This window comes from Malaclemys terrapin, chromosome 11, assembly GCF_027887155.1.
Source record: "Malaclemys terrapin pileata isolate rMalTer1 chromosome 11, rMalTer1.hap1, whole genome shotgun sequence".
NCBI lineage: Eukaryota > Metazoa > Chordata > Testudines > Emydidae > Malaclemys > Malaclemys terrapin.
The window spans coordinates 12,172,401-12,244,079 of record NC_071515.1 but is presented as its reverse complement, the minus strand read 5'-3'; the positions used below and the strand labels follow the sequence as shown (position 1 = coordinate 12,244,079).

The 71,679-nt window shown below is 45.5% G+C and overlaps 2 protein-coding genes across 3 annotated transcripts; both read left to right on the top strand.

The window, feature by feature from the left end:
• The first annotated feature begins 23,346 nt into the window (after positions 1-23,346).
• On the top strand, positions 23,347-43,241 carry LOC128845777 (interferon lambda-3-like). 2 transcript variants are annotated; one of them, XM_054044786.1, is made up of 8 exons: positions 23,380-23,434; positions 25,033-25,125; positions 31,119-31,246; positions 32,266-32,432; positions 32,874-32,951; positions 40,712-40,855; positions 41,096-41,173; positions 41,549-43,241. In XM_054044786.1, the coding sequence occupies exons 4-8, from the start codon at positions 32,271-32,273 to the stop codon at positions 41,645-41,647; spliced, it is 561 nt and encodes a 186-aa protein (XP_053900761.1). In that variant the 5' UTR covers positions 23,380-23,434; positions 25,033-25,125; positions 31,119-31,246; positions 32,266-32,270; the 3' UTR covers positions 41,648-43,241. The 2 variants fall into 2 exon arrangements, with proteins under 2 accessions (XP_053900762.1, XP_053900761.1); XM_054044787.1 differs by lacking the exon at positions 25,033-25,125 and having other exon boundaries at positions 23,347-23,434.
• Positions 43,242-47,337: 4,096 nt separating this feature from the next.
• LOC128845061 (interferon lambda-3-like) lies at positions 47,338-50,190 on the top strand. The gene is made up of 3 exons (XM_054043271.1): positions 47,338-47,491; positions 48,297-48,377; positions 49,496-50,190. The coding sequence occupies exons 1-3, from the start codon at positions 47,360-47,362 to the stop codon at positions 49,592-49,594; spliced, it is 312 nt and encodes a 103-aa protein (XP_053899246.1). The 5' UTR covers positions 47,338-47,359; the 3' UTR covers positions 49,595-50,190.
• Positions 50,191-71,679: the final 21,489 nt, after the last annotated feature.

Here is a 71,679-nt window from a genome sequence, read left to right as displayed (position 1 = left end):
CATTACCTGGAGAGAGTCTTTAGAAGGACTCCTCCACCCCCCTGAATTTGACAGTCTTTTCACTAGTATTAAAGATGGGAACAACTGTCCAATTTGGGGGGGAAGAGAATTTAGTTTAAATGAGTTGGAGCCGTTGTTATAGCTACTAAGGTTGAGCTGGCCTTGAAGACAAAACAAAACAAACATACAAAAGGTGTCTGGTATTGACTCTCACTTGCAGGATCACTGCTGGGGAAACATCAGCACAGCCAATGATCTAATCAGCCACTTTGAGCGCTGTATCAGCATCAGGCTGTACGTATGTTGTAAAATATCCAGTCTTGGCTGGCTAAGCTGGGCTCTTATTAAACAGACGCCAAAAAGAGAGAAATGGGGAAGAAAAGGACACCCAACAGGGGGTGGGGATGACAAAGTCTCAGAGCCCAGATGGTTTGGGGGATTTAGGTGGGGCTGAGATTGGTGACAATGTCAGCTGGGTCCCTCTTTTGGTCTGGTCAGAACATCTCTCAGGATCAGGACAGTGAAGGACAATGGTGTCCCAGCGGATCCTGGAGTCCCAGGAGATGGTAGGGGTGGCATCCAGGATGGTGAAGCTTACCCCTTCCTTTCTCCCATATTTCACTCAGCCAGCATCTCCCCAAAGAATCCCAAAAGGGAGTGCTGGGTAGAATTGCCCGTATTCTCATTATTGTGTCCACCAATTAGGCCTAATTTCTGAGACACCAGTTTTGGTTCACTGATTCCCAGTCCTACACTTCTCTTGTTTCCCAGGCCTGATCTTAACACAGGCCTTGAGTCCTATCAGTCAGCCTTTTTGTTTGGATGAATGCAGCTTTTCTATCTCCGTTTCCAACCAATATTTATTGTTTCAGATTATTGTGACCTTTAAAACTTGTGTCTATTTCCCCATAGTTAGACTTACAACTGGGGTAGGATGCCAAAGCCCATTTACCATGACAGTCCCCTAGGGGGGAGAGTTCTGTTTTCAGGAGTGACCCTTTTAATTCTTCCATTTTCTCAGCCTCAGAGACTTTTCTCTCAATGGATCTGTTCAACTCATGTTCTATGATTTAGAGGCACTAATGCAGAGACTCATTTTTTTTCCAAGATGAAAAGCTGTATTCTTTTTGTTGGAGTCTAGAAAGCTTCACTTGACATGAAGGAAAAAGCAACAATTCTCTTTTTTTCCCCTGGTAAGTCTACTGTATAACAGACAAAGTAGCTTATGGATCACTCAGTTATATAGCGCTAAGATTAGTTTGTTTGTCCCTGAACTGTTTTCACATACACCTGAATATACTGATGCTTAAATACCTCTGAGGATCTGGTATATTCCACTATATTCTACTGCATTTATCTATTAACCTAGCCTCCCCATCAGATATCAAGAACATTGTATAATTACAGTGGAAGAGCTCCATTGGAATGGGAAGCAGAAGAGCCTAAACATCTGTAAAAGAAAATCACATTTGCAGCTTTGAATTTGAATTTCAGCTTTGAATTCTTTGGTGCCAAGGTCCCCGTGCTTGATTCTGAGCACATTGACACCGGTTTTAGACGAGTTACTCAGCTGCACAGTGGCAGCATGCGGAGAATCGGACTCTGTGAGGCTGCAGATCAAATTTTTTTTAAAAAGATGATCGAATCTAATGAAGTTTATGACTGAAAGTCACGGGCCAGGTGCTCAGCTGGAACAGGCTGGACTTGCTCCATTGACAGTTATAAATGTGTATTACAGAGCACCTATAAGCCTCATTCATGGACCAGGACCCCAACATGATATCTGCTATACAAACGCAGAACTAACATACGGTGCCTGCTCCAGAGAGCATATATAGCACATGGAATTACTGTTTGGCTAAAGGAGAAACATGGGGAGAATGCATATGCCCTGTTCCTACACCACTGAATGCTTGGGACCATCCCCGCTCCCTTGGGGAGGGAGGTAACTTTATTGGAATAGCTCTAGACTTCTGATTTTGCAACGCCTTCCCCACCCCCACTCACACGGTCTCCCATATTAGACGATATTTTTAAATCCTCCCACTCTTGCTCCCAAAGAAGAAACTGCTCTGCGCCTAAATCAAAATGTTTTTTGAACAGGTGGCTGGTTTCCTTTGAAAGAGTCTGCCGTTCTGAGGAAATTGCTCAATTATCCCTTTACTGATCTGACAAGGATAGATTGGATTACGCTATAATAAATTAGAACTGAATACACTAATTGGAAGTAAGTGTCAAACACGCCACGTTTATGTGCCATGCCCCAAATTTAAAAGTGCCAGCGTTGACCCTGGTCAGCATAATTGGGCCCGGAGCCATGCAGTACGCATCCCGTCTTGGAGGCGGGCTAATGGACAAAGGATATGTTTTCTTGACACTTAGTGAGCTTATGGAAGAGGATGTAATTAAAGAAAGTAGGGTCAGATCCTCAGCGAATGCAAGGCAGGCTCGCTCTGTTGACTTCAATGGCCCCTAATCTGGATGGTAAGCTTAGAAGGTAGAATCCATTAGAGAGAGGAGATGTGGCTGGCTGCAGCCCCAGGAACCAACTTCAACACAAAGCGTGTCACTGGAAATACTCGGTGATGTGCTGTCAGTCATACTCTTTCCTATTAATTTAAGTACCAGGCTTGGCTGCCATGTTCGTATTCAGACTGGAATGGCTCAGGACAGCTACACACACACAGGTGCACCTGAGAAGGAAAGAGCCTCATTGCAGGTTGCAGAAGCTCCTCTTCCTGTCCTCAGATGTCTGAGCCAGGCCTGGGTGACATCAGGGAAAGTTAGAGGTGGGGACCCAGGGGGAACTCTCCAGGTAAATATGAAGTGCTGAAAGGATCTTGGTTGCTATTTACTTCTTGGCTCCTCCAGTGCTACCCGAGCTCAGGTCAGCCCCCACCCCGGCTGTGTGAGCAATTTCTCACACACACCCTGCCAGCGTTAGCCAGGCTGGTTCAAAGCCCTCTCCATGCATGGCTTTGAGATGCCTCTTTAAGGTGGAACTGTGAGCTGGAACAGCCTGTGGACTTATCAGAACAAAAAGCACAGCTCTGACAGTGTCAGAATTGCTCCTGGGCTCAATAAACATGACTAGGAAACCGCTTCTCACTGATAATAAAGCACTGTCTGACATGTCTGCTTTTTCTGTTGCCTTTGTATAGTCACTGGCTAGATACATATGCATGTAAAACATCATAAACCAGCATTAGAAATGACCAATGGACTATCTCACGGCTTGATCTAATTCTGCTACTCCTGGAGACTTGCAGCTCCCCAGAGCTGGTGGACAGGATAGCATAGAGTGTATAAGCTGGAGTAGTGATGTGAGCAAAGTGTCTCTTCTGAACCCCTTGAGATGCAGTGCACCATTGCGTGGGAAGGCCAGGGCAATTCAGTTTGTTTGCCACCTGTCCTGTAAATTCATAGAATCATAGAATCATAGAATATCAGAGTTGGAAGGGACCTCAAGAGGTCATCTAGTCCAACCCCCTGCTCAAAGCAGGACCAATTCCCAGCTAAATCATCCCAGCCAGGGCTTTGTCAAGCCGGGCCTTAAAAACCTCCAAGGAAGGAGACTCCACCACCTCCCTAGGTAACGCATTCCAGTGTTTCACCACCCTCCTAGTGAAATAGTTTTTCCTGATATCCAACCTGGACCTCCCCCACTGCAACTTGAGACCATTGCTCCTTGTTCTGTCGTCTGCCACCACTGAGAACAGCCGAGCTCCATCCTCTTTGGAACCCCCCTTCAGGTAGTTGAAGGCTGCTATCAAATCCCCCCTCATTCTTCTCTTCTGGAGACTAAACAATCCCAGTTCCCTCAGCCTCTCCTCATAAGTCATGTGCTCCAGACCCCTAATCATTTTTGTTGCCCTCCGCTGGACTCTTTCCAATTTTTCCACATCCTTCTTGTAGTGTGGGGCCCAAAACTGGACACAGTATTCCAGATGAGGCCTCACCAATGTCGAATAAAGGGGAACGATCACGTCCCTCGATCTGCTGGCAATGCCCCTACTTATACAGCCCAAAATGCCGTTAGCCTTCTTGGCAACAAGAGCTCACTGTTGACTCATATCCAGCTTCTCGTCCACTGTGACCCCTAGGTCCTTTTCTGCAGAACTGCTACCTAGCCATTCGGTCCCTAGTCTGTAGCAGTGCATGGGATTCTTCCGTCCTAAGTGCAGGACTCTGCACTTGTCCTTGTTGAACCTCATCAGGTTTTTTTCGGCCCAATCTTCTAATTTGTCTAGGTCCCTCTGTATCCGATCCCTACCCTCTAGTGTATCTACCATGCCTCCTAGTTTAGTGTCATCTGCAAACTTGCTGAGAGTGCAGTCCACACCATCCTCCAGATCATTAATAAAGATATTAAACAAAACCGGCCCCAGGACCGACCCTTGGGGCACTCCGCTTGAAACCGGCTGCCAACTAGACATGGAGCCATTGATCACTACCCGTTGAGCCCGATGATCTAGCCAGCTTTCTATCCACCTTACAGTCCATTCATCCAGCCCATACTTCTTTAACTTGGCGGCAAGAATACTGTGGGAGACCGTATCAAAAGCTTTGCTAAAGTCAAGGAATAACACATCCACTGCTTTCCCCTCATCCACAGAGCCAGTTATCTCATCATAGAAGGCAATTAGGTTAGTCAGGCACGACTTCCCCTTCGTGAATCCATGCTGACTGTTCCTGATCACTTTCCTCTCCTCTAAATGTTTCATAATTGATTCCTTGAGGACCTGCTCCATGATTTTTCCAGGGACTGAGGTGAGGCTGACTGGCCTGTAGTTCCCCGGATCCTCCTTCTTCCCTTTTTTAAAGATGGGCACTACATTAGCCTTTTTCCAGTCATCCGGGACCTCCCCCGATCTCCATGAGTTTTCAAAAATAATGGCTAATGGCTCTGCAATCTCACCCACCAACTCCTTTAGCACCCTCGGATGCAGCGCATCCGGCCCCATGGACTTGTGCACGTCCAGTTTTTCTAAATAGTCCTGAACCACTTCTTTCTCCACAGAGGGTTGGTCACCTTCTCCCTATGCTGTACTGCCCAGTGCAGCAGTCTGGGAGCTGACCTTGTTCGTGAAGACAGAGGCAAAAAAATCATTGAGTACATTAGCTTTTTCCACATCCTCGGTCACTAGGTTGCCTCCCTCATTCAGTAAGGGGCCCACACTTTCCTTGATTTTCTTCTTGTTGCTAACATACCTGAAGAAACCCATGTCTTGCCACATGCCATCGATTTTTAGAATGTGTTTGAAAAGGACAGATTTATGCAATGTGATAAACTCTGTCAATCTATGTAGCTTTCCCATGCTTCTTTGGTACAGGCGCTGCTATGTGAATACTTTGACACCCGGCTACTCGTGAAAGATAAAACATGGCTCATTGGGCTTGTGTATTTCTTTACGGCTGGCAAAGAAATGATGTTGCAGCATTGTATTGGATGTATTACTAGGACTGTTCACTTCTAGATGCTTGGGCCTGGCTGAAGCAGCTGTATGTTGAAGCCAGGTGATAGTAAACAGATACAGACTCCAATTTACAACTTCATTGCCTGGTTTGGGGTATAACTTCACCCACCTCCGCAGATGCAGAGAATCCTCTTGGATCGGAATGGTGGTTGCTCAGCTGTGCCTGAGGGTCACGCGGAAAGGTTGGAGGCCGAGCAGAGCAGGGGAATGGCTGGGGGATCCACTAGTGCAGCTTTTCCCGACGTGGAGGGGCCTGGGAGGTATACACGTGAAGATGGCCCTTCAGTAACGTGTGACGGGGTTAAAAGGAGCATCAATAGGTTTAGTTTGTCTGAAGAGGGGCTCAGCTCTCAAGCGTTTGGAAGATGCTGGACTATGGGTGCTAGGGCCGGGGCACAGAGGCTCTGCTGACTGGGGGGATTGGCTGCAGTGGCAGTAGTCAGAGCAGCAATGATGCCATTCCACAGCTGTGGGTCCCCCCACCACTTTACCTTGCCGACTTCCCCAGAGCAAGCCTGATTACTCCAAGGCCTTGCCCATTGCCATAAACTAAACTGCACTAGGCCTGGTTTAAACAAACTACGTGTGTCTACACAGCCTTCTGCACTGACTGCACTACATGGGTTTAAAAATCACTGGCTAAATTAAGCCAGGGCAACTTTCTCGTGCAGACAAGGTGTAAGTCAATGCAACAGCTCCTCAGAGCCAAATTCTGCTTCATTGCACCCAGGCAGCCTTTCTGAAGTCAATGGAGTTGGATATCTATGACCAGGAGCAGAATTTGGACCCAGTCTAGATTTGATCCAGAGTCTTTAGAGAAGCCTGACAAACCTGCTGCTCTCTGAGTCCCAGGCTGCTCAGAGACTAAGCAAAGATTTTAACTGCACCAGAACCAGCCAAAGATGCTCTCCATTATTACAGCTCAGTGAACTCACCCTTACTCATTGGAAGCAGCAGTATCTGAGATTCCCACACTTCTTCCCTGCTCCTCATAGACTCGTAGACTTTAAGGTCAGAAGGGACCATTATGATTGTCTAGTCTAACCTGCACAATGCAGGCCACAGAATCTCACCTACCCACTCCTGTATCAAACCCCTAACCTATGTCTGCGCTATTAAAGTCCTCAAATTGTGGTTTAAAGAGTTCAAGGTGCAGAGAATCCTCCAGTAAGTGACCCGTGCCCCACGCTGCAGAGGAAGGCGAAAAAACCCAGGGCCTCTGCCAGTCTGCCCTAGAAGAAAATTCCTTCCCGACCCCGAATATGGCAATCAGCTAAACCCTGAGCATATGGGCAAGACTCACCAGCCAGACACCCTGGAAAGAATTCTCTGTAGTAACTCAGATCCCACCCCATCTAACCTCCCATCACAGGCCATTGGGCATATTTACTGCTAATAGTCAAAGATCAATTAATTGACAAAATTAGGCTATCCCATCATATCATCCCCTCCACAAACTTATCAAGCTTAGTCTTGAAGCCAGATATGTCTTTTGCCCCCACTGCTCCCCTTGGAAGGCTGTTCCAGAACTTCACTCCTCTGATGGTTAGAAACCTTCGTCTAATTTCAAGTCTAAGCTTCCTGATGGCCAGTTTATATCCATTTATTCTTGTGTCCACATTGGTACTGTGCTTAAATAATTCCTCTCCCTCCCTGGTATTTATCCCTCTGATATATTTATAGAGAGCAATCATATCCCCCCTCAGCCTTCTTTTGGTTAGGCTAAACAAGCCAAGCTCTTTGAGTCTCCTTTCATAAGACAGGTTTTCCATTCCTCGGATCATCCTAGTAGCCCTTCTCTGTACCTGTTCCAGTTTGAATTCATCCTTCTTAAACATGGGAGACCAGAACTGCACACAGTATTCCAGATGAAGTCTCACCAGTGCCTTGTATAATGGTACTAACACCTCCTTATCTCTACTGGAAATACCTCGCCTGATGCATCCCAAGACCGCATTAGCTTTTTTCACAGCCATATCACATTGGCAGCTCATAGTAATCCTGTGATCAACCAATACTTTGAGGTCCTTTTCCTCCTCTGTTACTTCCAACTGATGCATCCGCAGCTTATAACCAAAATTCTTGTTATTAATCCCTAAATGCATGACCTTGCACTTTTCACTTTTCACCTCGAGGAGGAGGAGGCATCTGTGATAACACAGTAACTGGGCTGGATCCTGATCTCATTTACATGGGCATAACCAAAATCAGGATCTGTCCCACCATGTGTTAGATCATTGCAAACAATTAAAGGCTTTTACTGTCTTACGCTGGAAGACATTTCTTCTAGTAATGACATCACTATGTAACCTCGTCAGTAGCTCCTTCCGCCCCCCCCCCAAAAAAAAAACCCCAAAGACCCATGAGTCCTGTTCCAAAGCCTCTTCTCTCTTGGCCATACCTCCTACACCAGGGGCCAAAATGGGTAGGAGGGAGGCACAGAGCCACTATCGCATCTGCGCCCCCTCCAAAGCTGCTAGGGAAATTCCAGGTTAGCAGTTTGGCAGCACAAAGCTTGCTGCAAAGCTGTCATAAGTAGGTAAAGCAGCTGGAATGGAACTGAGAATCAGCTCCCAGAGCAAAATGTCAGTGTTGGTTGGAACAGAGCTGATGTAAGCACGTGTTATTCCTTGACTTTAGCAAAGGTTTGATACGGTCTCCCACAGTATTCTTGCCAGCAAGTTAAAGAAATATGGGCTAGATGAATGGACTATAAAGTGGATAGAAAGCTGGCTATATCATCTGACTCAACAGGTAGTGATAAATGGCTCCATGTCTAGTTGTCAGCCGATATCAATTGGAGTGCCCCAAGGGTCGGTCCTGGGGCCAGTTTTGTTCAATATCGTCATTAATGATCTGGAGGATGGCGTGGATTGCACCCTCAACAAATTTGCAGATGACACTATATTGGTAGGAATGGTAGATACCCTGGAGGGTAGGGATAGGATACAGAGGGACCTAGATAAATTAAAGGATTCGGCAAAAATAAATCTGATGAGGTTCAAAAAGGACAAGTGCGGAGTCCTGCACTTAGGACGGAAGAATCCCATGCACTGCTACGGACTAGGGACCGAGTGGCTAGGCAGCAGTTCTGCAGAAAAGGACCTAGGGGTTATAGTGGACGAGAAGCTGGATATGAGTCGACACTGTGCCCTTGTTGCCAAGAAGGCTAACAGCATTTTGGGCTGTATAAGTAGGAATATTGCCAGCAAATCGAGGGACGTGATCATTCCCCTCTATTCGGCATTGGTGAGGCCTCATCTGGAATACTGTGTCCAGTTTTGGGCCCCACACTACAAGAAGGATGTGGAAAAATTGGAAAGAGTCCAGCAGAGGGCAACAAAAATTATTAGGGGGCTGGAGCACATGATTTATGAGGCAAGTCTGAGGGAACTGGAATTATTTAATCTGCAGAAGAGAAGAATGAGGGGCGATTTGATAGCTGCTTTCAAATACCTGAAGGGGTATTTGAAAGGGGTATTTTTTTATTTTTATTTTTTTTTATTTAGGGGGGTTCCAAAGAGGATGGATCTAGACTGTTCTCAGTGGTGGTAGACGACAGAACAAGGAGTAATGGTCTCAAGTTGCAGTGGGGGAGGTTTAGGTTGGATATTAGGAAAAACTTTTTCACTAGGAGAGTGGTGAAGCACTGGAATGGGTTACCTAGGGAGGTGGTGGAATCTCCTTCCTTAGAGGTTTTTATGGTCAGGCTTGACAAAGCCCTGGCTGGGATGATTTAGTTGGGGATTGGTCCTGCTTTGAGCAGGGGGTTGGACCAAATGACTGTTGCCTGATTTAGGGTGTTAATACTGTTAATTTGGATAGTATGGGTTTTAGGCTCGCCAATCTGTTTGATCAGAAGATAAAAGTTCTTGTCCGGGGGTATGACAGGAAGCTCACACTGAGACAGATTGTAGTCTTATTGGAAAGCCGGAAGGTGGGCGGGCGCAAGACCACCCACTTCTAAAGGCCCCTACCCCAGCCTAGCAGGAGGGACCACTGGACCCAGGGACCAAATGAATGCATGGGACAACAAATGAGAAAACCAGGGAGTGAGGTGAAGGTTTAAAACGAGAGTACCGGATGGGGACACTGAGCAGAGAACTCTGGACAGTGCCCACTGTTCCTCAAAGGTGTCCAGGGAGCCAGCGGACGCTGCCCAGTGAAACTTTGCCCGGATAAGTGAAACTAGGGAGGAACGGAAATAGGCCCCACAGTCGCAGAGCACCCCCTCATCCAGCATCCTCCTCCTGGTAGCGTAGATGGCGAGCTTAGCCAGGGCCAGGAGGAGGTTGACGAGGAGGTCTCGCGACTCCGTGGGGCCACGGATAGGGTGTGCGAAAAGGAACAGGTGCGGGGAAAAGTGCAGCCAGAACCTCAACAAGAGGTTCTGGAGGAGCTGGAATAGGGGCTGCAACCTGGCGCATTCAAGATAGGCATGCGCCAGGTTCTCCCTCATGCTGCAAAAGGGGCAGGCCTTGGGTATGGGTGTGAACCGCGCCAGGTACATGCCCATGCTCACGGCTACGTGAAGGAGCCGCCAACTGATGTACCCGGTGGGCTGTGGAACCAAGGTGGAATAGAAGCTGGCGCACCGGGGCTCCTCGCCCTCTTTATGTAGAAGATAGTCCCGCCATTTGGTGTCGGGGCAGGATGCGAGGGTGAGGAAATGCAGCATGTGGAGCACAAGCGTGTACAGTTGGTCTCTAGGCGCGGGTCGGAACCGGACCGGCTGCAGGGTAAGCAGCCGGCTCAGAGCGTGGGAACGGTGAGGCCAGGGGGCCTCACAGAACAGGGGCCGAATAACAATGTCCAGAGGGCCCGGGGTGAGCGGGAAGCACCGTCTCGCAGGGCCCGCTGCAGGAAGATGAGAGAAACGGGTGACAAGGCGGCCTCCACCTCCTGGAGAATTTAGGCTGAAGCAGGCCAGTGCACCTGCGTAGGCAGGCAGCCAATCAGAGAAGGACTTATTGGGAGGGAGCCAATCAGGGCCAGGCTCAGCCCTATAAAAAGGCTGCTCAGGGAGAGGCGAGTAAGTCTGTCCCAGGCCTTTGAGAAGGGAAGGTCTGTCTCCAGAGCGGAGAGACTAGCACCAGGGACAGTGCAGTGCGGGGCAGGCCCGGGGGAGCAGAAGGGCACTCCAGCCCGGTGTCTGCCAGGCTGCAGACCCTGAGGGGAAGGGCCTAGCCGGTGCGAGAGGCCGAAGGGGAAACGGCCCAGGGACGTGGACAGATGGGGGGAGAGAAGGAGGGCAGGACGGCTGCCACTAGAGGGTCCCTGGGTTGGGACCCAGAGTAGTGGGCGGGCCTGGGTCCCCCCCCCTTCCCCATTGCCATACACCCGGCCTTTGGGAGTGGCCGTCTTGGGCTGCACCAACCCCCTGCCAAGAGGGGTGTGACTTTAGGGGTGCAGTTGCCCACATTGGCCGGGTGCAAAGAGACAGCTGATTGACCCCTCCCCCGCGGAACGGGGCAAGGGTGGACTAAGGGACACTGCCGGAGAGCAGTGGCTCGAAGAGGACACTGCAAGTTGGAATCAATGCGGGTCCACACACCGACTGAGGGCGAGATGATGGACGGGACACCACCGGGAGAGGGCGCTCACTGGACAGAGCTAATTCCTGGAGTCACCAGCGGGAGGCGCTGTGGTGGTGAGTTGCAACACCGTTACACAGATATAGCCGTAAAGGCTTTTGATTAAAATCAATGAAATAGTAATTAAATGGTTAAAATAATCAGAGTTACAAAGTTACAATTGCATTACTGTTATTCAAAAGATACATATGGTATTATATGCTACAAAGCTTTGGTTAATATACTCACACCCTTCCTCGATAACCTGGTGGTAAGAGACACAGGACCAGCCTCGTGGTTCAGGTTTCTCAATTCTTGAGTAAGAGATGCAGTGCTTAGAAGAAGCTAATGCTAAGAGCTAGCAAAGCTAACTTGAGTAACTTAAAATCAAAACCTAATAAACAAGTATTTATGGGGGCAGTTTCAATGCCATTTTCATAAAGATGATAGGTTGGGTCGTACTGAATAACGGTAATGTTTCAAAAGTGGGAATAGGGGAAATAACTTAATTTCCTATCAAAGTAGGTTGCTCTGGAGTAAAACAAAAATTTGATTCTGTGACAGGACACTCCAAGGGACCATATTAGTACCTCTTTTGCTTGGTAACCACACAAAATTGGTTATTTCCAGCATAGGTCACCCTCTCCAGCGGAGTCTTCCACTTGGTCAGAATCACCAGGCATGACGATGATGAATTCCGTACTTTCTCTCTCTGCAGTCCACACAGAGCAGTGCCTGTTTCAAACACGTTACACCTACAGATGTACTGAGGCCCTTTTTCAGAGCAACAGGCCATCTGTGGCACTTTCCAAGTCTGAGTTGGAGCGTGACAGACCACCACGGGAGGTGCATTAATGCATTCCCTATAGATGTCGTCTTTGAGGTGACCTATAGAACGGACAGCAACCAATTGCCTGTACACATCCTTGTCTGGGTCAAACACTGGTAACGAGACTGTGAATGAGACATACAAGAATTGTGCCATCATACAATCTTTAGAAAGAAAACATCTGTCTTGGTTGGGGTGAGGTGTCACAGATCCCATTTCTCTCATAGCACCCATTGATAAATGCTGGCATTAATCTAAACATGTGGATCGTTCCTTTTCCAGCTTTTGAAAACACTTGGGACAGTACCAACTTAACAGTTGCTCATTTTTAATTAAGTTAGGAACCTTTCCCAATCTTAAGGATCGTAATGCATCAGTGCTTGCATTTACGACGTATTCCCCATATGCAGAGCATATAATCTCCTGTCCTAAATGTTGATCCCTGTGCTGATCATTGTTTAAAGTAATCAGCTGATTAATTTTATGTTGGGTCTCATTAAACAGTTGGGTTATGTCATGCATATTATGAACAGTAAATTGCTCTTCCTGTGGATAAGTCCTGGGTTGAGTATAATAGTCCGTTTCTTTTGTGTTGGTATGTCGTGTTTCATGTGCTCAGGCAATTGAGCATGACCGTGTCATCTGGTTTCATGGGGTTGTAATAGTTCAGTCCCAAATTTGTGATTTTTGGCTCAGTCTTACCCTTAGAGCAATGATAAGGGTGTAGTAAATCAGAAATATCAATGTCCATTTCATGGTTGCAATCTGCTGGACTCCAGTTGTCGCGATTCTGTCAGATGCTGTTCACTTAAGTCCTGAGGAGAAAAATGCTCCTGTGACCTGAATGATCGATACCGCTTTAATTGATTAGTATGATAGATTCTGTCTCTATTACACTTGCCTCCTGTTATCCTGATTTTATACACTGCTGAACTGAGTTTATCGATGATTCAGAAGGGTCCAATCCATCAGTTACACAGCCCATGTTCTGGTGTTTTATACAATAACAGCATTACTTGGTCTTTAACCTTCCAAGTATTCTCTCTCTGGATTTTGTCAAAGTAAGCTTTTGCCTTTCCTTTGGATTTTCCCAATTTGGCTGCTACCTGAAAATGGATTTGATTTAAATGTTTTTACAGATTCTGCAGGTAGGTATCCATTTTTATTCTCTCTAATTGAGTGCCACTGGTGTGCCAAATTAAATGGTTTGGTAATCACATCATTCGGCCTGTCATCATTTTAAAGGGTGTTTTATCAATAGATGCAGCTCTCAATGCCATTACAATTAGAGGCATGAGAGTGTCCCAGTTACGTCCATTGGCATCAACCAGTTTCCTCAACATCACTTTTTATAGTCCGATTGGTTCGTTCCACTATCCCAGATGACTGTGGCCTGTATGGGATGTGTAGTCTCTGTGGGACTCCCATTAATTTAAGACAGTCCCTAAACAACTGTCCAGTGAAATGTGATCCCTGGTTCGATTCTACCTTTGCAGGGATCCCCCATCGAGAGACGACTTGCTCTACTAGGACCTTGGCGGTGGCTTTTGCAGTATTGGCCTTAAGAGGAAATGCCTCTACCCACTTTGAAAAAGGATCGACCTCTAATAGGTATTGGTTACCTCTTTGAGTCCTTGGTAAAGGACCGACAAAGTCAATCTGCAAAGCCATCCAAGGACCTTCATACACCTGAGATTTTAATGGTGCATTTCTTTTGGATGGAGTTGGATTGGCTTGGGCACATGCCAGACAGTTATCACAATATTGTTGCACATCCATCCTAAGAAGTCGCCACCTTGGGATGGTGATTGTAACTGCTAACCAACAGATAGATTTTATCAGCGATGCATACCTAATAGGTGCGCCATTAGAAGATGTGAACCCCTTTGTCTCCCAACATGGTAGAAACTCTGTGAGAGAATTGCATACCCATGCGGACTCTGAAAACAGACAGATACTTTGGGATGTGGTGGTGATGGAGAACTGCACACAGTCCAATACACAAGCCACTGCTGCTAATTCAGCATATTGAGCTGAATGTGTAATGCATGAATATGCCTTCTCCCAAGGCTCTCTTTTCTCCTTGGGAGGAACTGCATAGATTTCAAACCCTGTATAAGATTTGCCTTGATGGTAATAACTAGAACCATTAACAAAGAAATGATACCTATTAACGGAATCTGTTTCCTGGATGAATGGTTGGAAAAGCTTTTGTTTTTCCTCCCCCCTTAGATCCAATTGATCAAGATTGGGACACACATATGGCTCTCCTTAATACAGTAGGACAGTTGGTAACAAAGATGGTGTTCTAATAGGTTTTACTGCAATATCTTTTCCTTGCAGCAGTAATGCCTAGTGGGCTAGGCAAGGTCCAGCATTTGAGACTTGCCCATCTTTTACCCTGTTGGACAGTAAGAACTGAAAGGGAGTGTGCGATGAGTGTAATATAATTGGGCTGAGGCCAGTTAGAAACTAAAACTGTTGTATGGCCCAACTGGTTGCCAATAGGTACTTTTCACAATTGTCATACTTATGTTTAATGTCACCAATTGAACTTGAGGCATAGGCCACAGGTCTGATTTTCCCATGCCTTTCTTGTGAAGCCACAACTGCTAACGCATTAACATTCACTGCTACCTCCAGATGATAGGGTATCCAAAAGCTGTTACTGATGTCAAGGACCGTAAACTACACAGCCTCTGGATCAAGGGACTTGATTAGATCTGGCATCTTGGCCACTGTAGGGGCATAAGTGGGTGTGACCTTATTCAGGTATCTGTAATCAACTGTGAGACGCCAAGAACCATCTGGTTTCTTTACGGGCCAAACAGGAGAATTGGCAGTGGAAGTATAGCTACGTAGTACTCCCTTTATCAGTAAAGACTTGATAGTCTTTTCTATGTGTGGGTTTGCCTGTTCTGGGTAAGGATATTGTCTTTGGGCTGATATATCTCCTCCTTCCACAACAATAGTGACTGCCATACATCCGCAATTATGTTTGTATTTAGCAAAGGCATCTGCATGTTTGCGAAGTAACACATGTAACTTAGGTTGGTCTGCATGATTAGCCACTATTTTGTTTAAATCATACCCCTCAGGTTCAGAGTCCATCATTGGAGACACAAAGGCCACACTCAGGCATGATCACTGTTGAGTTATCCTTTGCCTGCTCTGTGGTAAGACACAACAATTGGTTACCCAAATTAAGAACAAATCCCTGTTTGTATAGGAAATTAGTTCCCAATAGGCAATTCCTTGGGTCTGCTAATTTCATCAACGCAAAGGTACGAACCTTTCTTAGGTGACCGATTTGTACTTCAGTGGGTTTAGAAAGCGTGGTAACAACCTGATTACTTGCAAAAGCTACAAGTGTTTTTGTATGCCCTGATGACAGAGAAGAGGATCTAGGATCCTTGACATGGATAATGCTAATTGCTGCCCCAGTATCTGTAATAAAATTCCTGTGGCAGTATCCCAACCACTGCAGATACTGTGCGTCTCCTATTTGCATCCCTGCCTAAAGGGGCTATGACTACGATTGCCATCATGCCGAGTACTTTTTAGAGAATGCAGACAAATAATCTACGGGTTTTCCTTCTATCTCTCCAGAGGCTGTCCGCCGGAGAGAATGAAATGGGTCAACCGAGGCCACCGGACAGTTCGAGGGTGCTGGGTCTTGGCCTTCCATCATCAGCTCATTCACGTGGGCTCGGAGTTCCTGGATATCCTGTCATTGAGCCTCAAGCGTCTGCTGCACTGTTTTAAACATCATTACAACTGAGTCCTCATCTTTGTGAGGAGGCGGTGACTTGGGTCTCTGCAGGCATGAATTGTTCTATGCGGCATCTGAAAAGAAAGGAACATGGTCCCGGGCCCCTACATGGGATCCAAATGCATAACCCTGTCGAGGGGCATGCCCACTCGAAGGTCCAGGGTTACTACTTGGGTTAGGGTCATTTTGCCAACGCTGGTACCTAGGGAATTTAGGAACACCTCAGCCTAACCCTGGGAGTCCCTCAATCCTCACAGTGGGATTAGTTCGTGATTCCTGAAGTATTGCAACAGGGGCTCCACGCCGACCTATTTTAGGGCCTACCTGAGAATATACCTTGGCCAGTAAGGCTAATGCCTCCTTTAAAGAATTATCATCAGTTATATGCATGTTAACCATTTCCCATAAATGGGGAAGAGAGTTATTAACCAACAAACTAATGTATGGTGGCTCATCTGTTTCCTCTTTCATGTGACTGTGCCATGCTGAACTTAACTGCAGGTGAAATTGATGTGGGGACTGAAGAGCTGTACGAATTCTGAGTTATTGTGGCCTCTTGGCGGCAATTAATACATAGATTTATCAACTCCCCCACCACCACTAGTGTGGGTCATCGGGCCCGATGCTACTGCTAATATCTTATCGGTACCATTTGTTATAACTTCAACCTTTAACAAAACCCCTTAAATGCGTATATCACTTTAAATAATACCACTATTACTCTTTATCTTGCAAGATTAAATTTCAAAATCTCTAATCTAAAACTCTAAATTAAACCACACTACAGAACAGGAAATACTGGGATTGGTGCCAAGCTGCAGCCACAGGAAATCAGGTTCCTGTGTTCTTAAGAGTGAGTGGGTAAGACACACAATCTTGCTGTCTAACTCTCTGTAACTTTAACTCTTTACTTATGCCTCAGGTGAGATTCTCAGGGGTCTAAGGATGCCTGGAATCCTTGAAAATTCCTGTCATACACTCCTCGAGTCTCCTGGCTGACTCGCCAGTCTGTTACCTGATTTAGGATGTTAATAATATTAACTTGGATAGTATGGGTTTTAGGCTCGCCAATCTGTTCGATCAGAAGATAAAAGTTCTTGTCCCGAATCAGGCTCCACAGAAGTTACAAGGACCCTCGGGGGTATGACAGGAAGCTCACACTGAGACAGATATCTAAGAGCTATCAAAGCTAACTTAGAGTTTACTTGTGGCACCTTAGAGACTAACAAATTTATTAGAGCATAAGCTTTCGTGGACTACAGCCCACTTCTTCGGATGCATATAGAATGGAACATATATTGAGGAGATATATATACACACATACAGAGAGCATAAACAGGTGGGAGTTGTCTTACTAACTCTGAGAGGCCAATTAATTAAGAGAAAAAAAAAAAAAAAAACTTTTGAAGTGATAATCAAGCTAGCCGAGTACAGACAGTGTGATAAGAAGTGTGAGAATACTTACAAGGGGAGATAGTCAACGTTTGTAATGGCTCAGCCATTCCCAGTCCTTATTCAAACCGGAGTTAAATGTGTCTAGTTTGCATATCAATTCTAGCTCTGCAGTCTCTCTTTGGAGTCTGTTTTTGAAGTTTTTCTGTTGTAATATAGCCACCCGCAGGTCTGTCACTGAATGACCAGACAGGTTAAAGTGTTCTCCCACTGGTTTTTGAGTATTTTGATTCCTGATGTCAGATTTGTGTCCATTAAGTTTTTTTTTTTTTTCTCTTAATTAATTGGCCTCTCAGAGTTAGTAAGACAACTCCCACCTGTTTATGCTCTCTGTATGTGTGTATATATATCTCCTCAATATATGTTCCATTCTATATGCATCCGAAGAAGTGGGCTGTAGTCCACGAAAGCTTATGCTCTAATAAATTTGTTAGTCTCTAAGGTGCCACAAGTACTCCTGTTCTTCTTTTTGCGGATACAGACTAACACGGCTGTTACTCTGAAACTTAGAGTTTACTTGACTAACTTAAGGTTAAAATCAAAACCTAATAAACAAAACTAAGAACAAAAGCTTAGGGAAACCAAGCTTAGCCTACTCCCCTTGGTACTTAGAAAGTTAAGAAAAACAAATACAGTTTACTAATAGTAGTAGTCGTAGTATATAGAATAGAGAAAAAGAGAGAGGAATAGAATAGCATAGACATAGAGAGAGTGAGTACTCTAGCAAGGTGGCTCACGTCTTTTATAGGGCACAAGTGCCGGAAATCCTTCCTCCTATGCCCAAATTTCATTCCTCACACACAAAATGTTGGGGTACGCTTACTCCATAGGCTAGTCTGTTTGTGTGTATTGATGATATGTACATATGCACATGTGTTATTTTTGTTCTTTTTAGTCATGTCAATTCTTTCCTTGTGGTGTACCTGTTAAGTCTGTGGGTACAACTTGGAAAAGCCCTATACCATTTTTCCATTATCTATCTGTCCAGATAAAAGGTCTGAGACATATGCATGGGTATTTATCTAAATAAAAGGTCTTAATATAGATATGCTAACTTTGCCTTAGCTTAACATACAGCATATGGCCTGTAGGTCCCTTTGCATTACAGCCAAACTTACTTTAATATAAATTTATAAATCTATTACAATAAACCAAAATACTTTAAACTATAAGAAAAGATATATGCAAGCAAGCAGGTTAATCCTATAGGCTACAATGACCTCCTGAGGTCCCTTCCAAACCTGATATTCTATGATTCTAAGCCAATGGTGAGTGTGTGATACAGGTCCCCGATCCAGAAGACATGGGTCTGTTACAGCTGCAGCTAAGGATGCATGACTTTTTAGCTCAAACTGTAACAGCTCATACTTTTGTTTCTGGGGGACTTGGTTCAATCCAGGATGTGTTGAACAAGATGGCTGCTATCACATTAGCACAGCCTGTTTTTCTCCTCTCTTTGCAAAGCCAATGGGCAGTATTTTTTTTTGAGTGCTCCTTCCCTGAATACATATTCCAACAAGTTTGTTTTTTCAATTAAAGAAAAATTGATATTGATCAATCAGACAGCAGCAAAAGCTTGTGGATACACAGTGCAATGAAACGTTTGTCAGACAAAATGTTAAGAGTTTGCTTTCAAAAAGGTTATGATGAATAGAGAGGTTATTTTTAGAACCAAGAAAACAGTATTGGTAACACTCAGGACTTTATCGGGAGTCTTGCAGCAGACCATGTTTTTGTTAGAGGCCCAGCTCCTGGGATCAAGTTACTACCAGAGAATCTCAGCTTTGAATGATTTAAAGTAAGTTCCTAGCCCTCGTGGCTGCAGAGAAAAGCATGAAAATGTTCACCCAAAATACTCCAATTCTTAAAGGCAACTACAAAGAACACAACATTAATCTCATGATTTTTAAGCCAATCCCGTGATTTTCCAAGGTTTGACTCATAATTTTTAAACACCTGGGGTTGCAACACTGTGAAAAGTGCCTTAACGGTATACCTTTTTAAGGGAAAGTGGCAATGTGTTAAAAGCACCACTCCAGAATCAATTCCACTCATTGCATTGGCTAAGGCTGCATTACAGCTATCTTAAAGCCAAAAATACATTTGTGTCACATACTATTAATGTAGCCCTTCTAGTCAGCCACAGCAATTGTCCTAGATTTGTTTCTTGTAAGGTAAAATATATCTAGTGGGTGAAACAAAAGTATCCCTAGCCCAGCTCCTCAAAGATATTTGGGTGCTTAACTCCCAATGGCGTTCAGCGCCTGAATACCCAGTAGTGGATTTGCCATGGCGCCAACGGTGCCATGGTGCCGGGCCCATAGTCCGAAAGGGCCCAGGGAAGCCGCTCTTCCCTGCTCTTTAGTGCTGGGCTCCTGCTATGTAGCAAGGCAGGCTCTGCAGCAGCAGCGAAGCTCCTCCCCCAGTGCTGCGTGCTTGCCCCGCCCCTCCCTGTTGCCGATCAGCTGTAGCCTGTCTCCCAGCAGCAGGAGGGAGGGGAGGGGAGGGGGAAGGGCTGAGATCCGGCTAGCTAGCCGCTCCTGGGAGGAGGAGAGGCGGGGCTGGGCCTTGGGGAAGGGGGGGGAATGGGGCCCTGTGGGGCCCACGAGCCATCAGCTGTTTGGCGGGGGGCTGGAAGGAAAGAGGCGGGGGGGAAGACGGATATGGGGGTGCGTAGGAAAGGGAAACTGAGGCTATCAGGGGAAAGGGTCCTAGCAGTGCAATCTCTGCCTTGGGGTGTGGATGGAATTGTCTCTCAAGGGAAGGCTGGAACTATCTGCTGTTGTAGTATGTGTTTAGTCCATGTGCTCTGGGTGGGTCGCGTGCTGAAGATTACCGATCCCTGGGATCCCTGGGTGCAGCAGCTGGGGCTCCCCTGTTAAGCAGGCCCATCAAACCCTCACCCTGACAACCCCCACCTCCCTTGCATCTGTACCACCCCACTGAGTCCCCCCCCCCAGACACCCTCCCCACTGAGCCCCAACCACCTGCACCTGGACCTCCATCCAAATAAACCCTGTAGATAAATCTCTGAATTAAGCATCTTCACATAACTTTCATATGACTTTGTATTATGTCTCTTCATATAACCCTGTATTAAGCTATTTTCATACAACTTTGTATCAAGTCCTTTGATATAGGAATTTTGTATCAGATCCCTATGTAGAAAAACTTATAGAAAACTTTGTGTTAAGCCTTGGTATAATGTTATAGCCCCTAAGGATAGTTAAAGTAGAAGAAAAATGTCTTTTTGCTAGTAGAATAAGATTCCCCCCACACACACTCCCTTAATCAATTGCCGTGTTGAATGAATGAGGTGTGAATGAGCAAGGCATGGAAGGCAAGCACCTCCAGACAGCTAGTTGGAGGGGGATGGAAGCCAGACCCAAGGACAATCAAACTTGTCAAGTGGGTTCACTAAAGTACAGCAGACATATTGACTGCCTCGGGTGGGGGGGTGTTAGAATCAAGCACCTTCTTTTGGAAACAACCACTTTGAACAATATTGGGACAACATCCAGAAGGAAGCAGCACAAAGGACCAACGGACACAGATTTTGAATCTGGTATAGATTTGCATGAGAGGGAAGCTGTTATAAATGTGAGGTGTCTTGCAGAGGACCCTCGGTCTTGTCAACATTGGAGCATTGATCCAAATCTGCAGAAGCCCGGCTCTACCCCTCCCCTAACTCACTCACCTGGCCAGTGAAGTTAAGGGGAGCAACTAGTTGTTAACAACAACAAGACGGAGTGTGTTTGTGTGTGTGTATGTGACTGCATGAGTGTAACATAGATCATATGCATATGATACAGAGCTGATTGATGCATGTATTACCAATGAATGTGGCATTTGCCTTATTCCCCCTAAAAAGATCCTGTGCAGTACTTTAAGTACAACAACCCCACCTTGAGAGAAATGCCAGTAGAGTGGAGCGTGAAGTTGACTTTTATCTGAAAATATATGCACATGAGCGTTTCAATAGCAATTACATTGCAAAGGAAGTTTGCAGGTGTAGAAGAGGGGATTATGATGTAAATGATAGTCCAGTAAGAGTTTGACTGAGAGACTCAGATCCCCGAAGGCATCAATTGATTCCAATGGGAGTTAGGCACCAAAATACCTTTGAGGAGATCTGAGCTAAACTGACTAGGTCATTTAGCATCATTGTTGGAGAGTTGTAGCCAGAATATGCAAGAGACAGGGTAATTTGGTAATTTCTTTTATTGGACCAACTTCTGTTGGTGAAAGGCACAGGCCTTCAAGCTACATGGAAGACCAGAAGAAGAGCTCCGTATAGCTTGAAAGCTTATACTTTCCACCCACACGTATTGTTGCAATACAAGATATTGCCTCACCCACCTTTACTAGCTCATTTAAATCTACCACTGACCCAGGGCCAGCTCCAGGCACCAGCTAAAGAAGCAGGTGCTTGGGGCGGCCAATACAAAGGGGTGGCACTCCGGACACTATTGGGGCGGCACGTCCGGGTCTTCGGCGGCAATTTGGTGGCGGATCCCTCAGTCCCTCTCGGAGCAAAGGACCTGCCGCCGAATAGCCACTGAAGAGTGGAACGGCTTTTTTTTTATTTTTATTTTATTTTTATTTTTTGCTGCTTGGGGCAGCAGAAAACCTGCAGCCGGCCCTGCACTGACCAGCAATCAGATGGCATGAAGGTGTGGCTATCAATCCGGACTAGATTCAAACAAGTAACTGATGAAAAGCTAACTGTCCCATTTCCAGTCACAGGAGCCATCCCTTCCCCTTGTGTCTCCACAGCAGAACAGTGATTAGCTTTGTCAAACAAAGGTGAGTCTGAAAAATGACGTCCACAAAGAGAAGGCAGAGCAGGCTTCCCGTGGTCCTCCCAGAACGCGAAATTAACCCTGCGAACATCATCTCTGGACATCAAGGGGACGGGAGAAACTGACATGCCAGCTGGCCTTACCAATGCTATATTTGTCAAGAACAACAGGCTGACATTTACTTGATCCTACGTCAGCGTGGGGCGCTGGACTTGGTGATGTCTCGAGTTCCCTTCCAGCCCTACATTTCTGTGACTCTATGTTGACTGAGACAATATTACAGTAAAATGTCTCCTTTGGGTACCCAGATGGAGCTTCACAGTCTGCATTATCTTCCATTTTCTGATGTATAGAATACAAATTATTAGCAAATGCACATAGCCCCTTCCCCTGACCTAACTAGCCTCTGGGAGCGAGATCTCATCCCTATTCTCTAGTGCCCCATTTCAGTGCCAGCGATGCCTGGCTAATCTTTGAATGTGGCACAAACACCAGGGATAAAAGCACCTAATTGACTAAGGATCTAAGTCCGATTGACTTTCAGGGGCACGTAGACCCCGAAAGGCCCAGATCCTGAAAGGTATGTGGACTCCGAACCCCCATTGATTTCCATCTCAGCCTTAAGTCATTTTTGAAAACGGGGCATAGACTCCAAAATCACGTAGGCCGTTTTGAATGTTTTTTTCCAAAATCCCTCACTGAAAACAAACCCACAAACAAAATAGCCATCAAGTAAGAGTGACCTATTTATGTACAAAACACGTTAATGTGGGCCTGGAAAATCTGTTATTCAAATAATGAATTATATCTACAATATCTAACGTTCCTTGGAGTAAAATTTGTATAAGTAATAAGTCTCCCTGTTCTCTGGAGGTCTCTTTCATGAGCTGTATGTTCAGAGATACCACCTTCATTTCCAGAAATTAAGGTGAGGAAGTTTCTTGCAGTTGTTTTGAGAACAGTGAAAAGGGAGTGTATTGACTCCCAAAAAGATGCTTACAAACAGGGCTGACTCCAGGCACCAGACAAGAAAGCACGTGCCTGGGGCGGCACGTTGTAAGGGGTGGCATTCCGGCCGCTCACCATGATGCCGGGCTCCCCAGGACTCGCCACTCCCCGCCATCTGCACCAGCCTCCACCTCCCATGCCGCTCTGAGCCCAGCCCGGCCGAGCCGCCTTTAAAGGAGCGGCTGAGCCAGCACCTCCTGCAGCCCCCGGGGGCTCTGCCTGCCCGGCTGGGAGAGACACCCGAAGGCTGGATGGGGCAGCCCCTCTCGCCTGGCTGAGAGTGGGTTGCAGCGCCTGGCTGCCCACGGGAGGAGGGAGCGGGCGGGTGCCTTTCACCCCCCTGCAATCTGCCTTGAACATCCACCACGGCTGCCGTTTTTTAATTTTGCTTGGGGTGGCAAAAAAGCTAGGGCCGGCCCTGCTTACAAATGTACTCTGTTGTTTTGCAGATCATGTACCCTTTACCCTGGCATATTCCCTAAGTACCCAACGTTCTTCCAAAGACTTCACTACTGGACATGGTAAAGTGTTATTCCTTCAGTATGTTTGGGGCATTTCTGAATGCACTTTCATCAAAGAAAATACATGTGAGAATCACAGATCTGCATGGCAGGGGCCAGTAACTTTGTAGGAAGAGGTGCCTAAATACTTGTCTGTGAAACTTTCATTCCTTATTAACCTATCACATGGGGATTGGCCCCTCTAGGGGAGATGGTCCCCACCTGTGACTAATTAGCAGATTAGTTGACTGCAGGAGCAAGGGAAAGCAAGCCTGTCTGGCTCTTGTAGGAATCCAAGGCTCAGGACAAGGGGGTGGGGAGAACGAGGTGAGGGGACCGTCTCCGGAAACTGTAGCCCATGTTGGGCTGAGGATCTACTTTGTGATGACATTTTTGACAACACTTCTGGTTAGCCAATACATTATGCCCTGAGGAAAGAGCCTGAAACCGACCCTGGGATGATATTGATGCTTCCTTGGCTATTGGGAACCCAGCAGCTTCCATGCGGTGGAGAACGCGGGCCAAGGATTGGGCCTTGGGTGTCTGGTGGGGCCCCCACTCCTAGTAAATGGAAAGGATGGAAGGCATTCTCTGTCTGCTGATGTCTCAAAAGGAATAACAGCTCCCCTCCAGCACAGTCAACACAAGAAGCAGGAGGCTCAGACACCAGGAGCAGAAGTCGTTCCTGAGAGTAATTTTCACAACTGTATTTTGCCCCAAATTCTCCCAGCCAGGTGTGTACATTACATCATCCAGGAAGAAGCGTGATCCCCGGAGCAGGGGAGGTCTTGTAGCTGCTGGAAGATGGGCTTGATCTCAGTTGAGCAGGCCCCCATAGTGATTCTGTGTGAGATGGCCTCTCTCAGATCCAAATGGAGGCTTATGGAGCACTGACTGCTTTGCATTTTAGTGTGGTCAGCAAAGGGGCAGAGCTACGGTGGCCCAACTAAAATCCACACAATCAACACAGGCTAGGGTGACCAGACGTCCCAATTTTATCGGGACTGTCCCGATTTTTGCTTCTTTGTCCCGTGTCCCGTGTCCCGACCGATGTTTGGACTGCTGATCTGGTCACCCTAACACAGGCTCTCCATGGGCCTCTCTATGGATCTCAGAGGGGCTATTCTGGCTGCCCCTGCACCATGTGTAAAATAGCCAGCGTTTGACCCAAGATAAGGAAAATGTGTGACTTCAGGAGGTAACAGACATAATGGTGCTGTGAAAAGGACGTTGCTTTGAAACTCTGGTAACCGTGCTATATTTTGATCTCAATACAATGAATTAACTGCAGCTTCTAGTTAATGAGAAGATTAGATGAGAATTAGAACTCAAAACTGTCCTCAGAGTTATTACAGCCCAATCAACCATAATTCAATAGGGTCTGTGAATTCAGAGCCTCGCTGATGAGACGCTGAGTCGTAATAGTGGAAATCAGCTAGGAGATGAAAGTCAGCTCATTTCAGCTGTTTCTTAGCAACACAGCCAACTATTAAGAAATGCATACCCTAGAGGAGAAATTTGGACTTCTGCTATTACTTTGTCTCGGCTTTACTTCCAGGGTGTTTGTACTCAGAAATGAAAGATGACATTGATTGTTTCCATCTTATCTTTCTGACAAGGTGAACTCCAACTCACCGAATGTTCCCCAGCTAATCTTGGTTTTGCCAACACATGTGAGAAGATGCAGTACAATGCATGCAAATGAGATATAGGTCAGTGAAATGCACACCGAGAAATCTCATCCATTTACAATAACTCTGCCTAGCACCTTGCATAGCTAATTATTTATGCACTCTTCCTCCTGGTTATCTGCACAACACTTTGCTTATTACCCACCTGCCTATAATTTTCCGTCAACTTGCCCTTCTAGTTCTTGAGCAGACAGTCTCCTGGTTTAGGGGCTGATCCAGCTGCCACTGAAGTCAGAGGTACAATAATTACTGCTTGGCTCTGACCACTAGGTCTGGCTGCCCATGACCTGGCCCTGACAGTGGACCAGGACCCCTTTGCGCTAGAGCGGTACAGACACAGAACAATGCTCAGGTCATTTATTTCCCGTGTTAAGAACATAAGATCAGCCAGACTGGGTCAGACCAAAGGTCCATCTAGCCCAGTATCCCGTCTTCCGACTGTGGCCACTGCCGGTGCTTCAGAGGGAATTAACAGAACAGGTAATCATCAAGTGATTTGTCCCAGGTCACCCATTCCCAGCTTCTGGCAAACAGAGGCTAGGAACACCATGCCGGCCTATCCTGGCTAAACGCATTGCCGGATCTATCCTTTATGAACTTGTCTAGTTCTTTTTTTAAACTCTGTTATAGTCTTGGCCTTCACAACATCCTCTGGCAAAGAGTTCCACAGGTTGACTGTGCATTGTGTGAAAAAATACTTCCTTTTGATTGTTTTAAACCTGTTGCCTATTTATTTCATTTGGTGACCCCTAGTTCTTGTGTTATGAGAAGAAGTAAATAAAACTTTCTACTTTCTCCACACCAGTCATGATTTTATAGATTTCTATCATATCCCCCCCCAAGTCATCTCTTTTCCAAGCTGAAAGGTCCCAGTCTTTTTAATTTCTCCTCAGATGGAAATTGTTTCACACCCCTAATCATTTTTGTTGCCCTTTTCTGTACTTTTTCCAGTTCCAATATATGTTTTAGAGATGTGGTGACCAGATCTGCATGCAGTATTCAAGATGTGGGTGGACCATGGATTTATATAGAGGCATTATGATTGGAGGGTTAGGGGTGCTTGCATTATCCCTATCAGCTTTCTGTCTTTCTGCTGCAAAGCCCTTAAAGTCCCGTAACGGCTCTCTCCAAACATGCTTTCCAGACATAGGGTCAGATCCTGTTTGCCTGACACATACAACTAGACTTCAATGTGACTCGCATAAGATGAGCAGAATTTTTCCCTCAATGGAAAGTATTAGGGTTCTATAGTGATCTTAAAATGGAAGTATTCTTCTCTGCCCCCGCCCCGTTCCTACACAGCTGCATGCATCTACCATGTGTCACCTAGTGGCGAGGGAACTGACGTAGAACGCAGGAGGTGTGGGTTAATTCCCAGCTCTGCCAGTGAGTTGCTGGGCAACCCTGGCCACATCAATTCCTTCACTGAACCTCAGTTTCCCCATCGGTAACACGGTGATGATACTCGCCTCCTTCGTATAGCGCTTTGAGATCCAAAGATGAAACAGCTAGATCAGAGCTAGGTACTATTATTGCTAGTTACTTCTAACTCTATCATAGCCACAATAGGCAATTAACAATCCTGAATAATTAAACAACACACCTGAAAAGTTCTTTTAAAAACTCTTGTGAAATAATAGCTGCATCTAAATGGGTTAAAAATTTCTTTTGGACATTTCACCTCTTGAATCCCATTAATCCATTTCTCCTTCTTGAATAGGTCGCCTGCGTAGCTGGAGTTCGGAAGCAATATGTTGATGTAACTCAACCAGTTTCAGTTTTGTTTCATTAGCTCCTAACCTTATCTCAGCAAGGCACATGTCACAGAGTCCTGAGTTCATACATGCAGTAGAATTTGATTCAGTGTAGTGTATGGCCTGCTAATTGTGTCCCCTACAGTTTACTTTAGTGGTGTCAGAAAGCCGCTTTTCATACACCAGGAAACATCTCTCTTTTGTCAGCTACCTAAAAGGGTCCCACTGACTGAACCCAGTTATCTATCAATTATTTGGGCTAAGAATTGTTTCCATATAGTTGTGGATTTTCCTGTTACTCTGAATAAGAAGCCCTGATCTAATGCATGTTCTGGTTTGCTTTGCATGTGGCAAGCCGCACAAATACACACAGCTTTCCTTTTATTCATTAGAAATGTTGTGTGCAGATCATGCACATCCTTCAATGGCACAGGTAGCACCAGGAATTTAAACACCTGTGTCGACATAACTGATAACTATGCCTGCCAGTTACCTGCTTATGCTTAACAGAACCTGTCAGTAGAGAGATAGAATAATGCATAGAAGGTGAACAGGAATCAGGGCTAATAAAAGGAAGTTGCTGGAAAGGCAATGAAACGTACAGGCCAGCAAGAGGAAGGGAGTGAAATCTTCTTAACAAATTGTTAGTTTAAAAAATCATCAAATCCCACTATTGAAAGAGTTAGGCATGGGAAGCTGGTTAGCTTTGGGTCTGCAGTGCTTTCATAGGCTGAATACTACTGAAGTTAATGGGTGTTTTGTCTGAGTAAGTACTGGCAGACTTCAAAGGTGAATCAAAGGGTTTTTCTACCTTCCAAAACCTGAGTGTAGTCATTCAAGGGTCTGTTTCCTAGAAAGGAGTGAGCTGCCTTTTTCATGTGTTTCTAGAGCCCTTTGCTCTAGTGAAATGCAAGCCCCTGAAATCAAAGAAGTGGAAGATTGGACAAATGACCAGGGAGGAGTATAAAACTATTGCTCAGGCATGCAGGAGTGAAATCAGGAAGGCCAAATCACACTTGGAGTTGCAGCTAGCAAGAGATGTTAAGAGTAACAAGAAGGGTTTCTTCAGGTATGTTAGCAACAAGAAGAAAGTCAAGGAAAGTGTGGGCCCCTTACTGAATGAGGGAGGCAACCTAGTGACTGAGGATGTGGAAAAAGCTAATGTACTCAATGCTTTTTTTGCCTCTGTCTTCACGAACAAGGTCAGTTCCCAGACTGCTGCACTGGGCAGCACAATATGGGGAGAAGGTGACCAGCCCTCTGTGGAGAAAGAAGTGGTTCGGGACTATTTAGAAAAACTGGACATGCACAAGTCCATGGGGCCGGATACGCTGCATCCAACGGTGCTAAAGGAGTTGGCAGATGAGATTGCAGAGCCATTAGCCATTATTTTTGAAAACTCATGGCGATCGGGGGAGGTCCCAGATGACTGGAAAAAGGCTAATGTAGTGCCCATCTTTAAAAAAGGGAAGAAGGAGGATCCGGGGAACTACAGGCCAGCCAGCCTCACCTCAGTCCCTAGAAAAATGATGGAACAGGTCCTCAAGGAATCATTTATGAAACACTTAGAGGAGAGGAAAGTGATCAGGAACAGTCAGCATGGATTCACCAAGGGGAAGTCATGCCTGACTAACCTAATTGCCTTCTATGATGAGATAACTGGCTCTGTGGATGAGGGGAAAGCAGTGTATGTGTTATTCCTTGACTTTAGCAAAGCTTTTGATACAGTTTCCCACAGTATTCTTGTCACCAAGTTAAAGAAGTATGGGCTGGATGAATGGACTGTAAGGTGGATAGAAAGCTGGCTAGATCGTCGGGCTCAACGGGTAGTGATCAATGGCTCCATGTCCAGTTGGCAGCCGGTTTCAAGCGGAGTGCCCCAAGGGTCGGTCCTGGGGCCGGTTTTGTTTAATATCTTTATTAATGATCTGGACGATGGTGTGGACTGCACTCTCAGCAAGTTTGCAGATGATACTAAACTAGGAGGCATGGTAGATACACTAGAGGGTAGGGATCGGATACAGAGGGACCTAGACAAATTAGAGGATTGGGCCAAAAAAAACCTGATGAGGTTCAACAAGGATAAGTGCAGAGTCCTGCACTTAAGACGGAAGAATCCCTTGCACTGCTACAGACTAGGGACCGAATGGCTAGGTAGCAGTTCTGCAGAAAAGGACCTAGGGGTCACAGTGGACGAGAAGCTGGATATGAGTCAACAGTGTGCTCTTGTTGCCAAGAAGGCTAACGGCATTTTGGGCTATATAAGTAGAGGCATTGCCAGCAGATCGAGGAACGTGATCGTTCCCCTTTATTCGACATTGGTGAGGCCTCATCTGGAATACTGTGTCCAGTTTTGGGCCCCACACTTCAAGAAGGATGTGGAAAAATTGGAAAGAGTCTAGCGGAGGGCAACAAAAATGATTAGGGGTCTGGAGCACATGATTTATGAGGAGAGGCTGAGGGAACTGGGATTGTTTAGTCTCCAGAAGAGAAGAATGAGGGGGCATTTGATAGCAGCCTTCAACTACCTGAAGGGGGGTTCCAAAGAAGATGGAGCTCGGCTGTTCTCATTGGTGGCAGATGACAGAACAAGGCGCAATGGTCTCAAGTTGCAGTGGGGGAGGTCCAGGTTGGATATTAGGAAACACTATTTCACTAGGAGGGTGGTGAAGTACTGGAATGCGTTACCTAGGGAGGTGGTGGAGTCTCCTTCCTTGCAGGTTTTTAAGGCCCGGCTTGACAAAGCCCTGGCTGGGATGATTTAGTTGGGAATTGGTCCTGCTTTGAGCAGGGGGTTGGACTAGATGACCTCTTGAGGTCCCTTCCAACCCTGATATTCTGTGATTCTATGAAAGTTTTTCCACAACTAGTACATTGTACTTCTTTGACTCTAGCGGTATATTGGCATGGTTAAAGAGTACAACCTCCCTTACTGTTCCTCTCAGCCCCCCAAAAGGAATGCAGATGCTTTATACCGGCAATAGCTCTGCCTGTACAGAAAGAGACATAACGATACTGGTATCAGGCACCGTTATGCTGAGATAACTGCATCCACACTTTGTTGTATTGGTATAATTGTATCAATTAAGAAATCACAGTCAGGACTGGTTGACACTTGAAAGTTGTATCATTCTACGTACTGCCAGAAAAGCAAAGGTGAAACAACTTTTAAAAAATATTTATTTTATGTGGTGTAGCTTTGTTATTTCAGAGACCCGTTTGGATAGCGTTTAAATGAGGAAAGGGAGCACGAGATCTGTTACTTTAAAAGTTGTCTGGCTGTATTCCTCAGAGTCTGTCTGAATAATGGAGCTCAGCCTTGACCGAGGCAAGGAGACAACAGCCATTGAATACAGCAAAAAGATCAGAACAAAAGACAGGAAACAGATCATAACACGAGTACAGCGTGAGGCCTAGGGTGGCAGGTGGGGGGAGGGGAGGACTGCAAAGAGCTGTACCTAGGAAAGGAGACAATAGCACATGTACTCTTCATTAATCCGGGCAAAGCTTTGCTCCTATTACTGCCGTCCTTGTCTCTCCCCCTCGCTTGTGTTCTACAACCCCATTGTGACAAGGCTCCATTTAGACTGTAAACGTATCTAGGGGACTGCCTGTATTTTATGTGTACGATGCTTATCTAATGAGGCCCTGATCCTGACTGGGGCCTCGGTGAACGAGTGGAATAAATGCTACTGCAGCTAACTGGTAATGTAAGAGTACAGAAGTTCTCCAAAGGGACCATATGTCCTTGGCTTTTTGGTGAAAAGTAAAACAAATGGGATGGACAAACGAATATCCACCCAGCTCGAAATTCCTGCATGTCGGGCTTAACTGTAGTCCTCAGTGCACATCTATGGTGTATCTAGACATTAAAGGCAAGCCCTGGTTTGCTGTAAGTAACCTGAGATCTGCAGGAGATTGGTAAGAAAGTTCCTGATCGTTTTACATTTTTGAGGCTATATCTGCAAGGAAAAGGACTTTAAAAACAAAAGGGGCTGAGATTCTTCTGGCTTAGCAATTCAGCAAAGGCCAAGTCTACATACATACCTACTCTAGGCAGGGAACTCTTGCATAATTCACTTGTGACATCACAGTGTTTTCATCACCTGGAAATCCCTCAGAGCTCTGAGCTCAGGTGTGATACCTGCCTCGCTTTCCCTTTCCAAACACTTTGCTGCTCTTTGCTGGGTGACAGCAGAGCTGGGTTTTTCTGCCCTAGACTAAAGCAAAATGTGGTTTCATGTTATTTTTCTTAACCAGAAAGAGCCTTTTGGTATAAAAGCAAGAGCCATGGAGAAGAAAAACCACATCCAGAGCCAAGAGAGTGGCAAAGCAGCCCTGAGACACAAGAGGCAACTAAAGCAACATCCCAGCAAATACACGGCAAGGTAAGAGTGACTAGCCTGGAGCCTCTCCTTACCACACAATTGTTCTTTACCGAGTGATTATATTGTGCTCTATGGTAGACAGCAAGGAATATATGTTGTACAAGCAAAGTGCGTTACACCTGTAATGTATTATTAATGGCTGACTATTTAAACAAAAAAACCCTCTGATTCATGAATATTTTCCGGAGAAAATCAGAGTTCAAGTTGGTATGATTTGTAGGGTGTTTTAGTTTTGTATCTGGAGAATTGTTGGGTACTTGGAAAAAGGGTTTGCCTTCCCCAAAAGTTTCACAACTGATATTTCATACAAAAATGTGCATGGATTAAAAATAGTTCAGTCATCAAATTATGGAGAAGAAACAATGTCGTGACATAGGAGACCAGCAAGAAAATACGACTATCAAATTTCTATCAGACAAAAAGAGTCAGTAGCCTGAAAATTATTTATCAGAACTATTTTGCAAGTGGCAGGTATATATTTGCGTAAAATTAGGATTCGCTCGTACTTTGCTATACTAAAAGAAGCAGGATAAATTTGTAACAAATGCTGTAGGATGATGTACCCTGCTGCACCTACTAGATACTTTATTGTTTGACTACATAGTGAGCAAGTATTTATAACAGCTGAAGTCTGAAGGGTGGTTTGAAAAGAACAGATAATTCTGCTGAATGTCAATAAGTTAGTTTTAAGAAAAAGAAGAAAACATCACTTTCGCCAGCTGTTTCATTTCATTCATTTCACAGCTGATCAAATTAGCTGGTTGGCTTGAGGAAGGCTTGAGAAATGGTAACAATTGTTTTACTTCCCAGTCCCCTATAGGAAGCCACAGCTCAGAGCTGGGCATTTCACTGATTCTGTGTCACCAGCTGCCTCCTGCAGTAGATTTAACCATGTTTGAAGAAACAGTAAAAAAAAAAATTTAGAGCTAGGTTTGTCTCCAGTGCAGACCTAGCTTATGAGACGGCGTCCAACTCGCTGGCATGTCAGTGATGTATCTCTCCCGTTCTGTTTCCCTTAGGGAAAATGGTGAACGTAGGCGACAAAGTTCTCTTTGCTCTAGCCATCTGGACGATGACTACAGAGGCCTTTCCCAAAGGCACTGAGAGGACAAAATGCCACCTTGCAAAATACAAGTCCCTGCCACCTCGGGAACTGGAGGCCTTCAAGAAAGCCAAGGACAAATTTGTAAGTGTGAAGAACACACAGTGGGCAATAACAGCACTGTGAGCCCTAGGCTGTCATCGGAACAGGGGCCCGCTCTGCATGTCCCTTTGCACTCAGGGAAGAAGCTGAAAACCAACTACCAAGAAGGATTTCATTTTATTTTTCTGCCAGCTCGAGCACCCTGCTGGCCAGCACCAGGCTCTAGCACAGCGCCTGCTGAACCCAGGTCCTCTCCTCACTGGAGGAGAACGACAAAGCACAGTTTAAACTTGGTCATGCATATCACTGTCATATCCCTTGTGGATACCAGCCCTAGAGGTACAAGGGAGACATTTGATGTCAGCATCTCATCTCCCTGCATCACCACTGGGATTGTGTGGAGAGAACTGAGGGAAGAACTAGTACAGGTTTGTTCCTGCTCCTACATAAATATGGGTCTCTGTTCTTTCCTTCTGCCTCCAGGAGGACATGATGCTGTCGTCAGACCGAAAATGCAACACCAGGATTTTCCACCAGAACTGGGAAGTCAAAGAGCTGTCGGTACGAAAAATCTCAGCCAAGGGGCACAAGAAGTTCACATGCTAGCACAGGGGTTCTCAAACTGAGGTTTGGGACCCCTCAGGGGGTTGCAAGGTTATTACATGGGGGGGGGGGGGTCGCGAGCTGTCAGCCTCCATCCCAAATCCTGATTTGCCGCCAGCATTTATAATGGTGTTAAATATATTTTAAAGGGTTTTTAATTTATAAGGGGGGGTCGCACTCAGAGGCTTGCTGTGTGAAAGGGGTCACCAGTAGAAATGTTTGAGAACCACTATTCTAGCAGATGGTTCCTTCCTAACATGTGTCCCTTTCTCGCTGAATCTGATGTCACTTACCCTTGTGCTAATCTGACACAAGGCACTTTGACCATTGACCATGGAAAGATTAACAGAATTAAATCGGAGACTAAGGTTTATGATTTCAAAAGGGCTAACTTTAATAAATTAAGGGGACTAGTTAGGGAAGTGGATTGGACTAACATATTTAGGGATCTAAAGGCAGAAGGCACCTGGGATTATTTCAAGTTGAAGTTGCAGGAGCTGTCGGAGGCCTGTATCCCAAGAAAGGGAAAACGGTTCGCGAGCAGGAGATTTAGACCGAGATGGATGAGCAAGCGTCTCAGAGGGGTCATTAAGAAAAAACAGAAAGCGTACAGGGAGTGGAAGATGGGAGGGATCAGCAAAGAAACCTACCTTATTGAGGTCAGAGCATGTAGAGATGGAGTGAGAAAAGCCAAAAGCTGTGTAGAGTTGGATCTTGCGAGGGGAATTAAAACCAATAGTAAGAGTTTTTATAGCCATATAAATAGGAAGAAAACAAAGAAAGAAGAAGTGGGACCGCTTAAGACTGTAGATGGAGTGGAGATTACGGATAATCTAGGCATGGCACAATATCTAAACGAATATTTTGCATCAGTATTTAATGAGGCTAATGAAAGGCTGAGGAATAGTAGAAGCGAGACGGATGGGAATAAAGGAGTGGGGGTTGACATTACCGTATCCGAGGTAGAAGCCAAACTCAAACAGCTTAACGGGACTAAATCGGGCGGACCGGAAGATCTTCATCCAAGAATATTAAAGGAACTGGCGCGAGAAATTGCAAGCCCGTTAGCGATCATTTTTAATGAATCTGTAAACTTTTGACTGGAGAATAGCTAATGTGGTTCCTATTTTCAAGAAAGGGAAAAAAAGTGACCCGGGTAACTACAGGCCTGTTAGTTTAACATCTCTAATATGCAAAGTCTTGGAAAAAATTTTGAAGGAGAAAGTAGTTAAAGACCTTGAGGACAATGCCAATTGGGACAAATTACAACACGGTTTTATGAAAGGTAGATCGTGCCAAACCAACCTGATCTCCTTCTTTGAGAAAGTAACAGACTTTTTAGACAAGGGAAATGCGGTGGATCTAATATACCTCGATTTCAGTAAAGCGTCTGATACGGTACCACATGAGGAATTATTGGTTAAATTGGAAAAGATGGGGATCGATATGAAAGTCCAGAGGTGGATAAGGAACTGGTTAAAGGGGAGACTGCAGTGGGTCGTACTAAAAGGTGAACTGTCAGGTTGGAGGGAGGTTACCAGTGGAGTTCCTCAAGGTTCAGTTTTGGGTCCAATTTTATTTAATCTATTCATTACTGACCTCGGAACCAAATGTAGGAGTGGGCTGATAAAGTTTGCAGATGACACAAAGTTGGGAGGTATTGCCAATTCGGAGAAGGATCGGGATATCCTGCAGGGAGATTTGGATGACCTTGTAAACTGGAGTAATAGTAATAGGATGAAATTTAATAGTGAGAAGTGTAAGGTTATGCATTTAGGGATTAATAACAAGAATTTTAGTTATAAGCTAGGGATGCATCAGTTGGAAGTAACGGAAGAGGAGAAGGACCTCGGAGTCCTGGTTGATCGCAAGATGACCATGAGTCGGCAATGTGATGTGGCCGTGAAAAAAGCTAATGCAGTCTTGGGATGCATTAGGCGAGGTATTTCTAGTAGGGATAAGGAGGTGCTGGTTCCGTTATACAAGGCATTGGTGAGACCTCATTTGGAGTACTGTGTGCAGTTCTGGTTTTCCATGTTTAAAAAGGATGAAATCAAACTGGAACGGGTACAGAGAAGGGCCACTAGGATGATCCGAGAAATGGAAAATCTGTTGTATAAAAGGAGACTCGAGGAGCTCGGTTTGTTTAGCTTAACCAAAAGAAGGCTGAGGGGGGATATGATTGCTCTCTTTAAATATATCAGAGGGATAAATACCAGGGAAGGAGAGGAATTATTTCAGCTCAGTACTAATGTGGACACGAGAACGAATGGATATAAACTGGCCGTCGGGAAGTTTAGGCTTGAAATTAGACGAAGGTTTCTAACCATCAGAGGGGTGAAGTTTTGGAACAGCCTTCCAAGGGAAACAGTGGGGGCGAAAGATCTCTCTGGCTTTAAGATGAAGCTTGATAAGTTTATGGAGGGGATGGTTTGATGGGATAATGTGATTTTAGTCAATAGGTCAATAACGTGCCATAACGTGCTGGTAATTAGCAACAATGGTCAATGATGGGATATTAAAAGTTACTACAGAGAACTTTTTCCGGAGGGTCTGGCTGGAGAATCTTGCCCACATGCTCGGGGTTCAGCTGATCGCCATATTTGGGGTCAGGAAGGAATTTTCCTCCAGGGTAGATTGGCAGAGGCCCTGGAGGTTTTTCGCCTTCCTGCGCAGCATGGGGCAGAGGTCACTTGCTGGAGGATTCTCAGTGATTTGAAGTCTTTAAATCTTGATTTGGGGACTTCAATAGCTGAGTCAAGTGTGGTGACGACGCAGGAAACAGAACGCCAGGTTTGTTGGTAGCCAGAGAGCTTTACAAGCCTCTTGCAAAAAGCCTCCCAGGAAAACTTTTCCTGGGGTTTTTATTTCTCTCCTTGCTTTGTTTACAACTCTTCTTAGTGGTTACATTCCTGCGCATAGAAAAGCCAGGCAGTATACATGCACATAAGATAACGAACCCATCTCTTGAGCGCGTGAACACCAGCTGCGAGGGTACAATCAAATCAGCCAAATAAGTTTCCCAAACACAAACGCTGGATTGAAGGTCACTCCTGCCTCGTAGCCATGGGAGCAGTTTGCCGCGCCCATGGGCTGGCGATTCGGGAGCTATGCGTCCCTACATCCCCCCCTGTTTTATTTTATAAATGCGGTGTTTAAACAAAACACTCTCGCAGGGTAGCATACACAATGCCACTAGATTGGGTATACATAAACAAAGCAGCAAAGTAAAACATCAAACATCAAAACTAAGACCCCATACTATAAAAGGGTCTTTATCCACTCTAAGAGTAGCTATGACTAGATATAATCCCACCAAGGAGGAAAAACGTCCTGGCGGATGGCTTAAGCATAATATTTCAGCATATCAATTTGCTATTGCATGCAAAACTATTATCAGTAAGCTTAAAACAACACATTTCTTCTACTGTCTCACACCCCAGATGTTGCTGGGTGGTTTACAGACAGGAACAAGGCAAGTACTTAACAGACCTTGCATGTCCAGGGCAACGGCCAGGCAGAAATCAGATTGATTTAATACTTGTGCCAGGTGGACCCAAATGTCTTGTAATGTGGTGTCATTAACATACACACAGCTGTCATTAACTTGAAAAAGTAAGTGTCCTGTCAGGTGTAATCCCAGGAGCACTGACTAAAATTAACTGGGCATACCAGGTAGTCTAATTTCCCAGATGTCTTGGTGAATTACTCAATCCCACATGCATCCTCCCCATGGACCCGGCAGGATTCGGTATGTGGAAGGCCACACCCCCTCAACCGGTCCATATGCTTGGAAGGAGCATTGAGAACGTTTGCACTTTTACCCAGAAAGTCTCTAAGTATGTCTCCATGGCCACAGATCAGATGGTACTCCTGATGTGTCTGTAAGGGCAGTGGGCCAAGCCTGAACATGCTAGATCCCACTGCAATGCCTTCCCAGCCTTAGTGATATTCAATACCATCTCTGTTAGCAACTTCTGGGTCATTGTCTGTATTTGGATATGTTACAGGGGTAATAGTGTAATAAAGGAGATGGCAGGGGCAATGGCAACAAGGTGCTTTTGGTACTTATCATTTAAAATCCAATTAGGGAAGGCAATACATACTGAAGGACTTATCCAAAACACAGGGCGCAGCCTGTAGAATAAAACCCAAAATCCAATCAATACCATGTTCCCAAACATGGGTCCCACAAGTTTCTTCCTGCTAGTGTATAATTCTTTGTTTCTTCACCAGGGTCAGTTCTTAATGTCTCTTGTAGTCAGGAATTCCTGAAGCAAGTGTTCCTTCTTCTCTTTTCCTGAAACAGTGTGGTTTAGCATCATACAGGGGAGAGGTTACTAGCACATCACTCTGTAATGGTTTTGCTTTTTCTGGAAAAATTCAGAGCAACAGTAGGTCTGTCAGTGGACAAGGGAGAGGTTACTAGCACTTCACCTTGTCTTTTTTTCCTTTTTCCTGCTGTCCAGAAGGCACAGCAGGGCTAGAAGGAGAAATAGGCTTATCATTAGTCAAAAGGTCCTCCCGAGGTGGAGGGGTCTTTTTGCAGTGAAAAGCATGGGTCCAGGCAGTCAGTCCTTGGCACTTCACAGCGGTGTTGGTGGTTAACAGGACTTGGAAAGAGCCTTTCCAGCATGGAGCCAAAGCAGTCTTTCGTTGATGGACTTTACATAGACTCAGTCTCCTGGTTTTAATAAATGGCAGGGGTGCTAGGATCTTTGGGTAGCACTTCTCTTATCTGTGAGAAAAGAAACCTAACACATTTCATTAATGCCTGGCAGTGTTTTGCAGATCTCATAGTTGCTCGGGCACATTTAAGCCCCCCCGCCCCCCGTCTTGGGGGTCAGCCAACTTTTGGCTGTGGCCTTGGATGAGCCTGCAAGCTGTATTTTCCTCTCAGTTAACTCATTCTGTGCTTTTTCCTCTTCTCCCTTTCTCGGCTTCTTTTAACCTACAAAGGAAACTTCCATTCTTCACTCATACACCTTTTTCCAACAATGAACACATACACATTGTCTTTATACAGTACATTAGTCTCATTATTCAATGTATGCCATGTACACCCTTCCAGTAAAATAACTTTATTACAGAGCTTTGGAGCAACAAACCAGGACAAGCACACCCACTTTTGAGGAGTTCACTCGGTACAACCTCAGGTGTCTAATTGCTTTCCTCCCTCCCCAGCCCTCTGGCTAGAAATCTGAGGTAGCCAGAAGGATCCCATGGGCAATATGGGGAGTGGGTTAACCTTCCATGTCTTTGCTTCCAAAGACTGTTGGTATGCAAATTTTAACAACAATTTTTGCCATAAAACACAAAAATAATCCCTATTGTGCCAGTAAATGCATGGTACATTGAATGCTGTTCAGCTGGCATCCGTTTTCTCTGATGATCTGAAAAACAAAAGAACAGAGGTCTACCCCTTTTGGGCAGTCAGTCATTGCTTAAAATGTTTCCTTGTATTTGTTCATAGGCAGCCCAGATTTCAGTGGCTTCTACCTTATTAGTTAGAAACTTGCATTAATACAAATGCTTTCTGGCTTGCTTCCAAATCCAAAGCTATCCACAGCTTAAAGATTTTTACTTAAAAGGGACACAATTAACTTTCCCAGTCTTTTGATTGCCTTTTACTTCTAACTCCTGCTTTCAAACACACAGTGATCTGAACAAGACAACACAACCTATATTGGTAGGTTTGCATTTCCTTTACCTCTGCTACAATATACACTGCACATATTCTGGGGAAAAGCGGCCACTGCGCAACCCATACGGGCTCATCAGTGAGCCAACGGAGGGGGGAGGGCCGTACGCCTAATCATCAATATGGATGGTGGCAGTTAAAGCAGTTCCCCTGAGGCTTCTGCCCCTTGTGCAGGGCAGCTGTCAGCAGGGCCATCTGATGGGTTTGAGTGCCTACATCAGTACACGCCTGCAGCAACTCCGCCAAGGTCGAAGGACTTAGAGGACTCACTCGCAGCGGGGACCCTGCGAAACGCGCGACGGGCACACTGGCCAATGATGGGAAAAGCTACCTGGGGCGTGCCCACCGCCTGCTCGGGGATGCCCGAAAACTGCCCTGTGCCATATAACTGCTCAGCAAGATAAGCCCCCCCACCTTGTGCTGCTGCCGCAAGCGCCTCTTGCTGGTACCCGCTGTCCCACACAACGTATTGCGCGGGAGACAGCACCATGCGACACATGTCTTTCCAATCTTGGGGGAGCAAGTGATAACTGTTTGACACACCTTTCAAGATCCCCCAGAGCTCGTGCAGAACCGAGTAGGGGAGAGCCACTACTCGGCCCCCGTTTCCATTATCCCGCCTAGAGACCGGGAACGCCTCGAACCCACACTTGGATTCCTTGTCGGTCAAGAGACCGGCCTCATGCACTCGCCGCACCGCTGCGGCGACAGCGCCCCCCTGCCCGACTGGTAGGCAGGGGGGCGCCGCCACGGGCGGCGGCGCAGGGAGGGTCAGCTGCGGGCAGGAGGGGGGTGGCCCATCACCTGGGGGCAAAAGGGGGACCGGCTTGAGGCCGTCGGGGCCGAACCCCTCCAGCGCCTCCTTACAACGCTGCCAGAGCAGCAGGTGCTGAACTGGGGCACGGGGTTCACTATACAAGGTGATCCCAATCCGTATCCAATCAAAAAGCTGTAATGACCCGCAGTCCGGATACCAGGGGCACTGGCGATCTATTTCCCTTAGAAGGTCCTCAATATGAGCGACCGAGACAACGACACATGATCGCTGCCTTATAATCTTTTGTAACTCTCTTGCGTGCTCCTTCTGGGCACTGGAAAGTTTCCCCCCCATACTCACGAATAAGGGGCGGCAAACAGCCGCGGGCGCGCTCGGCGTATCCAGCCGGTGAGTAGAGGGGCATCACGTCGGGGTCACCAGCTGTGGTGACGACGCAGGAAACAGAACGCCAGGTTTGCTGGTAGCCAGAGAGCTTTACAAGCCTCTTGCAAAAAGCCTCCCAGGAAAACTTTTCCTGGGGTTTTTATTTCTCTCCTTACTTTGTTTACAACTCTTCTTAGTGGTTACATTCTTGCGCACAGAAAAGCCAGGCAGTATACATGCACATAAGATAACGAACCCATCTCTTGAGCGCGTGAACACCAGCTGCGAGGGTACAATCAAATCAGCCAAATAAGTTTCCCAAACACAAACGCTGGATTGAAGGTCACTCCTGCCTCGTAGCCATGGGAGCAGTTTGCCGCGCCCATGGGCTGGCGATTCGGGAGCTATGCGTCCCTACAGTCAAGGGAGACAATTCTTCTGGGAGTGTATGGGTCAGCTTTTGTGGCCCGCATCATGCGGGAGGCCAGACTAGATGATCATAATGGTCCCTTCTGACCTTAGAGTCTATGAGTTTATGACTTTGTAGTCACTGATTTAGTCAGGAGCATGTCAGATCTGACAGTGGCTCTTTCTCGGTGTAAATAAGGGTCACCCCTCACCTTCAGTTCAGGTGCCCTCTCACTGGCTATAAACTGGTGTCAAGAAAGACATGTGCAGATGAAGCTGTTTCCAGTCAGGAGTGATTTTAATATTTCATTTATTGACAAATCAAGAAAGCCCTGAGTGGTTTTGGAAAATCTCCTGTTTCAACCTAGTCTGCCTGCCCGTACGCATGGGAACTTCTAGTCCTGTATCTGCACAGCTGTGCCTCTTTCTCCCACAGAAACTCTCTTACCTACAAGTTTCTCTCCCCAGGTGCACGATAGAGTCATCCTGGTAGAGAACGAGCTGGACTTTACCATTAATGTGCTGGAGAATGTTGAGGACCCCAGTATGTCCAAACTGCTCTCAAGGCCGCTAGAAATCCTGACACAGATCAGAGGGGACCTGAGGGACTGTGTGAGTATTCAGTGCCAGATTTCTCTTTCAGTGCCAGCAAATACTTGCATGTGGCTCTTGCTTTGGGCCCATCCGTATATGGGACATTGAAAGCAGGGGTAGTTGATATTACATGCACAAGGGTAGCCGCCTAGACTATGTCCGGGCAAGAACTGCTCTGCGCCTGTAGAGAAAGGGCTTTGGTCCACTGTCGGCTGAAATCTCTGGGCACCAACCAGTCTGTATCAACTTTGTTTTCAGACCAGACAAACTCATTCTCATCGACACTCCAGGAGGTTGAACAATTGGCTCCAAAATTTCCATAAGAGCAAGGAGACGGTGAGTAGTCATTGGAGACAATGAGGAAAGTGAACTTCCATACAAATTAGAGAAGGAACACGCCTACTAGGTTTCCATCCCAGAGGCCAGGGCAGGATCCATTGTGCAATGATGTCACAGACTACAGCAACAGCTAATGTATGGTTTGAATTATGCGGCATTTAATGATAGTAGTTAAACTGCAGTTTGCATGTGCATCTGCTTGGGTTCCAGAAATCCGCATTCACATTGCTCTGTTTCCAGCACTCACCCTCTTTCCACATCTTCTGTGCTTCTTATAGATATGCACTTGCCTCCTAATTATGCAGCATACTGTGGTGGCTTTAATTTAGCCCCATTCACACTTCCTGTTGTAAATATTCTCTCATTTCCCAGGAAACAACTGGCTGCCTGGAAGCATCTGTGATCCTCAATCTCTTCCGACTGCTGAACGAAGACTTGAGATGCGCTGCCTACATGGAGCTGTGTCTGTAGCCATCTGGTCTCTGCAGTGCCCGTGTCCACATCTACTTAGAGACTGGAGAGTCCCTAGCCTGAGAGCACCGCATACATATTGGGAGAAGTCGTGTGTGAACCAGGAACATTCATCTTCTCCCTCTGGCTGCTGATCATAGATCCCCGAGCAAACGGATTCCATCCTTTTATACCAAAGAATTACACAACAGTTGGCCTCCAGGTTGCTCCAATTTCCAGCTGGTGCAGCACTCTAGACTCCTTAGACTTCACAGGGATTTGGTCCTCTGGGGATATTATTTATTGGATGTAATTGTATTGGCCCTATATGAAAGCATTTTCAAAGTCAAGGTAACATAACCAAAAATATTGGAAACATTTAATAAGCTTTAATTTTAATAAAAAACACACTCCGTTCTAGGATTTACACACTAGTCATGGCTTCGGATCTCTTAGAAACAACCTCAGGAAATGCATTAATATTGAACTTTGGAAGTTCTTACTGTACAGATCCTCGACAGATGTATTTATACAGAGTGTATTTTTATCTTCCTGCTGCTTTACGTATTATTACAAAACTGAGAAGAGTAATTGATCTCTATGGCTTCCCGACTGGAACCAAAGCGTTATTTATTATGGATCAGCTATTTATTTTTATGTATTTATCTATTACTAAGATGGTGCCTTTTTATCTATAATTGTGAACAAATACAATTGTTTTCCCAGGCCTTGGCATTCCTGTCTTTTAATTTGTAAACAAGAATATTGGGTGCACTGGAGTAATAAAACCCAGCTCCTATATAGTGCTGTGCAGTAGTAGATCCCAAAGTGCTTTACAAAGGAAGTCATTCTCATTATTCCTGATTTCACAGATGGGGAACTAAGGCACAGAGAGGCAAAGTGACTTGTCCAAGATCACTCAGCAGGCCAGTGGCAGAGCCAAGAATCCTGAGAGCTGATCTTACACTGTAGCCACTAGGCCACACTGCCTCTCTTTTGCATTGCGAAGCTGCTTGCTTTTGGCTCACCCTCACTGCATTTCCAAACACGCAACTAAAAGGCCAAAGAGAGATGTGACTCTTGTCTTTCTCCTTCCTTTTGGCATTACCATTAGAGCCAAACAAATGTTCCCTGGGGAGCCCAGACTAAATTCCTGTGACTGTCAATTCCGTAAGAAGCAGCCTGGCCCAGGTCTCAGGCTTCTGGTTCTCAGTCTCCCTGGCCCAGATCTCAGACAGGCCCTGATCTCAGACTACCGCTTGGACTAGTGCCAAAAGTGCTTCCCAGGTTCTCCTTCCCCCAGGCCGTTGCTTCCCAGGTAAATCACAAACATGGATAGTTAACCTGGATGTTATTGAGACTGCAAGGGAAGGCTCACTTCTGGGAACAGTCCCTTTCTGCCCAGTTGTGAGACCGCTGAAACCACTCTCCTCCTACCCTTCGCTGATCAGTGATGACTCGCAGAGTCACTCCTGAGGACGGGGGAAAAAATGAATGAAAAGGCTGCTCAGTGGATCGTTACAATAACACAGCAAACCCGGAAGCTGGGCAATGCTAAGATTAGAAACAGAACTCGCCTACTCTAGGCAGGGAAACCTTGCATCATTTGGTCATGATGTCATGCAGAGGTTCCCTCACCTGGAAATCCCTGGTGAGGGCAGAGGGTTAGGAGCTAGATGCACCTGCCGTACTTTCATTTTCCATATCATCATAGGACCTAATCACATCAGCCATACCATCAGGGGCTCGTTCACCTGCACATCTACCAATGTGATATATGCCATCATGTGCCAGCAATGCCCCTCTGCCATGTACATTGGCCAAACCGGACAGTCTCTACGCAAAAGAATTAATGGACACAAATCTGACATCAGGAATCAAAATACTCAAAAACCAGTGGGAGAACACTTTAACCTGTCTGGTCATTCAGTGACAGACCTGCGGGTGGCTATATTACAACAGAAAAACTTCAAAAACAGACTCCAAAGAGAGACTGCAGAGCTAGAATTGATATGCAAACTAGACACAATCAACTCCGGTTTGAATAAGGACTGGGAATGGCTGAGCCATTACAAACGTTGACTCTATCTCCCCTTGTAAGTACTCTCACACTTCTTATCACACTGTCTGTACTCGGCTAGCTTGATTATCACTTCAAAAGTTTTTTTTCTCTTAATTAATTGGCCTCTCAGAGTTGGTAAGACAACTCCCACCTGTTTATGCTCTCTGTATGTGTGTATATATATCTCCTCATTATATGTTCCATTCTATATGCATCCGAAGAAGTGGGCTGTAGTCCACGAAAGCTTATGCTCTAATAAATTTGTTAGTCTCTAAGGTGCCACAAGTACTCCTGTTCTTCTTTCATTTTCCAGTTTCCATTGATCAAGCAGCAGCATTAACGTGTGGGGTTTTCTCTTTTGACTAAAGGAAAACAAGATTCCATTTTATTTTTTCCTAAAGAGTATAAAAGCAAGAGCAATGGCAAAGCGAAGCTACATTCACAGACCAGAGGGAGGCCAAGCAACCCTGAGGAAGAAGAAGAGACTAAAGCGATTTCCCAGCAAACATGCTCCAAAGTACGTGCCTCTAAGTCTGGGGCTTCTGTCTAGCACATGGGCTTACTAGACTGATCTGCTGTGATCTACTGTAAAGAGTAAGGATCAAACATTATCCATTCCTCTAAGTATTTTACCAGTTTATTTTTTATTATTAGTGCTGGGGCTGTAAATTAAGAGGCCTGATCTGAAAACATTTGTGAATAGAAGAGTTGAGTTTGCTCAGCTGTGATCTTTGGGGTCAACCCACCAATGTATATATTTGATTGTAGTCCTCTTCTTCCTGCACCCCTTCTTTCCCCACTTTGTCAGACTGTCAAAAATACTGTTTATAATCCTTGTAACCTGGAAATGGAGTGATGCGTGGAATTCCCCTTTCTGATTCAGTAGGAAAAATGATGAGTTGCAAACTGCTCCTGGTCCTGACCCTATGGGCAGTGTCTACAGAGGCCTTTCCCAAAGGTGCTCAGATGAACAAGTGCCACCTCTCAAAATACAAGTCCCTTCCACCCCAGGAACTGGAGACCTTCAAGAATGTCACGGACAGATTTGTAACTGCAAAGAAGACACATAAGTGGGGCAATAATGGCAATGTGAGTGCTAGACTGTAGTTTCAACAGCAGCCTTCTCGGCATATTACTATGGGCAGATGAAATTAGATGGGAGGCATATGTTTAGGTAAGGTTGAGCAGGGCCTCCCAGAGGATTCAGGGGGCCTGGGGTCTTCAGCGGCCGGGACCCCCGGCCGCCAAATTGCCACCAAAGACCTGGCACCACCCGCTGCGGGTCTTCAGAGCACTTTGGTGGTGGGTCCCGGGGCGGAAGGACCCCCGCCGCGCGTCTTCAGGGTACTTCGGTGGTGGGTCACGGGGCGGAAGGACCCCTGCCGCGGATCTTCAGGGCACTTCAGTGGCGGGTTCCAGGGCGGAAGGATCCCCCATCACCGAACTGCCGACGACGACCCAGAGCGGAAGAAGCTCTGGGGGTCCGGGCCCCGCGAGAGTTTTCCGGGGCCCCGGAGCGAGTGAAGGACCCCGCTCCAGAGGCCCCAAAAAACTCTTGTGGGGGCCCATGCAGTGCCCGGGGTCTGGGGCAAATTGCCCCACTTGCCCCCCCATTTGGGCGGCCCTGAGATTGGGGTGTAGGGTTGCAGATACAATAGAGAGAAGTCTCTCTGTCTGGATCTTCTTTGTTGGTGATCCCTCACTCAGTCGTAGTTAAAAAAGGGCAAAGCTCAGATATGTGGGGAATGGGGAATAGGGATCATAGATGTGGAGAGAGGCAGAGTCATGGACAGGGCAGGAAGGTGGGAACTGATCTAAGGCAGAATCACAGATTAGACAATAGCAGGGAAAGAATAGGATTCTTACTATTAGAAAAGAGCGAGGAGAGAAAGAAGGGACAATCTGGCTAAGTGGGTGTTCCTAATCCGAGTCAGTCTAAGGACGTTAGGACCTGGCCAGCTCGGATTTCTTACAGAGTCAACTGTCCTTAATCTTAAATCTCAAAAATTTCTGAAGGGGGTTCAAACTCTGTCCTGAGTTATCATCAAACCTAGAGAATGAGACCCAGTTTTTAACTATCTGCGGTCTTTCCCTTCCAAAGAAAACTGGGTCTAGTCCTTTAAACAGACAATCTGAGGACCCCAAATTCATGTCATGCCATCAAGCAGCATTAGAGAGCTCCAATCACTCAGATTAGTGGTCAAATTATCCTCCGTGTCAAGAGTTAAAGGATGCCGGTTCTCAGTTAAACTCCTGCACAAATGCAGTTCATAACCTGAAACCAGCCAAGCAATATGACAAGAGCGTGTTATTGACGTCTGTCCCGTCTTTGGCACCTTCTTGGAAAGAGCCAGGACTCTAGGAGAGCAGCATTGTTAGGGGATCAAAGTGTTGAGTCACATTCTGCCAGGATTTGGCACCTTTGCATGGCTGAATGGGGTTATATGATGTAACTGAGGGCAGAATTTGGCACTTCCTCCCCTGATTTCCCTCCACTTACACATTTCCCCGTGTTCTCATTTTGTGCCTCCAGGAGGACATCGTGCTGTTGTCAGACCGAAAATGCAACACCAAGATTTTCCACCGGAACTGGGAAGTCAAAGAGCTGTCGGTAAGCAAGACCTCTGCCAAGAGAGATGCAGTTACAAAATAACACTTGCTTCTTTCCAAAGTTGCAGTACTGTCTCTTTCCAAGGTGGATGCTGATTTCAGGTGATCCTTTTGTAGATTCAGCGTAACATGGACAGGGAATTTATTCCCAAATAACACAGGAGTCATCTGAGGTTGGAATCTGGCCCTTTTTCTATTTCTATATTTTGTATATCCTTAGGGCTGGGAAACCAGACAAATGTTGAGACTGTGAATCAGTTTAAATATTGCAGCACAATATTTAGCATATTATAAAGCAAGCCACTGAAAAACAGGGGCAGGAGACAGAACAATATATTGTCTGGCTTCAGATGGTATCAAATAATTGAGCCAGGAAACAATTTACATCTCAACATCTCTAGCTTGGCCCTGAGAAATTGAAATCACTGTTCCCTGTTAATACAAGGCATGATACTAACTTTATCCTCAGTTCTCAACAAACCAAAGGCTTTTTCACCAGCAACTCATCCACACCTGTCCTTATCATCTATTTCGAGACTGAACTTAGTTAACCTCCTTCACATAAGTAGCTCCAGGTCGTGTGGCAGGAAATCCTCAGTTTCTATATTTTGGTTTCCCACCAGAGAATGTTTTAGTTCTCTAAAACCATATCCACATCTATGTACAGCCACTTGGAAGATCCAGAAACCGTTCCCCAGAAACCGTTCTCCAAATCACCAGCAAAAAAAAATAAAAAATACTTGCCCTGCCCAAATATGTCTTCAGATTGTTGTAACATATAAAAAAGGTTTGAGATTGATCTGAAGCACAACATGTTGTTGGATTCCAAGGAAGGAAGGTGTAAGTAACAGAGTCCAAAGGTTCAAGCAGGCTCTGTGTACAGAGTGGATTCACACCTCTCCTGCGTCTTAGGTGTCTTTCCATTGGCCAGGGCTTTGGAAAGTCTCCCTAAGCAGGCCACGCCTAACTGCTGCTAACGCAGACATTCCTTATCTCCGTGTCTGCGACTCCCCTGGACACACTGTTTTACCTGCACATTCTCTCCCTAGGTGCACGACAGAATGATCCTGGTGAAGGAGGAGCTGCACCTCGTTATTGACGTGCTGGAGAACTTTGAGGATCCCAGACTGTCCGAGCTGCTTGTGAGGCCATTATTAATCCTGAGGCACATCAGAGAGGACTTGAAGATCTGCGTGAGTATTGGATTGCAAATGTCTCTCGCCACAGTGGGACTGGGAGTTGTCTATTGAACTCCCAACAGCACTAATTTCTTAAGTGAATCCAGGATCTAGTCATCCTTGTGCCAGTAATTGTGGACTTTACTTTGCACCCCCCTTTATAACAATGAAAGAGTCCGGATTAGGTAGTTGCTGTATGCCTTGCTCATATACATAATCTAATTAGCTAATTAACTTGATTGACTAGTTAGGGACAGATGATGCCTGGCTGCTGTGCTACTGTGCAAGCAGGTACGTCCCCTCCTTCAGCACCTGGGCTGTAGTTTGGTATCACTGCAGATACTGTGCTCTCTGTAGCACAGCTACTGTTGTTTCCATGTGCCCCCCAGAACATCGCAGTGGAGGTGGGGAGGAGCCGGGAGGAGACAGACCCATGGGTGGCTGCATACACTGGGGGAGTATGCTGCACTCCTGCTCAGCTCCAGGGCATGTTCGGTTTCTATTCAGTGGAGTTCCTCCCAGAGCTCTTCTGGGCAGCACAAGGCATACCTCCCCCTACACAGGGCCATTCCCACAGGGCTCAGTAAAGCCCTTAGTTAACGCTTCAAACACTTCTGAAGTTGAACAATACCATACAAATGCTTGGTATTATTAATAGAACACGCAGGTTAACATGGAATCCACACGTCTAAAGAACGAGATAAACTCAATCAAACCAATTTGTGCCTTGGGCTTGTACCGAGAGGTAGAAGGCTCAGCCATTGTTCCTGAAATCTCTACTCATGTGCCAGTCTGCTTCATGTATTGATTTTCTTTTCAGACCAGCCATCAGCCTGACGCCCATCAACGCTCCGGGAGGCTGACTAGCTGGCTCCACAAATTCCACGCAGCCAAGAAGATGGTGAGTACATTTGGCAAACACACAAGACAAACTTTCATCACATGTTAGTGGGAACAAATCTGTACAGGTTCATCAGCTCCATTCCCTTCCCATGGAGCCAGTGCAGGATGGGTGCCCTGTATATTGTCCTGAGACTGAATTAGTTCAGAAAGCTGGTAAATCTCCCACATCAGGAAGGGTCATTACATCTGCTGCAGACTATAACAGACCAGGCATCCAGAAAACAGCCTTTACCTTGTGGCCTTGTTTGGGTCCTTCCATAGGATGCAAATAGCAGAATTTCACGTAGCATCTGATCCTCCATTGCTTTGCACTTTATACCTGGTGTAGTCATTTATATTTGTGCAAAATGCTGCTGAATCTGAAATCCCCCCTTCCTCACACTGTTGGCAGAGCTTTACACCAACTTGCTATTTGCTTTGAAGAGGTGTAGATGCTGGGCTGGGCAATGGGAAAACAGGCCCAGAGATAATTCATTCGGACAGATCTGCCAATGCCCAGGCCTTCTTAAGACTCAGATATAGCCAAAGATAATACCCTTCAAATTTACTATTACCCCAGATCATTGTGCCCTTTGCTTCATTCAAACTCACTGGTTCATGTAACAGACTACAGCACACGTTGTTATATACTTAGAAGTACAGCATGTTAGAGCACGGTGTACCTGAGTATTTCCTTAGGTTAGAGTGTTTGTAAGGTCTTGTCTACACGGAGACATCCAGGAAGATGAATCTGAATTAATTAGAGGTGTGAGTTTGAAGTAGATTAGTTAAACTGCATTAAATCCCTGTATGGATGCTGTTATTCAGAGTTAAAGTGAATTCTGGAAGTGAAGTAAAGTAACCAAATTAAGACCACTTAAATTTTGAATAAGGGTGTTTACACAAGAATTTAATGCCATTTAACTAACTCACTTCAAATTCACACAGTTAATTCAGAATATCTTTCCTGGATGTCCCTGTGTAGACACTGCTCTGTTCACCCTTTTTTTGCATGCACTGTTCTCCCTATTTATTTGCACCTCCCGCCTCCATCAGGCCCACGGTAGCTTTAGCTGGCCCATTGCTAGCCAGCCATTCTCTGTTACAAATGTGTTCACTCCCTCTCTCCTGTCCCAGGAAACTCCGGGGTGCCTGGAAGCATCTGTGGTCTTCAATCTCTTCCGACTGCTGAACCAAGACTTGAAGTGTGCAGCCTACATGGAGTCCTGCACCTAAACGCCAGATCTTTACACTGTCTCACCTCATGCATCTAATCAGACACTGGAGAGCCCAGCGAATGGGAACCCTGAATCCTTCCTACAGGACACTGTATTTTAACCAGGCGTGATGCTCTTTCCTCCTTGGCATTTTACCATGGATACCCATCACCCATGATCTCTGAACAAAAGATTCACATACAACTGATCTTCAGGAACAGACCTCTCCAACTCCAGTTGCCAGTAGCTGATTGGTTGTAGGCCAATTCCTTAACTGCAGCTAAAGTGTAGGGCCTGTTCCTCCTGAAATCAATGGGAGATTGGCCACTGATTGCAGCGGGATTAAAATTTAGCCCTAGAGGATATTATTATTTATTGTATTGGTTTATTGCTACACACAAATATTTACCGATGGTATGTTAAGTGTAGCCGTTACTTATTTTAATTTAAAGAACTAGTTTTTTCACAGTATTTCATTAGTGTCTTAGAAAGATGCTGGAAAATGCAATAATTTTGATGCATGGAAGGTGTTGCGGTATTAGACAGATTCCGAGAATCTATTTTTGTTTCACTGGCTGACATAATGTTAAGGCAACTGATTCGATCCTTATTTAAGCAAATCTGATTTTTATTTAAGTTATTTATTGTATCTATCATTTATTTATGTGCATATTTATCAAATGGACTGTTTTTATAATATTTAATTTTTTAAATATTTAATAAAACTGGAAGATGTAAAATAAAACTGAAATGATATACATTGATAGTTGACCCTCCGCTTCCTAACTGCATTATGTTCTGATCTCATCACCTCCAAAAATAGAAAACAGCAAAAATAATTAGAGGCAGAGAAGTACTTCCAGATGAGGAGAAATTGAAGACATTAATATTGCTTAGATTAGCTGGATGGTGAGAGGGGACATAACAGAGATACTTAAAATAATGAAAAGTGTAAAGTTATAGGTATGTTCCCACTATAGCAAATCCTAGGAAATTGCTGGTGTCAGGACCGAATATTATGGGGCCTTTAAATTGGCCAAAAAGCACCTACTATAATTAGTATCCTATATTTACCACAGTATATGTGACACACTCCTCTAGAGTAAAATGCTGCTGTTTTAACTGGAGCTTGAATGTATCATGTATTCTTGTTTACTTCCTTTTTATTTGTATGCATTGAAATCAGTGTGAAGACACAGCTCTGGAAAAAGTATTCACCTGCTGTTGCACAGTACATAGTGGCTGCAATTTGCCCTGTTTTTGTCTTAGGGGGATAGATACTGGGGACTGGCACTCAGGAAACCTTAATTCTCTTCCCAGCTCTGCCACTGACCTGCTGGGAGTGGTGGATGATGCTGGGTAAGTCACTTCACTGCTCTGTACCTCAGTTTCTCCATCTGTAAAATGGGAATAATGATACTGAATTCCTTTGTAAAGTGCTTTGAGAGCTACCAGTAAAAAACATTCAATAAGAGCTGTCTATTATTAATATAATTATATGCACTATATAAAAAGCCTGATTCTCTTCTGCCCCGGTATTGTCAACGCTCATGACTTCTTCACACGTTGCAGGATTTTAGCCGGGGCTGGAACCTTTCTGGTGATGATGTGAGAATCTCCAGCGCTCTTGGGACTTTCAGCCTGGCTTCTGATTGGCTGTCTTTCCCACTATCTCTGGTCTTGGGGAAGAATGGCCTATCAAGGCTGCTGCAGGAAGCAGTCAGAGATCTCTGCCCCTTAGTTGCCAACACCACTGTCCCAGGAGTGGAGGAGAGAGGAGCTCAGAGAGGCTCCATTACCTCCTCCACTCCATGCAACACCAGTCCCTGGGAGACGGGAGGGGAAGAGTCACAGCAGCTTCAGGAGCAGCTGCAGTGAAGGAATGAGGGGCAGAAATGATGGGGACACAGGGGGAAGAGAAGAGTTGATCTGGAGAGCGGATTGATTTGGGGACAGGGTGCAGAATTATTTTCAGAGTATGGGATGGGCTGTGGAGAGGCACAATCACCTTACACAATAAAAAATTAATGGAGATATCCCATCTCCTAGAACTGGAAGGGACCTTGAAAGGTCATTGAGTCCAGCCCCCTACCTTCACTAGCAGGACCAAGTACTGATTTTGCCCCAGATCCCCAAGTGGCCCCCTCAAGGATTGAACTCACAACCCTGGGTTTAGCAGGCCAATGCTCAAACCACTGAGCTATCCCTCCCCCCCATGGAAGTGTTGGCAACACTATCTCACAAACACACTGGGTGGACAGGGGAGTTCAAAAAAACTACAGTAGAATCTTCTAAAAAAAATCTCATGATGTTTTGGGATCCACATGATTTGTGCATCTTTGGGGGTGGGCAATATTGCAACCTCGCACTTGGATTTGTCATTTACACTATTGCAAAATGCTACCAAATCAACAGTGATCATTTTTTCTACTCATTTTGCATCACTTTGCAAGTGTGTAAATGACTCTGATTTAGGAAAGCAGAGGTTTAAGCCTGGACTCTCTAAAGTATCATCGTCTTCCCCATGAGGATGAAATTCTGGAATTAAAAGCAAAAAATATTTCGGCTCTGAAGGACTTGATTTAAAGTGACAATATTGCCAACCCCAAGAATTCAAAAATCATTAGTCAGGTCCCCCCAATCACAAGATTGCCTTTAAAACCATGAGATTTTTTTTTAAAATAATACATGATGGGTTCTTTTGTAATTACCTGCTGTTTACTAAGACTTTTGGGAGTCACGTTTATAAGCCTTTTTCCTCAATCATGAGGCCTAGAAATATACTTTCTTATTTTAAATCAAAGCTGAGAGTCACACATAATCACTTGACTCCAGGAGCTGGGGCTTTAAGAATAACACCAAATATCACAAGATTCAGAAAAACTCACAAGGGCTGGCAGCACTGCAAGACAAACTGCCTTTTACCAGGATAGTCCCATGTCTCAAGGGGTTCTCCAGCAAATTTGGAATCTTAGAACAAGACACCTAAGGGTCCTATTTTATGCTCAGTACCGCCCCTCATTCTACCACCTCTGGAGGGAGCCAAGCTGTGGGAGGTCAAGTGCAGGAGCTCCAGGCTTGGTAACACATCAGCAGAGGCAGGTGGTGGTGGTATTGCCCGGTGATTGGTACCGGCATCCCCCAGGCCAGGAGGAATAAAACCCAGTTGGCAACAGCAGCCCAGGAGACAAGGGAGGTAGGTGCAGAGAATGGCCTTCCCATGGGGGTGGATGAGGAGGGAAGGGAGAGGCCCTGGTCCCCTGACTGGGGTGAGCTATTCGCTGAACATTAACAGGCCAGCAGGGAACAGAAGGGGAGATGTCAAATAAGGGATTGGTTGATGCAGGTTTCCTCAGGAGTGATAAGTGGCAACCAGGTGAATGATCTGTGAGAGTTGAGGGAGGGGGTAATCACAGGGGCAGGGTGTGTGAGGCCCTGGGGGGCAGGGTGGGGATTGAAGGAAGGAAGGGGAGTCACAGAGACAGGATGTGTGGAGCCCTGGGTGTGCGGGTTGGAGGGGAGAGTCTAACAGTGGCAGAGGGTGTGGGGCAATGTGAGGGTTGGAGGTGAGGGTATTACAAAGATAAAGGGCCCTGGGGGGTGGGAGATGAGGGTGTCACAGAGGCAGCGGGTGTGATCCCTGAGGGGAGTGTGCAGGTTGAAGGCGGGGGTTCACAGAAGCAAAGTGTGTGTGGGGCCCTGGGGGTGTTGGAGGCGGGGGGGGGGGGTGTCACAGAGGCTGGGGGAGTGTGGACCTGGAGGCAGTGTGAGGGGGGTAGAGCCGTGGGGGTCACAGTGGCAGGTTCTGGAGCCTGGTGGGGACTGTGTGGGGGTTGAAAATGGCGGCCATCTTGGCTTATGAGAAGCTAAGTTGAGGGGGATGGGAGAGGGGCTCGGGACGTTATAGGGAACAGGGAAAAGGGGTGAAGTCTGTCTCTGGGGAAGGGAGCTTGGTGTGAGGCAGGGGACTCCTGAGTGCAGTGGAGGAAGCTACTGCATCAAGTGTTAAGGATTTGAGAGAGGAACGCCGCCCTCCTACTGTCCCCCCCACCAGCCCACCCGCTCCACAAAGCATGGGCATCCTCCTGCTGAGATGAAGCCACATGAGCCTAGATGGGCTCAGAGCGTGGTCCTTGGAGCTGACTGGGCCTTTCCAAATGGCTCTGGCCCCAGCACAACCCACCAGCTCCTTGTCGCAATTCAGCTCCATACTCTGGGGGCAGGGAGCCCCTCCGCCCCCATTGGCCACAGTTTCATTGCACTCACAGGGGCATGGCCTACATTACATCCCTTCTGCTATAACAGAGGTGGGCAAACTACGGCCTCTGGGACTGTCCTGCCCGGCCCCTGAGTTCCTGGCCGGGGAGGCTAGCCCCCGGCCCCTCCCCCGCTGTCCCCTCTCTCCCACAGCTACGCCGCCACGCAGGCAGTGCTCTGGGTGGCGGGGCTGCGCGCTCATGCCGGGCAGCTCAGCAGTTTGTCTGGCTCCGGACATGAGACGCGGTTCCAGACATGCTGCTCTGAGCGGCATGGTAAGGGGGCTGGGAGGCTGGATATAGGGCAGGGGTAGTCAGGGGACAGGGAGCCGGGGGGTTGGATGGGTGGAGGGTTCTGAGGGGGGCAGTCAGGGAAGGGAAAGTGGGAGGGGCCAGATAGGGGATGGGGGCCAGGCTGTTTGGGGGGCACAGCCTTCCCTACCCAGGCCTCCATACAGTTTCACACCCCGATGTGGCCCTTGGGCCAAAAAGTTTGCCCACCCCTGTGCTATAAGAATTTATGCTGAGCCTTATCCTATAGCTTGCATTCTTGGGTGACAGTACTACTATGTGTATGGTAAAGGGACCACTATTAGGAGAATTATGGAACTGGGTAATTGGTTGGTAGCTCACAAGTCTGTCTCCTCTGTCTCCTTGTGGGGCTGGCTGCATGCAGGACTTCTGTTTGTGTAGAGGTCTTTGGAGTGAACACCCCATCCAGAGCATTTAGCAGCTAATGTTTACAAATGTGATTTCGTCTCTTAACAATTAGAGCTGAGTGAGTAATTCACAGCCAGGGAATTTTGTCTCTATTTCTGTTTGCAAAATTCCAGCAAACCATAAACAAACACAGTTGAGAATCTTGCGATGGGAAAACATTGAACGTCGTTTTGTTTACCCTATGGCTTGCTAGTCAACAAAGCATTACATTTGAGCCATGAGACCTAAAACCGAGTAGCTTCATAATAATAATATCTAGCTGTTATATAGTGTTTTTCATCAGTAAAGCTTAGCGTGCTTTACAAAGGACAGTAGTATCATTATCCACGTTTTACGGATGGGGAAACTGAGGCACCAAGCAGTGAAGTGACTTGCCCAAGGTCACCCAGCAGGCCATAAGTCATATGATATGATAGACCTTCTATCCTTGAGTAAATGAGCATAAGTTATGAAACTAGATGTCATCTGCAAACATGATCAGAAAGTAAATGTAATGTTCACTCATTACAAAAACCTGCAAGTGTGCATGCTTAACATTTGCGTTCTCTGATCATTTATGCTATTAATTCTCAATTACACCAGTGTTTGTGGAAAGCAAACACAACAGGAGTGTGAACACAGCCAGTGTAAATGTGTTTAAAATTCAAACAAATATTAATGAAAATTGTTTTGCAGTATTTATCCAAGCCTAGTAACAAGTTACTTCCTAAGCTGGCTTGTCTTTTTATTTCAAATGAGCCTTGTTGAATTAGCCCTGTACACATGTGAAGATCCAAACATTCGCTTGGGATTGCTGCCTGTTACAACCTGATCTCAGTTAGCGTAAAGTAGGAGAATAGGAAAGCTATAGTATTCCTCATTTTAACATCTCTACCGAAGGATATTCAGCCATTGAGAATGCAGCCTTACGTGAATATTCCCCCATGAGATATACTCCCTCAATATAACAAAAGAGAACGTCGATAATACCCAACTCCATCACCAGAAATGAGAGGTAATAGACGTTATAAATAATAATAACTATTATAATATAATAATAATAAAAACTAGTGTCCACAGTTCAATGCTTCTGAAGAAGTGAGGTTTTTTTACCCACGAAAGCTTATGCCCAATAAATCTGTTAGTCTTTAAGGTGCCACCGGACTCCTTGTTGTTTTTGTACAATAATACAGCTTCTTTGAGTTTATGAGGTGGCTTCCTGGTGTGGTGATAACATCCTAGCCAAGGATGTCAAAAGTCGAGCATTGAAATCCTACCTCTGTAGTGCCAGTGGATGTGGTAAAGATACTCTCCATTATTACAGCTCAGTGAACTCACCCTGAGACAGTGGAAGCAGCAGTATCTGAGATTCCCACACTTCTTCTATACTGTGATAACACAGTAACTGGGCTGGATCCTAATCTCATTTACTGGGTCTAACCAAAATCAGGATCTGTCCCACCATGATCATTGCAAACAATTAAAGGCTTTCACTGTTCTACTCTGGAAGTCATTTCTTCTAGTAATGACATCACTATGTAACCTTGTCAGTGGCTCCTCCCAACCAACCCCCGAAAAATCCCAAAGACCCATGATGCCTGTTCCAAAGCCTCTTCTCTCTTGGCCAGACCTCCTACAACAGGGGCCAAAATGGGTAGGAGGGAGGCACAGAGCCACTACCGCATCTGCACTCCCTCCAAAGCTGCTAGGAAAATTCCAGGTTAGCAGTTATGACAGCTTTGCAGCAAGCTTTGAGCTGCCAAAGTAGGTAAAGCAGCTGGAATGGAACTGAGAATCAGCTCCCAGAGCAAAATGTCAGTGTTGGTTGGAACAGAGCTTATGTAAGCACGTGTTATTCCTTGACTTTAGTAAAGCTTTTGATACGGTCTCCCACAGTATTCTTGCTGGCAAGTTAAAGAAATATGGACTAGATTAATGGACTATAAGGTGGATAGAAAGCTGGCTAGATCATCCGGCTCAACGGGTAGTGATCCCAGAGCAAAATATCAGTGTTAGTTGGCACAGAGCTGGATTACCTATGGTGAGTGTGTGATACATGTCCCTGATCTAGAGGACATGGGTCTGTTACAGCTGCAGCTAAGGACGTATGCCGTTTTAGCTCAAACCGTAACTGCTCGTGCTTTTGTCTCTGAGGGACTTGGTTCAATCCCGGGTGTGTTGGACAAGATGGCATTAGCATTAGCACACCGTGTTTTTTCTCTTCTCTTTGCAAAGCCAACCCAACATTTAATCTCATGATTGTTAAGCCAGTCTGGTGATTTTCTAACGCTTGACTCATAATTTTTAAATGCCTTAACAGTATCCCTTTTTAAGGGAAAGTGGTAATGTGTAAAAAGCACCACTCCAGAATCAGTTTCACTCATTGCATTGGCTAATGCTGCATTACACGTATCTTAAAGCCAAAAATATATTTGTGTCACATACTATTAATGTAGCCCTTCTAGTCAGCCATAGCAATTATCCATTCCAGATTTGTTCCATGTAAGGTAAAATATGTCGAGTGGCTGATACAAGAGTATCCGTAGCCCAGCTCCTCAAAGATATTTGTGTGCCTAACTCTCAATGGAGTTCGGAGCCTGAATACCTTTAAGGACCTGGGCCCACATAATTAAATTAAACTGGGTCAGATCCACTGGTACTTTCTAGCTGCTTGGGTTCACTGCAGTGACTCAAAGCAGCCATGAACTCGGCTACTTACCCAGCCAGTTTAATCAGGGTTACTGATGCCTTGTGCTGCCTGAGCAGCTGGTGCGTACCAGTGAATCTGCCTCACTCTTGTCTCACAGAATTACTGTATCTTCAGAATGCAGCTTAACATGGTTATTACTGTATGGATTTGCTAATAGAATTTTCCCCTTATGGGACACAATATTGATTCATTATTGCCTTAGGCCCTTGCCAATATTTTAGCTCTGTATTAACCACCCCAAGAGTCACAAGAGTATTTATAATAATCACATGTATCGCTGCTCTTCGTGTTAGCCAGTGTATTAAGTATTTAATGAAATTGGGATGCAGGGAGACGAATGGCTCATTCTATGTTATGAATCAATAGCTAGGGTACATGCTGTTAACATTTCACTGCTCTTAATTAAATAGAATATTTGGAGGATACGCTATATTGAATTAACTCAGTTGTAATTTAAGGTTACTGCCGGTAAAGCAAATTTTAATCTGAAAAATGAATGACTATTTTTGAGGAAAATCACTGATACTATGGATCTGATTGTTTTTATTTAAATCATCTCCAATTTTGTACAAGTAGTTACTAGCAGCTGGAGGTCTAACTACTTGATTGTGCCTGTGAATCAGACAATGAGACGCCCGAGGGCCGAGATTTATACCTGCAATTATCTGTACCTGTAATTTTGCTGCAGAAAATAATTGCAGGGGCTTTTTTATGTTCACTAAGTTGGAGGCCCAGTTGAAACCCCTTTAAAATGTGGGCCCCTATCCTCAAAGGTATTTAGGCTCCTACCATCCAATGAAATCAGTGGAACTTAGGTGGCTAAATACCTTTATTGCAGGAGTTTTGTGAGAATGTTGTATATTGTTCTCGGTGTAAAGGAAAAAAAGAAAAGTAGTGCTTGAGAGAGAGGCCAGTAGAGTTGAGCGTGAAGTTGACTTTTTATCTGCAAATATATCTGGGCGTGCTATGCACATGAGCGTTTCTATAGCAATTACATTGCAAAGGAAGTTTGCAGGTGTAGAAGAGGGGATTATGATGTAAATGATAGTCCAGTAAGAGTTTGACTGAGAGACTCAGATCCCCGAAGGCATCAATTGATTCCAATGGGAGTTAGGCACCAAAGTACCTTTGAGGAGATCTGAGCTAAACTGACTAGGTCGTTTACCATCGTTGTTTGCAGTGTTGTAGCCAGGATATTCGAGAGACACGGTGATGAGGTAATTTCTTTTATTGGACCAACTTCTGTTGGTGAAAGCCACAAGCATTCCAGCTACACGGAAGACCAGAAGGAGAGCTCCGTGTAGCTTGAAAGTTTGTACCTTCCACCCACAGATATTGTTGCAATACAAGATATTGCCTCACCCACCTTGTCTAGCTCATTTAAATCTACCATTGACCAGCAATCAGATGGCACGAAGGTGTGGCTATCAAGCCGGACTAGATTCAAACAAGTAACTGATGAAAGGCTAACTGTCCCATTACCAGTCACAAGAGCAATCCCTTCCCCTTGTGTCTCCACAGGAGTACAGTGATTAATTTTCTTGAACAAAGGTGAGTGTGAAAAATGACGTCCATAAGGAGGAGGCAGAGCAGGCTTCCATGGCCCACCCAAAACCCAAAATTAACCCTGCGAACATCACTGGACATCCAACACTACGGGAGAAACTGGCATGCCAGCTGGCCTTACCAATGCTATATTTGTTAAAAACAACAGGCTGACGTTTACTTGATCCTACGTGAGCACGGGCGCTGGACTTGGTGATGTCTCGAGTTCCCTTCCAGCCCTACATTTCTGTGACTCTATGTTGACTGAGACAATATTACAGTAAAATGTCTCCTTTGGGTACCCAGATGGAGCTTCACAGTCTGCATTATCTTCCATTTTCTGATGTATAGAATACAAATTATTAGCAAATGCACATAGCCCCTTCCCCTGACCTAACTAGCCTCTGGGAGCGAGATCTCATCCCTATTCTCTAGTGCCCCATTTCAGTGCCAGCGATGCCTGGCTAATCTTTGAATGTGGCACAAACACCAGGGATAAAAGCACCTAATTGACTAAGGATCTAAGTCCGATTGACTTTCAGGGGCACGTAGACCCCGAAAGGCCCAGACCCTGAAAGGTATGTGGACTCCGAACCCCCATTGATTTCCATCTCAGCCTTAAGTCATTTTTGAAAACGGGGCATAGACTCCAAAATCACGTAGGTCCTTTTGAAAGGTTTTTCCAAAATCTCTCACTGAAAACAAACCCACAAACAAAATAGCCATCAAGTAAGAGTGACCTATTTATGTACAAAACACGTTAATGTGGGCCTGGAAAATCTGTTATTCAAATAATGAATTATATCTACAGTATCTAATGTTCCTTGGAGTAAAATTTATATGAGTAATAAGTCTCCCTGTTCTCTGGAGGTCTCTTTCATGAGCTGTATGTTCAGAGATACCACCTTCATTTCCAGAAATTAAGGTGAGGGTTTCTTGCAGTTGTTTTGAGAACAGTGAAAAGGGAGTGTACTGACTCCCAAAAAGATGCTTACAAACAGGGCCGGCTCCAGGCACCAGACAAGAAAGCATGTGCCTGGGGCGGCACATTGTAAGGGGTGGCATTCCGGCCAATCTTGGGACGGCACATTCCGGCCGCTCACCATGACGCCGGGCTAACCAGGACGCGCCACTCCCCGCCGCCTGCACCAGCCTCCGCCTCCCGTGCCGCTCTGAGCCCGGCCCAGCCGAGCCGCCTTTAAGGAGCGGATGAGCCAGCACCTCCTGCAGCCCCCAGGGGCTCTGCCTGCCCAGCTGGGAGAGACACCCAAAGGCTGGATGGGGCAGCCCCTCTCGCCCGGCTGAGAGTGGGTTGAAGCGCCTGGCTGCCCACGGGAGGAGGGAGCGGGCGGGCGCCTTTCACCCCCCTGCGAGCCGCCTTGAACATCCACCATGGCTGCCATTTTTTTATTTTGCTTGGGGTGGCAAAAAAGCTAGGGCCGGCCCTGCTTACAAATGTACTCTGTTGTTTTGCAGATCATGTACCCTTTACCCTGGCATATTCCCTAAGTACCCAACGTTCTTCCAAAGACTTCACTACTGGACATGGTAAAGTGTTATTCCTTCAGCATCTTCGGGGCCTTTCTGAATGCACTTTCATCAAAGACAATACATGCGAGAATCACAAATCTGCATGGCAGGGGCCAGTAACTTTGTAGGAAGAGGTGCCTAAATACTTGTCTGTGAAACTTTCATTCCTTATTAACCTATCACATGGGGATTGGCCCCTCTAGGGGAGATGGTCCCCACCTGTGACTAATTAGCAGATTAGTTGACTGCAGGAGCAAGGGAAAGCAAGCCTGTCTGGCTCTTGTAGGAATCCAAGGCTCAGGACAAGGGGGAAAGTGGGGAGAACACGAGGTGAGGGGACCGTCTCTGGGAACTGTAGCCCATGTTGGGCTGAGGATCTACTTTGTGATGACATTTTTGACAACACTTCTGGTTAGCCAATACATTATGCCCTGAGGAAAGGGCCCAAAACTGACCCTGGGATGATATTGACGCTTCCTTGGCTAGTGGGAACCCTGCAGCTTCCATGTGGTGGAGAACGCGGGCCAAAGACTGGGCCTTGGGTGTCTGGTGGGGCCCCCACTCCTAGTAAATAGAAAGGATGGAAGTGATTCTCTGCCTGCTGTTGGCTCAAAAGGAATAACAGCTCCCCTCCAGCACAGTCAACACAAGAAGCAGGAGGCTCAGACACCAGCAGCAGAAGTCGTTCCTGAGAGTAATTTTCACAACTGTATTTTGCCCCAAATTCTCCCAGCCAGGTGTTGTAATTCTACATTACATCATCCAGGAAGAAGAGTGATCCCCAGAGCAGGGGAGGTCTTGTAACTGCTGGAAGATGGGCTGGATCTCAGTTGAGCAGGCCCCCATAGTGATTCTGTGCGAGATGGCTTATGGAGCACTGACTGCTTTGCATTTTAGTGTGGTCAGCACAGGGGCAGAGCTCCGGTGGCCCAACTAAAATCCACACAGTCAACACAGGCTCTCCATGGGCCTCTCCATGGATCTCAGAGGGGCTATTCTGGCTGCCCCTGCACCATGTGTAAAATAGCCAGCGTTTGACCCAAAATAAGGAAAATGTGTGACTTCAGGAGGTAACAGACATAATGGTGCTGTGAAAAGGACGTTGCTTTGAAACTCTGGTAACCGTGCTATATTTTGATCTCAATACAATGAATTAACTGCAGCTTCTAGTTAATGAGAAGATTAGACGAGAATTAGAACTCAAAACTGTCCTCAGAGTTATTACAGCCCAATCAACCATAATTCAATAGGGTCTGTGAATTCAGAGCCTCGCTGATGAGACACTGAGTCCTAATCGTGGAAATCAGCCAGGAGATGAAAGTCAGCTCATTTCAGCTGTTTCTTAGCAACACAGCCAACTATTAAGAAATGCATACCCTAGAGGAGAAATTTGAACTTCTGCTATTACTTTGTCTCGGCTTTACTTCCAGGGTGTTTGTACTCAGAAATGAAAGATGACTTTGATTGTTTCCATCTTAGCTTTCTGACAAGGTGAACTCCAACTCACCGAATGTTCCCCAGCTAATCTTGGTTTTGCCTACACATGTGAGAAGATGCAGTACAATGCATGCAAATGAGATATAGGTCAGTGAAATGCACACCGAGAAATCTCATCCATTTACAATAACTCTGCCTAGCACCTTGCATAGCTAATTATTTATGCACTCTTCCTCCTGGTTATCTGCACAACACTTTGCTTATTACCCACCTGCCTATAATTTTCCGTCAACTTGCCCTTCTAGTTCTTGAGCAGACAGTCTCCTGGTTTAGGGGCTGATCCAGCTGCCACTGAAGTCAGAGGTACAATAATTATTGCTTGGCTCTGACCACTAGGTCTGGCTGCCCATGACCTGGCCCTGACAGTGGACCAGGACCCCTTTGCACTAGAGCGGTACAGACACAGAACAATGCTCAGGTCATTTATTTCCCATGTTAAGAACATAAGAACAGCCAGACTGGGTCAGACCAAAGGTCCATCTAGCCCAGTATCCCGTCTTCCGACTGTGGCCACTGCCGGTGCTTCAGAGGGAACAGAACAGGTAATCATCAAGTGATTTGTCCCATGTCACCCATTCCCAGCTTCTGGCAAACAGAGGCTAAGAACACCATGCCGGCCCATCCTGGCTAAATGCCATTGCTGGATCTATCCTTTATGAACTTGTCTAGTTCTTTTTTTAAACTCTGTTATAGTCTTGGCCTTCACAACATCCTCTGGCAAAGAGTTCCACAGGTTGACTGTGCGTTGTGTGAAAAAATACTTCCTTTTGTTTGTTTTAAACCTGTTGCCTATTAATTTCATTTGGTGACCCCTGGTTCTTGTGTTATGAGAAGAAGTAAATAACACTTCCTTTCTACTTTCTCCACACCAGACATGATTTTATAGACCTCTATCATATCCCCCCCCCCAAGTCATCTCTTTTCCAAGCTGAAAGGTCCCAGTCTTTTTAATTTCTCCTCAGATGGAAGTTGTTCCACACCCCTAATCATTTTTGTTGCCCCTTTCTGTTCTTTTTCCAGTTCCAATATATGTTTTAGAGATGTGGTGACCAGATCTGCATGCAGTATTCAAGATGTGGGTGTACCATGGATTTATATAGAGGCATTATGATTGGAGGGTTAGGGGTGCCTGCATTATCCCTGTCAGCTTTCTGCCTTTCTGCTGCAAAGCCCTTAAAGTCCCGTAACGGCTCTCTAGCAAACATGCTTTCCAGACATAGGTTCAGATCCTGTTTGCCTGACGCATACAACTAGACTTCGAAGTGACTCGCATAAGATGAGCAGAATTTTTCCCTCAATGGAAAGTATTAGGGTTCTATAGTGATCTTAAAATGGAAGTATTCTTCTCCGCCCCCGCCCCGTTCCTATACAGCTGCATGCATCTGCCATGTGTCATCTAGTGGCTAGGGAACTGACGTAGAACGCAGGAGGTATGAGTTAATTCCCAGCTCTGCCAGTGAGTTGCTGGGCGACCCTGGCCACATCAATTCCCTCACTGAACCTCAGTTTCCCCTTCTGTAACACGGCGATGATACTGGCCTCCTTCATATAGCGCTATGAGATCCAAAGATGAAACTGGTAGATAAGAGCTAGGTACTATTATTGCTAGTTACTTCTAACTCTATCATAGCCACAATAGGCAATTAACAATCCTGAATAATTAAACAACACACCTGAAAAGTTCTTTTAAAAACTCTTGTGAAATAATAGCTGCATCTAAATGGGTTAAAAATTTCTTTTGGACATTTCACCTCTTGAATCCCATTAATCCATTTCTCCTTCTTGAATAGGTCGCCTGCGTAGCTGGAGTTCGGAAGCAATATGTTGATGTAACTCAACCAGTTTCAGTTTTGTTTCATTAGCTCCTAACCTTATCTCAGCAAGGCACATGTCACAGAGTCCTGAGTTCATACATGCAGTAGAATTTGATTCAGTGTAGTGTATGGCCTGCTAATTGTGTCCCCTACAGTTTACTTTAGTGGTGTCAGAAAGCCGCTTTTCATACACCAGGAAACATCTCTCTTTTGTCAGCTACCTAAAAGGGTCCCACTGACTGAACCCAGTTATCTATCAATTATTTGGGCTAAGAATTGTTTCCATATAGTTGTGGATTTTCCTGTTACTCTGAATAAGAAGCCCTGATCTAATGCATGTTCTGGTTCGCTTTGCACGTGGCAAGCCGCACAAATACACACAGGTTTCCTTTTATTCATTAGAAATGTTGGGCGCAGATCATACACATCCTTCAATGGCACAGGTAGCACCAGGAATTTAAACACCTGGGTCGACATAACTGATAACTATGCCTGCCAGTGACCTGTCAGCAGCAGAGAGACAGAATAATGCATAGAAGGTGAACAGGAATCAGGGCTAATAAAAGGAAGTTGCTGGAAAGGCAATGAAACGTACAGGCCAGCAAGTAGAAGGGAGTGAAATCTTTTTAACAAATGGTTAGTTTAAAAAATCATCAAATCCCACTATTGAGAGAGTTAGGCATGGGAAGCTGGTTAGCTTTGGGTCTGCAGTGCTTTCATAGGCTGAATACTACTGAAGTTAGTGGGTGTTTTGTCTGAGTAAGTACTGGCAGACTTCAAAGGTGAATCAAAGGGTTTTTCTACCTTCCAAAACCTGAGTGTAGTCATTCAAGAATCTGTTTCCTAGAAAGGAGTGAGCTGCCTTTTTCATGTGTTTCTAGAGCCCTTTGCTCTAGTCAAATGCAAGCCCCTGAAATCAAAGTTTTTTCACAACTAGTACATTGTACTGCTTTGACTCTAGCGGTATATTGGCATGGTTAAAGAATACAACCTCCCTTACTGTTCCTCTCAGCGCCCCAAAAGGAATGCAGATGCTTTATACCGGCAATAGCTCTGCCTGTACAGAAAGGTACAGGCACCGTTATGCTGAGATAACTGCATCCACACTTTATTGTATTGGTATAATTGTATCAATTAAGAAATCACAGTCAGGCCTGGTTAACACTTGAAAGTTGTATCATTCTACGTACTGCCAGAAAAGCAAAGGTGAAACAACTTTTAAAAAAATATTTATTTTATGTGGTGTAGCTTTCTTATTTCAGAGACCCATTTGGATAGCGTTTAAATGAGGAAAGGGAGCACGAGATCTGTTACTTTAAAAGTTGTCTGGCTGTATTCCTCAGAGTCTGTCTGAATAATGGAACTCAGCCTTGACCGAGGCAAGGAGACAACAGCCATTGAATACAGCAAAAAGATCAGAACAAAAGACAGGAAACAGGTCATAACACACGAGTACAGCGTGAGGCCTAGGGCTGGCAGGTGGGGGGAGGGGAGGACTGCAAAGAGCTGTACCTAGGAAAGGAGACAATAGCACATGTACTCTTCATTAATCCGGGCAAAGCTTTGCTCCTATTACTGCCGTCCTTGTCTCTCCCCCTCACTTGTGTTCTACAACCCCATTGTGACAAGGCTCCATTTAGACTGTAAACGTATCTAGGGGACTGCCTGTATTTTATGTGTACGATGCTTATCTAATGAGGCCCTGATCCTCTCCCTCCCTGGTATTTATTCCTCTGATATATTTAAAGAGAGCAATCATATCCCCCCTCAGCCTTCTTTTGGTTAGGCTAAACAACCCGAGCTCCTCGAGTCTCCTTTCATATGACAGGTTTTCCATTCCTCTGATCATCCTAGTGGCCCTTCTCTGTACCCGTTCCAGTTTGAGTTAATCTTTTTTAAACATGGGAGACCAGAACTGCACACAGTACTCCAAATGAGGTCTCACCAGTGCCTTGTACAATGGAAGCAGCACCTCCTTATCCCTACTAGATATAACTCGCCTAATGCATCCCAAGACCACATTGGCTTTGTTCACCGCCACGTCACATTGTCGACTCATAGTCATCCTGCGGTCTACCAGGACTCCGAGGTCTTTCTCTTCCTCCGGTAATTCTAACTGATGCGTCCCCAGCTTGTAACTAAAATTGTTGTTAGTCATCCCTAAATGCATCACCTTACACTTTTCTCTATTAAATTTCAACCTATTTCTGTTACTCCAATTTACAAGCTCATTCAAGTCTCCCTGCAGAATATCCCGATCCTCCTCCGAATTGGCAATACCTCCCAACTTTGTGTCATCTGCAAACTTTATCAGCCCACTCCTACAATTGGTTATGAGGTCAGTAATAAATAGATTAAATAAAATCGGTCCCAAAACCGAACCTTGAGGAACTCCACTGGTGACCTCCCTCCAACCTGACAGTTCACCTTTCAGTATGACCCGCTGCAGTCTCCCCATTAACCAGTTCCTTATCCACCTCTGGATTTTCATATCAATCCCCATCTTTTCCAATTTAACCAATAATTCCTCGTGCGGTACTGTATCAAACGCTTTACTGAAATCGAGGTATATTAGGTCCACCGCATTTCCCTTATCTAATAAGTCTGTTACTTTCTCAAAGAAGGAGATCAGGTTGGTTTGGCACGATCTGCCTTTGGTAAGACCATGTTGTAATTTGTCGCAATTGCCATTGACCTCAAGGTCCTTAACTGCTTTCTCCTTCAGAATTTTCTCCAGGACCTTGCACACTACAGATGTTAAACTGACAGGCCTGTAGTTACCCGGGTCACTTTTTTTCCCTTTCTTGAAAATAGGAACCACATTAGCTATTCTCCAGTCCAACGGTACCACCCCCGAGTTTAAAGATTCATTAAAAATTATCGCTAAGGGGCCTGCTATTTCTCGCGCCAGTTACTTCAATATTCTTAGATGAAGATCATCCGGTCCTCCCGACTTAGTCCCGTTAAGGTGTTCAAGTTTGGTTTCTACCTCGGATACGGTAATCCCCCCTCCTGTATCCCCTTCTGTCATGCTGCCAATATTCCTAAACCCTTCATTGGCCTCCTTGAACACCAATGCAAAATATTCGTTTAGATATTGTGCCATGCCTAGATTATCCTTAATCTCCACTCCAGCTATAGTCTTCAGTGGTCCTACTTCTTCTTTCTTTGCTTTCTTCCTATTTATATGGCTATAAAACCTCTTACTATTGGTTTTAATTCCCCTCGCAAGGTCCAACTCTACACGGCTTTTGGCCTTTCTCACTCTATCTCTACATGCACTGACCTCAATAAGGTAAGTTTCCTTACTTATCCCTCCCCTCTTCCACTCTTTGTACGCTTTCTGTTTTTTCCTAATCGCCCCTTTGAGACGGTCGCTCATCCAGCTTGGTCTAAATCTCTTGCTTACTAACCGTTTTCCCTTTTTCGGGATACAGGCCTCCGACAGCTCCTGCAGCTTTAACTTAAAATAATCCCAAGCATTATCTGCCTTTAGATCCATTAATATGTTTTCCCAATCCACTTCCCTTACCAGTCCTCTTAATTTATTAAAATTAGCCTTTTTAAAATTGTAAACCCTAGTCTTCGATTTAATTCTGTTAATCCTTCCATTTAGTTTAAACCGAATTAGCTCATGATCACTTGAGCCAAGGTTGTCCCCCACAACCATTTCCTCAATGAGCTCCTGACTACTCACCAAAACCAAAAATGGCCTCCCCCCTCATCGGTTCAGCTACTACTTGATGAAGGAATTGATCAGCAAGCACATCTAGGAACATCTGAGCTCTATTATTGCTACTAGCATTTGTTCCCCAATCTATATCTGGGAAGTTAAAGTCCCCCATAATTACACAGTTCCTATTAGTATTTACTTCCCTAAACACATCAAATAGTTCTTTATCCATATCCTGGATAGATCCCGGCGGTCTATAGCTTATGTCAATAAGTTAGTTTTAAGAAAAAGAAGAAAACATCACTTTTGCCAGCTGTTTCATTTCATTCATTTCACAGCTGATCAAATTAACTGGTTGGCTTGAGGAAGGCTTGAGAAATGGTAACAATTGTTTTACTTCCCAGTCCCCTAAAGGAAGCCACAGCTCAGAGTTGGGCATTTCACTGACTCTGTGTCACCAGCTGCCTCCTGCAGTAGATTTAACCATGTTTGAAGAAACAGTAAAAAAAAAATTTAGAGCTAGGTTTGTCTCTAATGCAGGCCTAGCTTATGAGACGGCGTCCAACTCGCTGGCTGGTAAGCCTGGCAGCCTGGCATGTCAGTGATGTATCTCTCCCGTTCTGTCTCCCTTAGGGAAAATGGTGAACGTAGGCGACAAAGTTCTCTTTGCTCTGGCCATCTGGACGATGACTACAGAGGCCTTTACCAAAGGCACTGAGAGGACAAAATGCCACCTCTCAAAATACAAGTCCCTGCCACCTCGGGAACTGGAGGCCTTCACGAAAGCCAAGGACAAATTTGTAAGTGTGAAGAACACACACTGGGCAATAACAGCACTGTGAGCCCTAGGCTGTCATCGGAACAGCGGCCCGCTCTGCATGTCCCTTTGCACTCAGGGAAGAAGCTGAAAACTAACTACCAAGAAGGATTTCGTTTTACTTTTCTGCCAGCTCGAGCACCCTGCTGGCCAGCACCAGGCTCTAGCACAGCGCCTGCTGAACCCAGGTCCTCTCCTCGCTGGAAGAGAACAACAAAGCACAGTTTAAACTTGGTCATGCCTATCACTGTGATATCCCTTGTGGATACCAGCCCTAGAGGTACAAGGGACACATTTGATGTCAGCATCTCGTCTCCCTGCATCACCACTGGGATTGCGTAGAACTAGGAAGGGAAGAACTAGTACAGATTTGTTCCTTTTCCTACATAAATATGGGTCTCTGTTCTTTCCTTCTGCCTCCAGGAGGACATGATGCTGTCGTCAGACCGAAAATGCAGCACCAGGATTTTCCACCGGAACTGGGAAGTCAAAGAGCTGTCAGTATGAAAAATCTCAGCCAAGGGGCACAAGAAGGTCACATGCTAGCACAGGGGTTCTCAAACTGAGGTTTGGGACCCCTCAGGGGGTTGCAAGGTTATTACATGGGGGGGAATCGCGAGCTGTCAGCCTCCATCCCAAACCCTGATTTGCCACCAGCATTTATAATGGTGTTAAATATATTTTAAAGGGTTTTTAATTTATAGGGGGGGGTCGCACTCAGAGGCTTGCTATGTGAAAGGGGTCACCAGTAGAAATGTTTGAGAACCACTATTCTAGTAGATGGTTCCTGCCTAACATGTGTCCCTTTCTTGCTGAATCTGATCTCACTTACCCTTGTGCTAATCTGACACAAGGCCCTTTGACCATTGACTTTGTAGTCACTGATTTAGTCAGGAGCATGTCAGATTTGACAGTGGCTCTTTCTCAGTGTAAATAAGAGTCACCCCTCACCTTCAGTTCAGGTGCCTTCTCACTGGCTATAAACTGGTGTCAAGAAGGACGTGTGGAGATGAAGCTGTTTCCAGTCAGGAGTGATTTTAATATTTCATTTATTGACAAATCAAGAAAGCCCTGAGTGGCTTTGGAAAATCTCCTGTTTCAACCTAGACCTGAGGGACTGTGTGAGTATTCAGTGACAGATTTCTCTTTCTCTTTCAGTGTCAGCAAATACTTGCATGTGGCTCTTGCTTTGGGCCCATCTGTATATGGGACATTGAAAGTGGGGGTAGTTGATATGATATGCACAAGGGTAGCTGCCTAGACTATGTCCAGGCAAGAACTGCTCTGCGTCTGTAGAGAAAGGGCTTTGGTCCACTGTTGGCTGAAATCTCTGGGCACCAACCAGTCTGTATCAACTTTGTTTTCAGACCAGACAAACTCATTCTCATCGACACTCCAGGAGGTTGAACAATTGGCTCCAAAATTTCCATAAGAGCAAGGAGACGGTGAGTAGTCATTGGAGACAATGAGGAAAGTGAACTTCCATACAAATTAGAGAAGGAACACGCCTACTAGGTTTCCATCCCAGAGGCGAGGGTGGGATCCATTGTGCAATGATGTCACAGACTACAGCAACAGCTAATGTAGGGTTTCAATTATGCTGCATTTCATATTAGTACAATAAACTGCAGTTTGCGTGTGCATCTGCTTGGGTTCCAGAAATCCGCATTCACATTGCTCTGTTTCCAGCACTCACCCTCTTTCCACATCTTCTGTGCTTCTTATAGATATGCACTTGCCTCCTAATTATGCGACATACCCGTGGTGGCTTTAATTTAGCCCCATTCACACATCCTGTTGTAAATATTCTCTCATTTCCCAGGAAACAACTGGCTGCCTGGAAGCATCTGTGATCCTCAATCTCTTCCGACTGCTGAACGAAGACTTGAGATGCGCTGCCTACATGGAGCTGTGTCTGTAGCCATCTGGTCTCTGCAGTGCCCGTGTCCACATCTACTTAGAGACTGGAGAGTCCCTAGCCTGAGAGCACCGCATACATATTGGGAGAAGTCGTGTGTGAACCAGGAACATTCATCTTCTCCCTCCGGCTGCTGATCATAGATTCCCGAGCAAACGGATTCCATCCTTTTATACCAAAGAATTACACAACAGTTGGCCTCCAGGTTGCTCCAATTTCCAGCTGGTGCAGCACTCTAGACTCCTTAGACTTCACAGGGATTTGGCCCTCTAGGGATATTATTTATTGGATGTAATTGTATTGTCCCTATATGAAAGCATTTTCAAAGTCAAGGTAACATAACCAAAAATATTGGAAACATTTAATAAGCTTTAATTTTAATAAAAAACACACTCCATTCTAGGATTTACACACTAGTCATGGCTTCGGATCTCTTAGAAACAACCTCAGGAAATGCATTAATATTGAACTGCATGAATATTGGAAGTTCTTACTGTACAGATCCTCGACAGATGTATTTATACATGAAATTCATGAATATTGGAAGTTCTTACTGTACAGATCCTCGACAGATGTATTTATACAGAGTGTATTTTTATCTTGCTGCTGCTTTACGTATTATTACAAAACTAAGAAGAGTAATTGATTTCTATAGCTTCCCGACTTGAACCAAAGTGTTATTTATTATGGATCAGCTATTTATTTTTATGTATTTATCTATTACTAAGATGGTGCCTTTTTATCTATAATTGTGAACAAATACAATTGTTTTCCAGGCCTTGGTCTACTATATCTATTCATCCTATTTGTACATATATATATATATCATTTTCTACTTGAGGTTAAGAATATGAGCTGTATGCTTGCTTGGTTTCTAAGTAAGCTTTGGGAGGCATTTGTTCAGCTTCTTTAGGAAGGAATTCTCCAGGTTAAGTACCTGATCAGGAAACACTTGGAGAACAATGCATCTTGGAATGCTCCAATCCACATAAGAAGTCTTCCTGGAGACATGCAAGATACCAGGTGGACAATGGGGTCGGCCTGTAAAAACTGAGTCATGCAGGGGCATGTGACTTGCCCAGATGACGCCAAAACTCCATCTTGGAGCTGGACTTTGCATAGGAGGGGGGTCCCCACCCACAAGAGTCTATTTAAACCCGTGGGAGAGCCTTCCATTTGGTCTTCAGCTAGCTAAAGAAGAAGCCTCTCCACCCCCCCAGGATACTTGAAGGAGACTGAAACAAAGGAGAGTAACTACAGGGGGTGTGAGTGATTGCTGGACCCAGGCTAAAAGGAAATTAGCCTGTAAAAGGAACAAAGCAAGAAAGGTTGCAGGATCTCATCAACATGCTACTCTTCAATGCCCCAGAGTATGTCCACTTTGACAAACCTTTACAATGGACAGGCTGGAAATAATATTTTGCAAGATTTCACATTGCTACCAAGGTCCACAAAGAAACTGGAGATATGCAGGTATATTCTTTCATTTATGCCGTGGAGACACAGGCAGAGCATATCTCTAAATCCTTTGATTTTTACTCAAGACAGTCACAAACATGACTATGCAAGCGTTCTGGCTATGTTTCATGCGTTCTTTATAGCGCAAAGATAAGTGGTTTATGAAAACTTGAGAATTGAAGAGCCA

Excerpts from the sequence above, each read along its gene's own strand:
- LOC128845777 (XM_054044787.1), top strand. The coding sequence starts at position 32,271 with ATGGTGAACGTAGGCGACAAAGTTCTCTTTGCTCTAGCCATCTGGACG. Across the intron at positions 32,433-32,873 it reads AGAAAGCCAAGGACAAATTT|GAGGACATGATGCTGTCGTC; the intron begins GTAAGTGTGAAG and ends TTCTGCCTCCAG. Across the intron at positions 32,952-40,711 it reads GGGAAGTCAAAGAGCTGTCG|GTGCACGATAGAGTCATCCT; the intron begins GTACGAAAAATC and ends TTCTCTCCCCAG.
- LOC128845061 (XM_054043271.1), top strand. The coding sequence starts at position 47,360 with ATGATCCTGGTGAAGGAGGAGCTGCACCTCGTTATTGACGTGCTGGAG. Across the intron at positions 47,492-48,296 it reads GAGAGGACTTGAAGATCTGC|ACCAGCCATCAGCCTGACGC; the intron begins GTGAGTATTGGA and ends TTTTCTTTTCAG. Across the intron at positions 48,378-49,495 it reads TCCACGCAGCCAAGAAGATG|GAAACTCCGGGGTGCCTGGA; the intron begins GTGAGTACATTT and ends CTCCTGTCCCAG.